Source organism: Heterodontus francisci, chromosome 9, assembly GCF_036365525.1.
Source record: "Heterodontus francisci isolate sHetFra1 chromosome 9, sHetFra1.hap1, whole genome shotgun sequence".
In the NCBI taxonomy this organism is placed as follows: Eukaryota; Metazoa; Chordata; class Chondrichthyes; order Heterodontiformes; family Heterodontidae; genus Heterodontus; species Heterodontus francisci.
Genome location: NC_090379.1, coordinates 30,108,168 through 30,180,256, shown reverse-complemented (window position 1 = coordinate 30,180,256; position 72,089 = coordinate 30,108,168). Strand labels below are relative to the sequence as shown.

At 42.5% G+C, this 72,089-nt stretch overlaps 1 protein-coding gene across 4 annotated transcripts; it reads right to left on the bottom strand.

Annotated features, from left to right (window-relative positions):
* Positions 1-14,094: 14,094 nt before the first annotated feature.
* si:dkey-87k14.1 (leucine-rich repeat transmembrane protein FLRT2) lies at positions 14,095-70,814 on the bottom strand. Of its 4 annotated transcripts, none has more exons than XM_068038718.1 (4): positions 70,702-70,814; positions 60,821-60,959; positions 20,415-20,703; positions 14,095-20,067 (listed from the first exon to the last, which is right to left on the bottom strand). In XM_068038718.1, the coding sequence occupies exon 4, from the start codon at positions 19,630-19,632 to the stop codon at positions 17,653-17,655; it is 1,980 nt and encodes a 659-aa protein (XP_067894819.1). In that variant the 5' UTR covers positions 19,633-20,067; positions 20,415-20,703; positions 60,821-60,959; positions 70,702-70,814; the 3' UTR covers positions 14,095-17,652. The 4 variants fall into 4 exon arrangements, with proteins under 4 accessions (XP_067894819.1, XP_067894821.1, XP_067894820.1 ...); XM_068038720.1 differs by having other exon boundaries at positions 70,754-70,806; XM_068038719.1 differs by lacking the exon at positions 60,821-60,959.
* Positions 70,815-72,089: the final 1,275 nt, after the last annotated feature.

Sequence of the window (72,089 nt, the reverse complement as noted above, 5' to 3'; positions counted from 1 at the left end):
ATTGTCCGATGATACCAAACTATCTCTTTACATTGCCTGGTGAAGGCTCTATGGGAGAAAATTTTGCTAAGGCCCATTTTTGGACACAGGGATTTTGATACACGATTACCCTGCACCCAGTCCCATTGAAGCAGGCAGCACACAAGCTTTGTGCTGCCTTTTCATGATTGTAGCATGCAGAGCACACCATGAAATATTCTGCTAACTGCTGCATGCTCAACAGGGGCACAGCAGCATACGTGGCTAGCACTTTGGATAGCTAGCCTGCACTTATTAAAGGATGCCTGCACCTCTTAAAGGGGAGATGCACTCAGACTACAGCAGCTGCTGGAAAAGTTTCAGGAAGGCTTTGATGGAAGGAAAAAGATCGGTAAGGAGCAACAAGCCAGAGAGAAGGCTCCGAGGTTTTCGGATGCAATGCTGGCAGCCTTAGTGATGGAGATGGAAAAGAAGATAGAGGTGATGTTTCCACGGTGGGCTAGGAGGCCCACAAGGCAAATACTGGGAAGGGAATGGGAGAGGAGGCCACCATGGTCAATTCTCAGAATCAGCACTCAGGACTCATGCCTGATATTCAGATACTCCACCTTACTCTCACACACGTACCAATGTTGCTAGCCTCACATGCACCTCTCACAGCTTTCACATACTTCCAGATATTCAACAATGGCAGACACATCAACAAAGCACTTTGGAACACACCCACCGATGCTCTTCCCCCTCTCTTGCAGGACAAGGTCTCATATCACCGCAAGGAGGAGAACCAGTGGGGAACAAGCATGCGTGCACCATGTGAGCCCTTTGGAGGAGACTGTGCTCCACATTATAGGGCTGGCAGTCACTGAGGCCATTGCATCTGATGTTGCCAGGGACATTGAGGATGATGGTATTGTTACGACCAGGTGAGGAAGGGGTCTCAGGCTCCCCTCTCGCCCCTTCTCTGGTTTGGCTGTGACAAGGTTTATTGTTTTAACACAGTGATTTTTAGCTTACCACCCTCAGTGAGTCCTTACTCACTGTTCCTCGAATATAATTACAAATGAACCAACCAGGCAGGTTTTCTTGGGTTTAAACAAGAAAGATGTAAGTTTACCAACATTAACACACTAAACCAGTTAAAATTACTAATAATACGTCACGCATCCATTCTTACATGCATACGAGAGGCTCACACACACACACACACACACAAATAAATACAGAGAGGAAGAAAGAGTTGGGAGGTTGAAGTAAAGCTGATAATAAATGGAATGCAAATACTGGATTGTAATGTCCTTAATAGAAGTTAAAGTCTTGGAGTCCTCGCTGGAGCCACGTGCACAATTTCAGCCTTGCTTCTCTGGTTCCAGAAGGCCAAAGGGAGGCTTCAACTGGCTTCTTGGTGGTCACCTGTAACCTTCTGTAGTCTTGAGGCTTAGAAGCTGCCACTGTTGTTTCCCTGGGACTTTGCTGGAGAGAGAGACAGAGACAGAGGTCTTTTCTTTTGAAGTTCAGTTGCAGTCTCTTTACTTTCTGATACACAATTCAAAAACCACAATATTACATTAACAGCAGTTCCTGGAGGGTTGTTTGAATGTCGGAGTATTTCAGACATACTCGGTTGGGGAGTGGCGTTTGGCTCTTACAAAGTCAAAGGGTGTTGACGTCTTGATTACCACTATTGACTAAACCAATCTCGCTAATTGAATCGGGAACACCTCCATTGTTCCAGCTAGACTGGGGTGGCACAGTGGCGCAGTGGTTAGCACCGCAGCCTCACAGCTCCAGTGACCCGGGTTCAATTCGGGGTACTGCCTGTGTGGAGTTTGCAAGTTCTCCCTGTGTCTGCCTGGGTTTCCTCCGGGTGCTCCGGTTTCCTCCCACATGCCAAAGACTTGCAGGTTGATAGGTAAATTGGCCATTAGAAATTGCCCCTAGTATAGGTAGGTGGTCGGGATAATATAGGGACAGGTGGGGATGTGGTAGGAATATGGAATTAGTATAGGATTAGTATAAAACGGGTAGTTGATGGTCGGCACAGACTCGGTGGGCCGAAGGGCCTGTTTCAGTGCTGTATCTCTAAACTAAACTAAACTAAACATTTACTTCTGTCTCTCAGCCAGCCTTTGTCTTCTCAAAATACAAATGTGCTTGGCTAATTTTAGCTGTTCAGTTCTGCTTTTAAAAGTTATTTGCAGTGTCCAGTAAAAAGTTCTCAAGCAGTGTTTCATACGACGAAATTAATATTTTTCCATTTGACATGTGTGATTTCCATCACAGCATCTTCCTGCCTTATGTACCTTCTCAAGTCTCACTTCATCCTCATCCTGCTGTCTGGCATATAACGCAAGCTGTAGATGGTGTGACCATGGACCTTTTGCTTTTCACCCCACTCCCCTTACCTAACCCCTACACTCCTCAGGCTGAATTTTTACAGCTTGTCGCTGATCTCGGCGGCGAGCTTCAAAAACAGCAGGGTGCACGCGCGAGAAGTGCTCCATGGAGCCGCCACAATATTTAGTGTGGCGGCTCATTTACATGGCTGGGGTGGTCAGCGCCCCCCCGCCACCGATGACATGGAGTGGGCGGGTGCTCCATCCTCGACAATGGCGTCTGGCGCCACTGCACAGGTGCCGGCACCATTTTTAAAGAGCTTCCAGCCCTTCAGTGTAATTTAAATTTTTAAAGCTACAGTAGTTTAAAAATTAAAGTGAGAAATTTACTAAACGTTTCAATCCCCTCTCCCACCCGGTGACTAAACAATTTATTAATTGCCCTCTCCCCCCCCAAAAAACTAACTTTGTGACCCCGAACTTCCCCACCCCACCAACAAAGTTTATAACCTTTCACCTTCAACTCCTTCCCACCATCCCTTCCATCAATCGCAAGAATTTCCCCTGCCCTGAAAACGTACCTACTCCCCCGTCTCACGGAGATCGGAAGGCGCGGGACGGCCTTCGTGACGAGGTAAGTATTTAATCGTTCATTTAAATACATTACATATTTTAATTATGTTCTTGGCGTCAAGCAGTGGGAGGGCCACCACGAGGCCTCGCCACTGCTGGTAATATGGGGTGGGGCCTTCCTGGCATCGAGGTCCCTGGCTGGTCTCTCTTGAAGATATTTTTTGTTCCCCCCCCCACTCCCCGCCACGACCCCTGATGTCGGGGTGGGGGGAGGGGGCGGAGGTATAATCCAGCCCCTCTTCTGCATTTTTCCTTTCAGAAACCAAGGATCTGCCATCTGACCAGCCAATGTAGCCTCAGCCTGAAGAGCAGAGGAACTGCAGATTTCTGATGACCTCCGTTACTTGATCTGACACTCACAGCCACCAGCTCAGATACTGGCACTGCATGTACGTTAGAGCATAGTATAGATGCAGGATCAGCATGTGTTGAGTCACCAGGCAGCTAGGCCAGGGGGAAAGCACAGCACGTGTGCCAACTCCCTAGAGGGTGAGCTTGTAGATGAGTTCTACTACAGAGGACTCAGATAAGTACATCAATGGGGCAATGTACAGGCGACTGCTGATGGGCATGCACACAGAGATGTTTGGTGCATTGGCAGGCATGCTACAGATCCTCTTGTCACTGTGAAGGAGCATGGAGGAGTCTGACTCCAACTTGGCACAGGACTTCGTACAGAGATTGGCGACCATCCTTTCCAGTGTGGAAGTGGTGGTCACCTCCATGATGGACCTTGTATGCAGCCTCTGATGGCTGATGTTTCGGCTTCCATTGCAGCAGACAGAAGCCATCCAATATCTTTGTGCTGCAATGGCAGCTCACACTGAGGTCATGAGATTTATGCTTGTTGCCATGCAAGTCCACCTGGGTGTCTTGCAGGTGCAGACTGTTGCCAATCATGGCTGCAGATGCCAGTGCTCAAAGGGGCATGAAGGCCAGCAATCCGTGCTCCAGCATATTACTCGGATTGCTGAGGCACCACCACAGAGAAGGATCAATGCACTATTAAGTACAGACCTGCTATCCTCCCTCAGGATGACAGCTCACTCTACATGCCGCCAGCACACAGCTTTGCAGTCAGCAGGTGCTGTGCGGGCTGAGCCAGGAGTAACCGGATGCAGAATAGCTGACATTTTTGAAGTTTCGGCATTCCATTGCGCAGGCACCAGTGGCACTACAGAGCCAAATTTTACGGCCTATATATTTTAAATACTGTAAGTTTAAGAGAGTTCCTCCATCTTGGTATCTCCAGCACCATTCGGGAGAATACATTAGGAGCTGGTGTGGCCCAAAGCCTCGACAATGTCTGGAAAATTACAGGCTAGGCTGGTCAGTTTCCAAGCATGCACTGGGAGAACCAAAGTGGAAATCTCCCCTAAATTATGTGCCTAGACACAAAGAAATGCTGGGGTGTTGTGACTGTTCTAGAAACTGGATTTGATTTTAAAAAGTGATGAATCTGTAGAAGAATAGTACAATACGATTAGTTTCTCTAAATTGATGAAGGCATGAAAGTTCTGCACAATTAGCTTTAATTTGCATATTAAAGGAATCTCAGTGTCATGCCCAGTAAAGGCATGTCCTATTCATAACTTAAAACATGGACCATATTCAACATAGGATCTTCTGGAACTGAATTTTCCTTTTTTTTAAAAAATGAACCACAACGGGCAGTAAAAGGCTACATAAGATGGCTGCCAAGGGTCAGGTGACAATTTTGGCCCAGACTCGGAAGTATCTCAAGCATCCGGAAAGTTCCTAATTGAATGACCGTGGGCGGAGTGCCTCCCTTGAATGTACATACCAAGATGAAACCATTTGTGGAATTCCCACCTCATATTGTTTGTGATCTTACCCAAACCCAATGGGCTGGATTTTAAAGCCCTTCTGCCATCAGGAACGGTGGCGAGGGGCTGGGGGCGGGGGGTGGCAATGACGATCAGTGCGGTGGAGGCCTGCCACCGACACTGACGGCAGCAGGCCTTGTGCCAATCTCAGCACCGGCGGCGAGACCTCGTGGTGGCCACCCTGCCACTCGGCGACAGGACCCCCATTTCTATATGTAAATGAATTTACATACTTGATTTACTGAAGGTCCCGTCACCTCCTTAATCGCTGCACCGATCTTCATTCGGGCGGCCGGCAATGCCGCACCCTCGGATCTCCATTTGGGGAAACGTGTCACGACACCTGTGGGGAGGGGGATGGAGGATTTTTTTCTCTGTTTGGGAAGGGGGAGTGGGGTTAAAACACTGTGGATTGGTCAGGGAGGGGTGATGGGAAGGGGTAAAGGGCAAAGGTGCTGAACTTTGCTGGGGGGGGGAGGTCAAATTTTAAATATCTATATTCTGGGAGGGAAAAGGGCAGAATGTTGAGATTAGCCTTTGTGGGTGTGGGAGAGTGTATGCTAAGTTTATTTTATTTAGTTTAAGGAAACTTAAACTTACCTGGCCCTTTAAATTTTTAATGTGCATTGAGGGCTGTAAGCCCTTTAAAATGGCGCGAGGCAGGGAATGGGCGCCACGGCCATGCAAATGAGCTACCACATTTGAAATCATGACGGCTCTGTGACATGGTGCACATGGTCCGCATTGTTTTACGTCCCACTGCCTACTTCGGCAGCAGGCCTTTAAAATGCAGCCCGATATCTATGGACTCTTAGACTCACTGACTCAGAGCTTGAAACTTAACAAAGAGAGCTGTAAGAAACCAACTAAATCATAAGCAGAAGTGAATGGCAACCATCCATCCTCCGCTATGTAGCAATGGCTTCGAACTTTAAATCATTCTGGGTGGACAATAGAAGTGTTGATCCTGTGGTCCCCTGACCGAAACTACTCATCAATAAAAGATCTTTTTACCCAAAGCACCAGGGAGAAACTAATCAGTCTAAAAATAACAACTGCAGAGACAGCAGCAAATACAAAACACCGATGCCTTAAAACTGGAGACGACAACATCTTAAGGTCTCCAAGCCTGTTCCTTTTCAAGTCCACCGGTACAGAAAACCGACCTCCTAGTTACAAGACAACAAGCAACTAACTTTGCGACCTGTTGAAAATCCACATCTTGGAGAGAATCCTGTACCGACTTCATTATACGACTCCGGCTATCATATCCACCTAACTACACTTCAGGAGTGAAAAAGCCTTCTTCACCGGGCCCACAATGTATGCCTTTTCCCCAGAATGAGCCAAAATCATGTGACTTACGAGCTAGTCCTTTCTTTGTAATTTGTAAAAGTGCACTATCCTCTTTAATGGCTTTCTTTCTCGAGTGTGTGTCTGTGTGTGAATGGTGAGTGAGTGACACAGCATTAGCTTTTCATGATGAACATGTGAATAAAAATAATCATCTTTATTTAAACCCACAAAAAGCGTGTTGCTGTTTATTCAATTTGGCTATACACTTAGGGTTAAGAAACACACATATCTTCCTTGTCAAAAACACACTGATTATGGTCAGTAAAGGGAAAGTGACTGGGGTTATAGTTCTCTTTCAATTTGGTCCGTAATAATCAGTATTGAAGGAGGCCTTTCGAGCAATCATGTTTGTACCTCACTCTACAACTGGAGCTAAGAGTCAACCTGAACTGAATGGTAGCACTGTTGCCTGTGAGTCTGAAAGTTATTGTTGAAACCTATCTCCAGGTCTTAAACACATAATCTGGTATGAATTCAGTGTAGCACTGAGGAACTGTATGATGAGTTATTAAACCAGCACCCCATTTCCCTTCTCAGGTGTATGTAAAAGATACCACAGTACTGTTTGAAGAAGAGCAGCCAATTCTCAGGGTCCTAGTCAACATTTATTTCTCAATCGCTATCACTGAAACAGATTATCTGGCCATTTATCTCTTGTTGCTTGTGGGACCTTGTTGTGCACAAATTTGGCTGCCATGTTTTTCTAATTTTCAACAGTAACTTCACTTTGAAAGTACCTCATTGGCTGTAATGTGCTTTGTAACGTCATGAAAAGTGCTCCATAAATTCAAATTCTTTCTTTATTCACTTTCCCTGCCCTTTCACTATATTCTTTACAGTCTTCTTTCAAGCATTTATCAAATTTTATTTTAAGCGATGTTATTGTCTCTGCAGCAAACACATTCTCTGCTCTAAGAATTTTTTGTTTAAAGAATATCTTCTAACTTGCCCTTTGTAATGATAATTCTCGGTCCGTGTCCCCTTGTTACAACATGTCAATCAGTGAAAACTATGTTTTATTGTTAATCCTCCAAAATTTCTTTCATAACAGTGTTACGACCAGGTAAGAAAGATGTCTAGGGGTCTCTTTCAGCCTTCACCTGGTCTTATTGTAACAGGGTTTATTTTTAAACACACTGTGTTTTGATCTCCCCCTTGGTAAATCCTTCTTCACCACTTTCCAATTATAAGGCAAAGAAATGAGCACAAACAGGCCTTTTCAGGTTTAATGAAGAAAAGTGAAATTTATTGAAACTTAAACTTAAACTCTAATTCGGTTAATGCCTACGGATACACGCCGCGCCCCACGTTAGCATGCATACGCGATACGCACATGCAAATAGAGACAGAAAAGAGCAGAAGAAAAATAAAGTGGAGAGGTTTGAGGCAATATCAGAAGAGTTACTGTGCTTGGAGCTCACTGTAGTCCTTTTGTTTTTGCTTTTCGTTGGGGCCTAGTATTCTTCTTAAACCTTGTTCACTGTAGGAGACTTTTCTCTCTTGGGGTTCATATGTCTTCAATAGTTTCCGAAACTGGTGAGTGAGATGAGAGCAGACAGGAGAGAGGTCTTTTCAGTCCAGGAGCAAACAGCTTTCTGAGTTTTAAAACTCAAATTCAAATTCAAAAAACTCCAACTGCCAGTTAGTCATGTGACTAAACTGGTCTGACCAGGTCTTCTGTGTATTGGGGAAGCAGGGACTGGTTCCTTTGTTCCAACACTGTCTACTGGTATGCAAAAAAAGTCTTTCCGCAAGGGCCCTGGCAATTCCTTGTGATAGGCCCTCTTTTCTTCCCAGCAACAATTTTAAGTTTTAATGTTCATGTGGTGAAATAAGGTGTGCCTCATTCTTGGCAGGTGGGGGCCTGCATGACAACAGGAATTAGTATACAATATTGACTGAGTCGGTAATAAAGTTGAACTTAATAGTCATAGATGAGCAGTGTTGTGCAGAGACGTACCTAGTGGAGGTACAGCATCATTATAGTAACAGCTATGGCTTAGTTGGTAGGACTCTTGCTTCTTAAGCTCAAAAATCTAAGCTAACACTCCCACTGTAGTATTGAAGGTGTTCTGTGCTGTCAGAGTTGCCATCTTTTGGATGAGACGCTAAAACAAGACTACGTCTATCTCTTGGGTGGACATAAAAGATCCAATGGCATTTTATCAAAGAAGAGCAGGGGAGTTATCCCTAGTGTCCTCAATTAATAGCACTAAAACAGATTATCTGGTCAATATCACATTGCTGATTATGGGATCTTGCTGTGTGTAAATTAACAGCCACAACAGTGACATTATAACAGTGACTACACTTCCAAAGTACTCTATTGTTTGCAAATCACGCTGGGATGTCCTGTAGTCATGAAAGGCACTACAGAAATGCACAGAGACAGGTTGTAACAGGGTTGGGTTCAGTCACATCAGATTTCCCAACATTTTTTATTCTTTCATGGGATGTAGACGTTGCTGGCAAGGCCAGCATTTGTTCCCCTTCCCTAATTGCCATTGAGAAGGTGGTGGTGAACTGTCTTCTTGAACTGCTGCAGTTCATCTGGTGTGGGTACACCCACAGTGCTGTTAGGAAAAGAGTTCCAGGATTTTGATCCAGCGACAGTGAAGAAATGGCAATATATTTCCAAGTTAGGATGGTGTGTGACTTGTAGGGGAACTTGCAGGTGGTGGTGCTCCCATGTGCCTGCTGACCTTGTCCTTCTAGGTGGTAGAGGTCGCGGGCTTGGAACGTGCTGTCGAAGGAGGAGTGTTGAGTTGCTGCAGTGCATCTTGTATATAGTACACACTGCTTCTACTGTGTGTCGGTGGTGAGGGAGTGAATGTTTAAGGTGGTGGGTGGGTGCCAATCAAGTGGGTTGCTTTGCCCTGGATGTTTTTGAGCTTCCTGAGTGTTATTGGACCCACACTCATCCAGGCAAGTGGAGAGTATTCCATCACATTCCTGACTTATGCCTTGTAGATGGTGGACAGGCATTGGTGAGTCAGGAAGTGAGTTACTCACCACAGAATTCCCAATCTCTGACCTGCTCTTGTCGACGCAGTATTTATATGGCTGGACCAGTTCAGTTTCTGGTCAATGGTAACCCCCAAGATGTTGATAGTGGGGGATTCAGTGATGGTAATGCTGTTGAACGTCAAGGATTCATTGTTAGATTCTCTCTTATTGGAGATGATCATTGCCTGACACTTGTGTGACGTGAATATTACTTGACACTTATCCGCCCAAGCCTGAATGTTGTCCAGGTCTTGCTGCATATGGACTGAATGGTACAGAACATCGTACAATCTTCAGCGAACATCTCCACTCCTAGCCTTATGATGGAGGGAAGGTCATTGATGAAGCAGCTGAAGATGGTTGAGCCTAGGACACTAGCCTGGGACTCCTGCAGCAATGAAGTCATTGGCCTCCAACAACCACAACCATCTTCCTTTGTGCTTTGTGATTCCCAACCCTGCTATGTGATTCATGGATAAATGTATTGACCAGTGTGGAGGAGAGTTGTACGCACAAGAAGAGTACCAAGTTCAACTGTCAGTTAGTAGTGCAGGTTCTACAATTGATGTTGGTACCCCTGGTTGGAGAGGGAAATTTCAGACATTGTAGGATTCCTGTTCTTGATTATTATACAATGCTCTGTATTGTGTGAGAATGTGATGAGGACAAGATTGGGCATGGCTGTGATCCCCTCTGTGGTAATGGAATCTGCCAACACACACTGTCACGGCTTTCAACATGAAGAATGACCACCAGAGAGCTGCCACCACCTGTGGAACTGTACCTGGGCACAAACCAATATCCTGAGAGGAGGTGGGCTAAAAATTAAGAATATGAACAAAAAGAGCCATTAAATTAAGCACTAGTGGTGTTCTAGGATGTGGAAATTACCTACTAGTATCTCTAAAAGGGATATAGCATAAAAAAAAGTGTATGTACCCTTTATTAGACTGTAAATCAGAGGAAAAATGTATAGTTTAAATTGGAATTTACAGATATAAGTATTTATTTGTACATTTCGACAATTTTCAATGCACCGAAAAATTCCTGCGAGTAATCAAATGTCAACAAAAAGATCCATTTGTGTTCTGTATTAAAAAGGATGATACAGTCTGAGCTTTAATGTAAGTGTCTATGTGCTTTTGCTTGATATATGGAGGAGGCTGAATCCCTTTGTAACATCCAATCCAAATGAAGGGAAGGAGTTGTCCTTGGAGTCCTCAACATCGACTCTGGACCCCATGAAGTCTCATGGCATCAGGTCAAACATGGGCAAGGAAACCTCCTGCTGATTACCACTTACTGCCCTCAATCAGCTGATGAGTCAGTACTCCTCCATGTTGATCACCACTTGGAGAAAGCACTGAGGGTGGCAAGGGCACAGAATGTACTCTGGGTGGGGGACTTCAATCACCAAGAGTGGTTTGGTAGCACCACAACTGACCGAGCTGGCTGAGTCCCAAAGGACATAATTGCTAGACTGGGTATGCAGCAGGTGGTGAAGGAACAAATAAAAGGGAAAAACATACTTGACCTTGTCCTCACCAATCTGCCTGCTGCAGATGCATCTGTCCATGACAGTATTGGTAGGAGTAACCATCGCACAGTCTTTGTGGCGACGAAGTCCCGCCTTCACAGTTGAGGATACCCTCCATTGTGTTGTGTGGCACTATCACCGTGCTAAATGGGATAGATTTTGAACAGATCTAGCAATGCAAAACTGGGCATCCATGAGGCGCTGTGGGCCATGAGCAGCAGCAGAATTGTACTCAACCACAATCTGTAGCCTCATGGCAAATTCCGCACTCTACCGTTACCATCAGCCAGGAGACCAACCCTGGTTCAATTAAGAGTGCAGGAGGGCATGCCAGGAGCTGCACCAGGCACACCTAAAAATGAGGAGTCAACCTGGTGAAGCTTCAACCCAGGACAACCTGCATGCCAAACTGCGTAAGCAGCATGCGATAGACAGAGCTAAGTGATCCCATAACCAATGGATCAGATCTAAGCTCTGCAGTCTTGCCACGTCCACCCGTGAATGGTGGTGGACAATGAAACAAGTAACTGGAGGAGGTGGCTCCACAAATATCCCCATCCTCAATGATGGGGGAGCCAAGCACATCAATGCGAAATATAAGGCTGAAGCATTTGCAACAATCTTCAGCCAGAAGTGCTTAGTTAATGATCCATCTCGGCCTCCTCCTGAAGTCCCCACCATCACAGATGCCAGACTTCAGCCAATTTGATTCACTCTGCATGATATCAAGAAACGACTGAAGGCACTGGATACTGCAAAGGCTATGGGCTCTGATAATATTCCGGCAATAGTACTGAAGACCTGAGCTCCAGAACTTGCCGCACCCCTAGCCAAGCTGTTCCAGTACAGCTACAACACTGGCATCAACCCTGCAATGTGGAAAATTGCCCAGGTACGTCCTGTACACAAAAAGCAGGACAATTCCAACCCGGCCAATTATCGCCCCATCAGTCTACTCTCAATCATCAGTAAAGTGATGGAAGGTGTCATCAACAGTGCCATCAAGCAGCACTTGCTTAGCAATAACCTGCTCAGTGACGCTCAGTTTGGGTTCTGCCAGGGCCACTTAGCTCCTGACCTCATTACAGCCTTGGTTCAAACATGGACAAAAGAGCTGAACTTAAGAGGGGAGGTGAGAGTGACTGCCCTTGACATCAAGGCAGCATTTGACTGGGTATGGCATCAAGGAGCCCTAGAAAATCAATGGCTGGTCAATGGGAATCAGGGGGAAAACTCTCTGCTAGTTGGAGTCATACCTAGCACAAAGGAAGATGGTTGTGGTTATTGGAGGTCAAGCATCTCAGCTCCAAGACATCACTGCAGGAGTTCCTCAGGGTCGTGTCCTAAGGCCCAACCATCTTCAGCTGCTTCATCAATGACCATCCTCCAATCATAAAGTCAGAAGTGGGGATGTTCGTTGATTGCACAATGTTCAGCACCATTTGCGACTCCTCAGTTAACTGAAGCAGTCCGTGTAGAAATGCAGCAAGATCTGGACAATATCCAGGCTTGGGCTGATAAGTGGCAAGTAGCATTCATGCCACACAAGTGCCAGGCAATGACCATCTCCAACAAGAGAGAATCTAACCATCTCCCCTTGACATTCAATGGCATTACCATCACTATCAAAATCCCGAGGGTTACCATTGATCGGAAACTGAACTGAAGTAGTCATATAAATACCGTGGCTACAAGAGCAGGTCAGAGGCTAGGAATCCTGCAGCAAGTAACTCATTTCCTGACTCCCCAAAGCCTGTCCACCATCTACAAGGCATAAGTCAGGAGTGTGTTGGAATACTCTCCACTTTCCTGGATGGGTGCAGCTCCAACAACACTCAAGAAGCTCGACACCATCCAGGACAAAGCAGCCCGCTTGATTGGCACCCCATCCACAAACATTCACTTCCTCCACCACACATTCACAGTGCCAGCAGTGTGTACCATCTACAAGATGCACTGCAGCAACACAGCAAGGCTCCTAAGACAGCTCCTTCCAAACCCGTGACCTCTACCAACGAAAAGGGCAAGGGCAGTAAATGCATAGGAAAACCACCACCTGCAGGTTCCCCTCCAAGTCACACACAATCCTGACTTGGAACTATATCGCCGTTCCTTCACTGTCGCTGGGTCACAATCCTGGAACTCCCTTCCTGACAGCACTGTGGGTGTACCTACCTCATATGGACTGCAGCGGTTCAAGAAGGCAGCTCACCACCACCTTCTCAAGGCCAATTAGGGATGGGCAATTAATGCTGGCCTGGCCAGCAATGCCCACATCCCATGAGTGAATGAATAAAAAACAAACCCAATATTCTGTGAAGCTCACCATCATTTTGCATTGTAACCCAATTTTTCAGTGATGTCCCCATAATATTGCATCATAATTCAATAATGGTTGAAGCAAAGAAGTAGCTGCTGTGGTTAAAATCTATTTCCTTGGGGGTTCTGGGGGAAACATATCAGACAAGTACAACTCGTTTCAGCCTTGTAAGGGTGGAACCTTTGCTCATTCTTTACAAAGCTAGTGATGCCAATAGTGAAGAGCCAGCGTCAGGACTCATACAACAGGAGTTTCTGCTTCCCCTGCTCAGAATGCCAGTAAACCAAGAAAGATCAGGTATACTGGCTTCCAGAAGATATAAATGAGCCCTACTGGGGGAAGAAGGGGACCCAGGCTGAAGAAGGAAATTTATTGTGTGTCTGTCCTCTTAAACTGTGTTGGTGGGGTGATTGGGGGAAGCTTCTTTAGCTCTTGGGAAGGTCGTGCCAACCCTTCTCCCTCGTCCCAATGCTGGGAATGAACAGGGATTTTCCAATGGCATGGGGCAGGCAAATGTCAAAGTTGCACTTGCAGTGGCATGGACACTCAGAAGCCCCATGCAAATAGTGTTCTATCACTGACCCTGCAAACTGTGGCGGGGTCAGCATTGCAGGACATCAAGAAAACAAATATCATCATAGTCCATAGATTTTAGGCGGCGGAATATAAAAATGACTGATAGGTGACAGATGAGCACAGGTAACAATTCAATCTTCTCTCTTTGGATGATACACAAACAAAAGGGGCTCTGCTTTTCCAGTTTAGTATGCAAACTGAAATCCAGCATCAGACTTGTCTGGTACTACAGCCCAACCCTTTTATCGGGCAAGAGACCTGTTGCACTGCAGCATCCACAGTTCCCATGTATCTCTGTATTTACTTGCAGGGTAGGATTTGCTGCCCAACTTTGCATAAAATTCCTGGAAGCAGTGGAATTGCTTGTTTGTGATTTAGGATGAGAGCAAAAATTCACAAGCCTTACCCGTTCACTATCTTCTGTTTATTCCAAATAACATAAAGCTGTTTTAATGCCAGTACTGTATATGTTGTGACCATACTTTATTTTGTATTTTGGTTATGGACATCCTTCAAACAATGCTTTAGAAATACAGAGAATTTATCGAAAGTAAGGAATAAGCAAGTGAGGTACAGAGTATCTCTGGAATCTGCAACCTGTCAGTATAACAAGTATATCTGTGCATTATTATAAGTTACATCAAGTAGCCATTTTATATATAAAGCATGAGATTTCTTTCTCCCACCTTGACAAGACAAAAATATATACAAAACATAAAATGTACTGTTGCACTTTCAACGTGAGATTTTCTGATCTAGATAAGGCTAAACAGTAAAACTGAGCACAAGTGACCTTGCTCCCTTTAACTCCCTATGGTTCAGAAATGTGTTTTTCACCCATTGTAAAAAAAAAGTGTTCTTTTTCAATTCAGTAGAAAAAATATTTTGAAAGGATTTATTTTTATTACAACATTGGCTCTGAAGCAGCTACGTAAAAAAATAAAAAGCTAGCAGTGCATTGATCTGTTAGAAAATAAGAATTAACTGGTTGTCAGTTGTGGTAATAGGTCCTTGCATGTTAGATCCAAAGGAATGTGCTGCACTGTATAAGGTAACACTGTCCAATTTAATAAATGCCCAGAGTTATTTTTATTTCATAAGGGGAATAAATAACCACATGAAAGGTTATTGTGTGCTGTTCCACAAAAATGCTTCTTTCACAGACAAATTGATTGGTCACTATATTTGTTTAAATTACTACAAAAAATGTACTCGCTCTCATTTAAAAAAAAGCAATCATTTTAGTCTTTTGTTTCTAGAAGTACTTTAAAATGGTAAAAAGCTGTCGTTAATTCATAAAAGGTTGCTTGTTCCTTCCGTAACAAATCAGATCCACAGAGAAGAACTCAAAGGCTGCACAAAGATAAAGGTCACAGGGTTATCTTTACCTTAAATTAAAATGATTCACATTTTTTTTTAAATATTCAACTTTCATAGCTGTTTATTGTTTCACAAAAGCTTTGTTTCTTTAATGTAGTCATACATTCTCTGCAAAACAAAAGGAGGGAATGAGAAGGTTTCAAAGACTTAACGTTATGATTTAAATTCAAGGCACATACATGATACACCAAGAGGGTGCAAGATAATGAACTTTGGTTCCTTGCACTATGGAAAATTTGAAACAAAAAGAAAAAGTTAAACCAAAATATTTTGACACTGTTGTCATTTACACATACATGTTCTGACATTTGTATTACAAAAGTAGTCATTGATTTTAATACATTTTTAAGCATTCTTGCTATTGTCATGTTCTTAAAAAATGAATCTGGATTTTTGTTGTTATTATTACATCCTTGGATGTAATGCCTGTTTACCAGTATTGCTTATTCCTAAAACTGGCTCAATTTCAGAACGGTCTGCTCCCAAGTGGAGGATACAAAGAATGAACATCTCAAAGAGGTCAATCAAATTTAACGATCAAACATTTGATCATCAGAAATTTCAGTGAACTGCTAATCCTTTATTTTTCATTATCAGTATGTCCAAGATAAGGTACTGTGTGAATATTTACCTATAATTTTCAGACATTGTACAGAATATTATTACTGCAGTGTTCTTAATATTAAAATGGAGTCTAATTTCTTCAGTTAACAAGCTGTCCTTTGTGTGAACTAAACTGGATATTGGGGTACACAGCCCCAAGTATTGGTAGTGACACCATGGAATGGTACATGGGTGAGATTGTGCTTATGCATGGCGAGTTCCTGATCTCGGTCATGCCATGGTGGAGTTTACACCCTCCCCTTGGGCTGCCGTCATGTACATCCACCTTACATGGCTGCCAACACAAAGGAGCTGGCAGAGGCCCAGCGGGTAGGAAACAGGTCATCCTTCTCGTGGCATGGAAGGCACAGGGAGACAGACAAACAAAAGGGAGAAACAAACAAATACCTTCAGTTTAAACCAAAAATGTATTAGCTGTAAACAAGCCAATCTGAATAATCTGGGTAAGACTCATTCAGTACGACAACAACATGTTCCTGTGAAAGATATAATTTGCATGCTAAACTAAGAAATTGTGCCATTTTTGTGAAAACATAATGTAGCTGAACATTTAAGCAATTGTCCCAACAATCAATTAGAAATCTGATTACAAAAATTAATGGGCGCCCCAGCTGAAGTCCATTTATCTGTGCGACAAGTGTGAATTGCAACAAATGGCTTCCATTTGAATGGAGGAGATGTGAAAGTTTCAAGTCACCTGTGGGGACCCTATGGAATACTGATCAGTTCATGTAATTTTATTATTATTTCGATCTTCCCATATGATTAGTTTCACAGGCACTGAATTGGTCAGCGAGTTGACATCCTAATACTACACTGTTGCCATGGTTGGGTAGCTCTGGGCCAAAGCTGAAAACTGCCTAGTCTCAAAAAATCAACAAACTTTTAACAAATCAATCAACAGTGAGGAATATGCACCCTTTGAATTAATTACTTTATGTTGTTTGAGAATGAGCCTTATTTGTTTTCTTTTAACCAACAAACATGCTGTAAACTGCCATTACAGCAAAGGCTTTCCACGTGGATTCGGACCTCATTATTACGGAACTACTACGTTCCTCAAACATATTAAATATTGACTATTGCAGAGTTCAAATTCTAACAAACTAATTGATCTAATTGTTGCAGTAAATCTCATCATAGTATTGAATAAAAAGGAAGGTTGGAGCTTATCTGGGGTCTTAAGGAGATCCTTTCTAAAAGCCAATTTAATTATATTCGACATACAGTATACTGAAAGTACTGAACAGCCAATTGAAGCATCAGATTAAGCTTGTGAAATGGCTTATTAGATCGATGTGTGATGTGGGTTTTTTTCAGCCATGAAGACCATAGGGTCCCAGGTTCAACATCCAATCTGAGCTGAGTTAGTTGGTCCTAGATGGATGCTATGATGCTAAAACTGGTCACAATGCCCTGGGCTACAGATTTGGGAGAAAAAAGTAATCTAAAGTTACCACTCCTAATTGCAATGCAGTGACCCCCTGCTGGAAAGTAGGTGGATGTTGAGCTTGGCTGTATTGCCCTCTGAGGTCATATGCTGGCACTCACTTTTAGGCTCAGACCTCAATATGGCCATGAGGGGCAAGTACCAAAGGGCTGCCAGTGGCAGAGGAAGCAATATCACAGCAAGAGACAAACGCTTTCAAGCCAGGGAGATAGAAAACATTTAGTGGGGGGGACAGGGGGGCAGCCTGGAAAGATCAGATTAACTGTCAGTCTTTGTTGGTTTCTAAATTAAGTGCCAGTGTGACTGTTCAGAAACCGTTTCGAACCCCAATTGTGAAGCTACGTCATTAAATGCCACCATACGGTTAAAAAAAAATCATTTATGAACATAGGCCTTGATTGTACAGCAACAACTATACAGCTTACTTAATCTCTTTTTTAAACCACTTGACTGCATTACAAAATTGTTGCTACTTATTTTTGTAATAGAAAAGATAGCAATTTTTTTTACACTGTATAAATTACACAGTAGGCAGACGCAATCTGTCTGGACAATATTTCACAAATATATTCTAGAAAGTCCTGTAACTGCAGGGTTTTTATACTGCAGGGTCATGTATGACATTGTTCCAAATCTGGAGCCCCACCAGTACAATATCTGCTGTTGCTTCTGGTGTGGCAGTCTGTAAAGTTAATCGCTCCATTTGGAGGGTAGATTGACTGCAGTCTAAAATCCTCCTTAAGCATTTGTTCATTATTTAATGAGACTATATGAAAACTGGTCTCAGTCATTTCAAGAATTGTGTTGTCCTTTTTTGTGCCAGCCTCGCAGTAGTCATCTTTCCTCCGCCCTCGATTGTACTTCCACGAGTGTGAATTGTATTTCCCCTTTTTGTGCATGTGCCAGCAGAAAATGCTGAGCAGGGCAACCAGTACGATGATCACTGCTCCTCCTATCAGCCCTGCCAACAGCAAAGGGGAGCTCAGGTCCTGCTGTGTCGCCTGCTCGGGACTCGAGGCCATGTTGGTATTAAAAGACGAAGACTTTGTGGTGGCTTCTAAACAAACTGTATCATCCTCGGGGTGAAAGTTATTTGAGGCATCCAGCAGAACCATGCAAATCCTGTAGGTAGATTTGGGCTCCAGATTCAGCAAGCTCAGCTGCTCCATGTCCCCACTAACTATCCTTTCGTGCACAATGCCACCGACTAAGCTGTGGCCTAGTTTCACCCATGTGACTCTGTACTTGGTCATCGCAAAGATGGCCAGCCAACTGATTTGAATGCATGTGTCATTCACAAACTGAACAGTGAGTCGCAGTTGGCCAACTGGTAAAGAGTCTATGAATTCTTTGTCTCCTGTAGACACAAGAGAGGTTGACCCCGGTGCGAAGGGGAGAATGGAGGCATTGGTAGCAGGAGTAAAAGTAGTAGAAATGACAGTCACCATGGCAGATGGCAAGGGAGCAGGAGGGATGGGTGTGACATGAGGAGCAGTGGTGCTAATTGGACAAGATACTAAATTTATATTCAGATCTCTTATAGCCATTCCTCTGACTTTATCGGGCCCTTGACACATCAGCCCACGCACGTTTATAGAAAACGAAAGTGACTGTAGCCATTTGGTCACCCATTTTATGTTGCAGTCGCAATGCCAGGGATTATTCCTCAAAAGAATCTGTTTCAAACTGGTCATACCATCGAACACTCCTTTCACCAGCATCCGGAGCTGGTTGCTGGAAAGATCCAGCTTCTCGAGCTGTTTCAGATGCGTGAAGGCAGTAACTGGAATCTGATTGATTTGGTTCTCCTGCAAACAGAGTTTCACCAAGTTGCCACCTGGAAGGTTTGGCGGGGGCACGGTGAGAGAATTCCGCACCAGCGAGAGCTCGGTTAACTTCACCAGCTGCTCCAGGGCTCCCTCGGCAATCCCTCTGTCATTCAGGAGGTTCCCATCCAAGACCAAGCGCTGAAGAAGGGTCAGATTCTGAAAGGCTAGCTCTGAAACGGTGGAGATCCGGTTCTCGTCCAGCCGTAGCTCTTCCAGTCCTAATGGTAGCCCAATTGGCACGCTGCTCAAATGGTTCCGGGACAAGAACAGCAGCTTGAGGTTGGTAGCTTCTCGGAAAGCGCCATCCTCAATGCCAACAGTTGAGATGGAGTTGTCATCCAGATGTAGCTTTTCAAGTTTCTGCAACTGGCCGATGGCTTCCCTGGAAACAGTCTGGATATTATTTTCCTGCAAGTGGAGCTCCTTCATGTTTTTTGGTAGGTTTACGGGGAACTCGTCCAGTTCATTGCCGTACAAGTAGACTGTTTGAACAGAGAGCACATTTCGCAAGTCAAGAGGAAATCCAGCATTGTTGATGACGTTGTTTTGGAGGTAGAGAATGGAGGCGCCCTCTGGTATCCCAGCAGGCACTGATGTCAAGCCACGGTCATTACAGTAAACAAATTTCTTGTCACAACGACACTCCGAAGGACAAAAATCCGCCCCAGTTATTTGCGCACACAGTCCCAATAGAAACATAATCCATAAATGCAATAAAGTAATCCAGTCCATGAAACAGACACTGGTCCGTGACACTCCCATCACTCTAACAATTAAGGGATTCCAATTGTAAAACAGCAGGCGGTTAAAAAATCCACAAAGCCAGAGGCAGCTCCTGTGAATGTAAAGCCGATATTTGCTTCATCCAAACACTTGGGAGGAGAAACAGTATATGTGCCTGGTGAGAATACTCCTTGTGTGCGTTTTTGTTTATGCCTTAATAGTGGAAGCAGCAATTTGTTAACTAGAGCCGCACTCTACAAATTCTGCCATCTAAACCAGGTCGCTCGGTGATAACTAAAGCATATCACATTCTGCTTTCGCTGGAGATTGGCAATTTGAAATCGCACATATACATGGACACACACAGCCCAGCAGCATTCGGTGGGTTTATTAAATCTGGAGTCTCTTCGTCACACACTGCTGCTCCAAGTCAGAAAGCGGTGTCATCTCAGCTTGCCTTGTACACCTAGAATCCTATTCCATTAAAAGAAAACACACAAGAAATAAATGAACAGTTCATTTGGATTCACATACTCTCAGAGCTGCATTTTTCAACCTAGAGCTGCCTCTGCTGGAGAAATCTATGGGCTGTCAGTATACCATTAACTGCCTTCAGCTTACTCCATGCCAGTCAATAAAATAAGGCTATTAAAAACCCAGTTCAGAAGACAGAGGAAAAAAAACACCAACTGTGAGTCTAAGATTTAAACAGTGGCCATTGGGATTATTATTCACGATGGATACTACCACCCGATAATAAAAGTCGTCAGGTTGCAAAATTAAAGTCTAACATTTTTTTTACCAAAAAAAATTACAACCACCTTTACGTTGCTGTCCGATTCTGTGCCTGGGTCATCCTTTGCTTTTGTTTTCTTTCACGGTTTTGCTGGTTTGATGGTTAATCTTGGTTCAGCCAGTGTAGCACAGTCCCAGTAGTTGGTGTAGGCTGACTTGTACTCCACTCAGCTTCAGTCATCACTGAACAGCGTCTCTGCTCAGCCCAGCGGAGGGCTCTGCTTCAGCAGTCTGACCATGCTTTGACTCCCTCTCCCTCAGCTCTCCTCAAAGCACCGGAGCTCCTCAAGTGTCGCCTCTGCCGTGGTTCCTCTTCTACAGACGAGAGGATTTATACATTAGGCAAAAAAAAAGCCACAACCACTTATCACTCCTTCTGCGCTCCAGACAGTATTCCTGGTGCACGCAGTGATATGTCAGTAATGATGCGTCTGATCAGACTGTTTATTGCTAATGTAAGTCTTCCCTTTCCCTCTTAAAACCCCTGGGAGATGTTTACAGTAATGAATTCAGCTGACAGCGATCTCTCTCTCTCACACAGACCCTCCCATCTCTCTCTCCGTCTCCATGTGAGGAAGGTTTCTCCGTACCAGCAACAAAGCTTTTTCAATGCGTCTCTGTCCAGTCCTTTGCCAAACTGTGGAGTTGTTCGATAAACCAGCCACTCTGGCTGGTATTTTATTCAACCTCCCCCAATTTCCCCTGGCAAGAGAGTCAGTAAAGCCCCCTTTCCTCGTTTTACCTGACCTTGAGCTCGCCTGGAAATAATAATAAGCCCCAGCAGTGAAATAGCTGATGGGACTATTTAAAATTTGGGTTTAGCTGCTCATTTTTCTTTAAAAAAAAATACAAACTTACAGTTCCTCAGCAGTCAGCTCCAATCTGACGCTCCCTGAACTGGCAGCAAGCGAAAGTATTAAACGGATGCTTGCGGTTAGACGAAAAAAAAAGTTGATTATGAATTAGACGATTGATTTCCCCATTTACCAATCTATGATCATTATTCAACAGAGGACGGCCGGGCTTTGACCGATTCCAATGCAGCGGGTGACTGTTATTCACAAGCCTTTGCAGAAATAATTAAATTACGATCAAATTAACCATTCAGTTGTGTATTTTAATAGGTCTTGGCTGGCCGATAGTTATGGCATGTGGCCCGAAAAATCGGCTTGCACTTTTAAGCGGACAAAAAGAAAAATATTAAACAGTTCCCCGACAAATTTCCTGGTCTCTGACCCTTTAGTGGTCACAGGGACGCTGTGGTAGGTACCGCGTCTTCGAATAATTCAGTCTTAGACTTGTTTTTCAGGAAGCACCAGTCATTTAAAGGTTTTTTTTTTGTAGGTTGGATCCTTTAAACGTATTTATTCAAATATTTAGATTCCATGCAAGCAAAGATCAGCTCTCAGAACGGCAAGAAAATGTGTGCATTTAATACGCATTTCTCCATTACATAATTTGCAGCAACTTTTAATGGCCTGAATAATACTCAACACCTTATCACCTAGAGGTATGACTATAAACTCACGAGTTGCTGCTGTTCTCGGGTTAAGATGCCAGTGACTCCAAACCCCTCTAAGTATATATAGCAGAGGGATTCTGCCCGAACGCCTCATAAACGCCTCGAATCTCCTGCTTTTTTTGTGCTTATTCGAGATTTGAGAAACATCAAGTATTTTCCAGTACAAATGCATGCATCCAGGGTATTATTTGTGAAACAAAAACCCCTTTTCAGCGCAAGAGGATAGCTCTAGGGTTAACTGCACACCGCCAGTGACAAGTGCGAAATAGGCTGAAGCGTCGCGGTCGCAGATACAGCAGTTTTGAGCGAGGTGGCAGTGCTGCACAGCAAGAGCCAGCCTGTTACTGTGCAGTGAGCTGGTACGAATGGAAGACGTTGCAAACCACAGCTGTCGTAATGATTTGAATCTCACCACCCAAGCAAAGACACAAAAAGATACATTGACATGCTACACACACACACACACACACAGAGGGAGAGAGAGAAATAAAGTACTTTGAAACTGAAGTGCTCAATAAGCAAGAACAAATACCAAGTTCTGCGAGAGGGACAAACTACACGAAGGGAGAGGGTGGGGGATGAAGGGAGAAAATCTCATTCATGGATAGTCCCTTTTTTATTAAAGGTGTTTGTGAGTTTGTGGCAATTCTAATAGAAATGGCTTCCAATGGTACCTTTAAAGGTTTCATAATTTTTTTTTACAAAGCCACGTTGCTTGGCGGGCCGATCCGTTTAATTTGTGGTTTGCCTTTTGCTTACGATGTTAAAATGTTGAGCATTGTTGTGTTGTGTTGTTTGCCCGAAGCAGCAGCCTGAAGGCAGCTTTCCCGTTTTAGAATCGCAATACATTTTTAAAAAAAATTAAAAAAGTATTAGAGATCACGTTCGTCCCAGATTTGTTCAGCGAGGCATTGACCGGTAACCGCGGTGAAAGAACTGAAACTTGTTAAAATAGCTCAAGATGTATTCTCCCTTTCGCAGGCTTCAGTCACCCCACCCGCCGCTCCGAGTGTCCGGACACTGAGGGTCACAATGTCACTGGGTGGCTGCAGGAAGTACACATTCTCCCGCATACCAGCTGCTACCCAAGTGCCGCCTCATGGAGCTGCCCGAGTAACAAAACCCAGTGATAGATTGAGGGAAAAGACGCACTCGACACACGCAGCTCTCTGAATGGGGAGAACACGGTGGAGGGGGGGGGGGGGGGTTTGTTGCAAAAAATGAGGTCTGGGTTGCTTTATTCGTGGACTTTTCGGTGAGAGTCGGTTTCTGATTTAGCTATGATTTCCCCCGAAGCCATGCAGCCATATGTCGTGGTCGGTGAAAAAGCAGCTTCCTGCAACAGATGTGACGCCTGATACAATGTGCATGTGGGGAAGGCGGGTATTGTCAAGTAACTTTTGTATCAGACTTAGATAGATGTTCCATCCACCTGGAAGATATCCAAGTAAGCTGACAGGAGTGAGCAGAGATAGTAGAGCATGTGGATACAGAAGGGCATGGCTATAATGTTCTCCCCCTCCCCTCATCATAAAAATGTAATGATCTCACGAGGATAGTTAAGGTTGGCTCCTCATTATTCATTGCTTAGCCATTGCACTACCTCTTGCCCCAGTACTCACTACCCTACCCTCCTCCATTCCCACTCCTCTTCTACAATCAGACTTGCATTTCTCTCGCACTTTTCACATTCTCAGGACATCCCAAAGCATTTTACAGCCAATAAAGTACTTTTGAAGTGTCTTCAACATTGTAATGTAAGAAACACAGCAGCCAATTTATGCACAGCAAGCTCCTACAAACATAATCTGATGTATTAGCAATGGTGATTGACGGATAAATATTGGCCAGGCCACCAGGGATAACTCCCTTGCTCTTCTTTGAAACTGTGCCATCGGATCTTTTACATCCACTTGCGAGGGCAGATGGGACCTCGGTATCATAATGTTGGTGGAATATGATGTTCGTCTGTGATGCCGGCCCAACCAAAGCAGATGTAATGTCTTATCCAAAAGACGGCACCTCTGTCAGTGCAGTGCTCCCTCGCTACTGCACTGGAGTGTCAGTCTTTATTTTTGTGGTTAAGTCCTGGGGTGGAACTTGAACCCACAACTTTCTGACTGAGAGGCAAGAGTGCTACCAACGGAGTCATTAAACTCGATACAAGAAGTTGCTGCTGGTTTCGAAAACCAACCATCTGTCTCTGCTTACCAGTGCTACTAAATGATAACAGTTGTCCTTTTTATTTGTTTGCATTTCAGCTTCCAGAACTCCAATCAGCCTTCAGGAAGCAGATGATGATGACAACGAGGACAGCACTGTACAACAGGAGCCATCACTCGACCTAACAGACAGACGCCAGCTCAGAGATTGGCACCACGCATATAAATGAATGAACTCATATTTGTAGAGCACCTTTCACAACTTCAAGATCCCCAAAATGCTTTACAACTAATTAAGCACTTTTTGAAATGTAGTCACGGTAGTAATGTGGGAAATGCAATAGTCAGTCTGCACACAGTGAAGTCCCATGAACAGCAATGTGATAATGACCAGATAAACCTTTTTTTGGTGATGTTGATTGAAGGATAAATATTGGCCAGGGCACCATGGAGAATTCTCCTGATCTTTGAAATCATGCCATGGGAGCATTCATGTTCACCTGGGAGGGCCTCAGTTTAATGTCTCATCCAAAGGATGCCACCTCCAACAATGCAGCACTCCCTCAGTATTGCACTGGAGTGTTAACCAAGATTTTGTGAAGGTGCTGGAGTGAGACCTGAACCTACAACCTTCTGATTCAAATGTGAGTGCTACCACCGAACCATGGCTGGTGTAATTTCGAGGGTGGGCTAGAGAGATCTGAACATGGAGATGCATCCAGCGTGAGTGCACAGGAAGCAAGGACAAGAGATAGGACAGCTCAGAGCGAGCTAGCATCCTAGCACTACTGAACAGGGTAGGTAGCTAGGCAGCTGAATCAGATGTGAGGAAAGCAATTGCTGGAATTTATACATGGGAATTTCATCAATAATACTTTGGCTTTTCTGGAGCCTCTAATGTTAAAGAAAATTCAATGAGTCCACCTTGATCTGTTACCCATACACGAGGTCAGACAGAAATAGTATTCGGATTAGAAACCGTAAACTTTTACTTTAAACATTGTCAGAAGTTAAAAGAAAATTGCTTCAAAGCAGGCATTAATTAGTTTAAAAAGCTTCAGCCACTTGTCACCTCAGCAGAACATCAACAACAATTTGCATTTCTGTAGCATTGCTCAAATCAGAGGAAAACCATCTCAGAACACTGTACAGGGTAGAGGGAAAGATAGTGGACAACAACCAGGAGAAAGGGGTGGAGGGACAGAAACAGGAATCATTAAAAGATCAGTTGAAGAAAGTTTTTAGATGGCTTTTGAAAGTAAGGAGAGGGAGAGCAGGTATTTAGGGAGCGAGTTGCGGTGAGCACAGACAGATATAATAGGTAAGAAGATGACGACTGTTGGTGGAGCAGAGGAGTGCAGTAGAATGGCATTTAAAAAAATACAATTATGTTATTCATTTCAGCAGCAGAAATACTCTAATTAGGGTTAAAATTACATTTGGCATAGATGGCAGCATTTAAGAGTAGCAAAGTGCTAAATTTTTATATTGAGCTGAAAGCAGCTATTTCATTGTGGTGTGATGGACAATATATTTTCACACTGACAACTTAAGGTTCTACACCTCAATACTCAGAATAATAATATATTCCAAAGCCTTTTTCCAAGAACTAACGTCTGAGTAATTTGCAACTTTCAGAATCAATGCTGTCAGATTTTTTTCAGGTCAGCCATTTAACTCTCTGAATCACATTTTGGTTTGGAGCTTGGAGCTAAATGGAAGGGATCACTGTCAGTGTTTCATTTTAATTGTACTGTTTATATTGCTCATTCTTTATGTGTTGCTCATTTTGTGCTCAGGTTTCACATTTCCTTTTATATTTGTACTCTGGATGCCTGTCCAGCTGCTACTTTTCTAAATGTCACTAAAGTTGCATGAATTTTGAGAACTGTTGTTTATGGTATAATCAGTGTGCATTTCATGATTACAATATCTGTCTGGGAGACAGCAAATTCCTGTTCCTTTATATACCCTTGCTATTGTCAATGAAGAAGCAGTTCCTGACTTAGATTGGTCTGATATCATACCAAATTGGCATTATTCAGGCCTTGCAATTATGCTGTGCAAATTTCAACATGCAAACACAAAGTATTTGTATAAAATTTCTTTGCTGCTTAAACCAGTTTAAAATTGACTAACCTCTCTATTGAAATAGTGAACAAAGGGATTTTTATGAATGTGTTAAAATTCGTAAGCTAATATTCACACAACACAATTTCAAGGTCTTAAATATTCATTTATCACTTACTTCATTTTACTTTGTGACTCCTATAGCAGTACATGAATTAGCAATAACCTCTACAGAAAAAATAAATTGATACTGTTACTTTTTCATTATAATTCTGTTTCCAATATTTAAAGTTTAATTTGCCTTACAGCAGTTGAATGATTCACCGAAGATGAAATTTGTTATAGCATGTCACTAATTAAACCTATTACTATATGTACGTTGAACCGTTTTTAAAAAAGTAGTGAATCTCCCACAGCATTGGTCACAGTAGGCCAGGAAATAGGCTATTTTATTCATGCACCCCCTAAACTCCAAGAGTACCTGCTCCATTCAATGCCAGAGGTGCCCTCTGTTCAACAGGTTATCTTTGTCTCTCCACCTCCCCCAAGAGGGTAGTTCCCCCTCAGCGATTTCTCTCTCATCACCCCTCATAACAGAATATTTCATCTTGCTGCTTGTTCAGATGGGTCTCCCTCTTTACCTGTCCCCTTTCCCCAATATGTGGCTGAATATTTGTCACGGAGGCAGGAAACAAGAACCAGGTCTGGTTTTGGGGTCAGAAACCCACCTCTGGTGGGGAACTGATTAAAGTTCAGATTTTCACAGGGAGTGAGCTGTTAATTGATATGAAAATGGGTTTCCTGTTCACTTAGAGCCAGTGGGAGCAAGAATGGAGGTGGGTCAGACGAAGTGTGGGACTCATTTAGACTCCCCACAGCAGTCATCGCTGCGGCTGCTGGGTGTTTTGAGGGAGAGAAGTGTGGTTTGTCCCAAAGGCCTCCACTTCCCTAGAGGGAAATGAGATGTCACAGGGGAAGCGGAGGCCTAGCATCTGGGACAGGGCATACCTCGCTTCATCGATGCCAACCTGAATTTAATGCTGGAGGCCATTAGGGAGAGGAGAATCGTCCTCTTCCCAGAGCGTGGCAGGACGAGGCCAACTCATCATGTAGCAGGGGCACCTCTCTGTTCAATGTCATCTCCCTTCACCTTCCAGGGCTTCACAGTCCTCAAGATCCACACCTCTCTGGAGGGCCATGTTATGGAGAGCGCAGCAGACCACCAAGACTCTTGCAGAAGGGTATTGGAGGGCACCACCCCTCTGATCTAGGCATTAAAATCACATCTTCAGAAGCCTGAAGGCTAACTGAATTGTTATCCTGCTGAGCAAGTAGTATTGTTCGTATCGCCTCTGTAGCTCCTTTATAGGGGTCAGTAGCCATATCTTCAGGGATTTCCCTTGTCCCCTAGGATCCATCCACAGACTTTGGGGGTTGGAGTGAAGATCGGAGGCAGCATGGACTGACAGAGGATGAAGGAGTCATAGTAGCTGCCAGGAAAGTGAGCACACATAAGAAGGAAGCTTCATTGTGGTTGCAAACTAATTGGACGTTGAGGCAGTGGAAGCCCTTCCTGTTGATGAATCTCACTGGCCAGTTGCTGGGGCCTTGATGCTCTGCACTTGGGGGAATCTAGCAATGGAGGCAAAACCCAATGCCCTCATCTCTCTGGGGCTGTGTATGTTGTTAAATGAATGCGCTGTCTAGCTCTGGCAAAGAAGGCATCAGTGACCAGCGAGATGCATTGGTGTCCACCAGTTTTTGAGGTGCCACTAAGGTCCACAGCTGATTCTTGGGAGGTACCAGAAGTGAAGAGGTTCAGGGCTACCGTGATTTTGATGGCGACTGGCAGGGCATGGTGACCAATGCTGCGAAGTGTGAGGTCTTTATTGTCGAGGGCACAGATGTCTGTGACTAACTGCCTGGAGAGTCGAAGTCTCCTGCAACACTGGTTCTCAGTCATCTCCAGGTAGCTTTGTCTTCAGCAGGCAATCCTGTGTTGAGGATTTGGCCTCTGTTGCCCTTCTTTCCTCTCCCGTGGCCTCCTGTTGCCTAAGTTCTGCCCTTCATGCTGAGGGTGTTGCTCTCATCACTACTGTGCCCAAAATCTGACATTCATGCCCCCATTGCCAGCTAGAGCCTTCCTTCTGGGTAGGTGCCACCCAATTGTCCTTTGCAGCCTTGCCCCTGCACTTCTGCCCCCATGATGCCAGGAGAGTGCTGACCCCATTCGAAGCCTGGGCGCTGTGCCCACTCTCCCTGCCAGCTGTGCAGCATCAAGGGCACCCCCTTACCAGTGCCCAGTACCCCTTTGCCATACTGACCCACTTTTGGGGCTGGGGTGATGCCCAGCCATGACTGGTCCCACTCTTTACCCGCCTGCCTTCAGCTGGTCAGTTTCTGACGGTGTGGATAAACTGTCCACCCCTCTAAAAATTAAAAGGTCATCTTCTCACAAGGTCTTGATGAGCATCCGAACTATGTTAGTTGGCTTGAATTGGAGGGACAGCGGGATTCCTGTCCCGCACTCCCCCCATGCTGCTAATTACTGTCCGCCGCCTTGAAATCGACACGCCGGCTGACACTGGTATTTTCGGAGCCCCCAAAGATGGAAAGGGTGGCCGGGAGCCTGGAAAATTAAGCCCGTGTTCTCTCTCTCTGTCCCTCTATTTTCTCTGCATTCCTCCATACGAGCACTCTGTTTCTCTCCCTCTCAACTGATTGCCCATGAAGATCTCTCCCCCTCTTCATTCTTGAACTGGTTACTATTTTCTCTCTCACCCTCTAGTTTGTGTCATATATTCGGAAAGATATCTACATATATAGGAAGATCAAAATCAGGTCGCTCCCAGTTTGTATTCAGTCTACAGTTCAAACGTTTTCTCTCCATGCCTTACTATTTCTACAATTTCTGTAAAATGCTCTTCTTTCTCTGGAAGTCTGTCCGTCTCCCTACGATTGCTTCCTGTCTCTGCAATCTTCGCTTCCCCTCATTCATGCCATCTCTCCCCTTTTCTCTGGGGATATCTTTCCATCCATGTTTTTCTGTCCTTTCTGCAGTTTTGGTATTATTTTCTCTCTCCTCTCCCTCTTCCCCTTTCTCTGATTTCTCTGCTATATTTTAATCCCCGTCATTCTGGTCTTTACTTTTTGACTCTCCTTATTCCCTCAGCCTTTATCTGTCTCTAGATTTCTGCTATTTTCATTCCCTCTCTCCCAACATACCTGCTGCTCGAGTGCAAGTAAATTACAAGTACGAGAAAACTCTCTGTCCCCACCTCTGATGTTCTGCAATCACCAAATGAGCCCATTTTCAGTCCACCTATTCCTATCTCCACCTGAAATAAGTATGGTTTGATATTTTCACACGGGTTGACTCTTGTTCATATGTATATAAAGAACGGCACTGGTTCCACGTAGAAATAAACAAGGTCCTTTGTGCATAAAGTGGCTGCTCATGAAAAACTATAATTCTCATAGAATTTTACAGCAGAGGAAGTTGCCTTTTGCTCTTTTCAAAAATGCATTCATCGGATGTGGGCGTCGCTGGCTAGGCCAGCATTTATTACCCATCCCTAATTGCCCTTGAACTGAGTGACTTCTTAGACCATTTCAGATAGCAATGTGGTTGACTCTTAAATGCCATGGGTCTGGAGTCACCTGTAGGCCAGACCAGGTAAGGATGGCAGATTTCCTTCTCTAAAAGGACAGTAGTGAACCAGATGGGCTTTTACTACAATCAACAATAGTTTCACAGTCACCATTGGACTAGCTTTTTAATCCCAGATTTTTTATTAATTGAGTTCAAATTTCACCACCTGTCATGAAGGGATTCAAACCCATGTACCTAGAGCATTAGCCTGGGCTCTGGATTACAATGTCCAGTGACATTACCGCTATTCCACTGCCTACCCTGCCTGTGCCAGCTCTTTCAAAGAAGTTATTCATTTAGTCCCATTCCTATACACTTTCTCTACCATTTTAATAATGTTTTCAAATATTTACCCACTTCCCTTTCATAACTTTTATGGATTCTGTTTTCATAAGTGCTTTTGGTAGACAATTCAATGTCCTAACCAAGCTCTGTGTACAAAAAAGTCTCCTAGCCCTTCATTTTACTCTTTAACAACAGGGCTCGACCTGCTGAAGATAGGAAGCCTACTGTCCAAGTTGGGCTCATGAAATATGGGCATACAATGCAGTCACAATCTAGGATACTCACCAACAGAGCCCAATCTACAGGTAAGTTTGAAGTTTATTTTAATGGTAGGTGCTAAGCTTTGAATTTTAGGCATACAGTAGACTTTGTGGGAAACCGTCACGGCAGCTCTATGATGAAGAATGTTCCTTGTTGGAATGTGAAAATCTTTTGGTGAAAAGTGATTCGAGAAAGCCTTTCAATTGGGGAGGAAAGTTTTGTGGACTATCATTGGTGTATAACAAAAGTGCAAAGTAACCAATTAGAAGGGAGAAAAGCACAGAGCCCTAATCAATGAGGTGAAAGAAAATTGACAGTCAAGGCGAAGATGACAGGTATGATGCACAGGAAATGTTTAATTATGAAGATTATTCAATGTGAAATAGAAATAACAGAGCCAAAGCTCTCAGTATAATAAAGCAATAGAAGATTTATTTTATTATTGCCAATAGTAGGAATACTACTATGGCTTTGTTTATTGCAGCAATGTACACGCAGAGTATATAGCATTTAATTTTTGCCAAATGGATGGTGCTCGTCCAAGTTGCTTGGTGTTATTTATTTAAGTAAAATAACTCTGTCAGTAGCAAATTAAAGACGGAAAGAAATTCAGATCACTGCTTTAGCTGGCTACATCCTGGTCATCTGCAGCAAGCTGTAAAAACATTAGGCTTCAACAAAAAGGCTGTGTTAGTAAGCGAGTGTCATGAAAATCCAGCAAAAGGTCACCAAGTGAGGGGATGTCTGGAACTATGGAATAGTTATGCTCAGGAAATGATGATCTTCTCAGCATCCTGTCCAAGGTCACAAAAAAAAAATCTACTTGAGCCACTAAGTCCTACTGGCTGTGTATGAACTCACCGAGACATTGATCTCTCATTGAGCGGAGTCAATTTACTGTTATTTTAGAACAGCTGGACAATAAAACTGGAATTCCACAGATCGGCATGTTCAGTTTTATCAAAGGAGATTTGAGAAAATATTGATATGCTCTGAAATAGCAAAACAGAGAAAAATGAAAGCCAACAGCCATCCACAGCAAAAGGACCACCCATTCTTCTATCCACACATGACACATGCATTACACTTTGCCAGCCACATCTCGTCACAGATTTGGGTGTTCCTATTTTTGGGATCTTATCGCCTGAAATTTCCATGGGGCTCTCCAGTGGAAAATTGGCAGGAACCTCAGAGAAATGACCAAAAATGTTTAAAAGCATCCACTTTACACTGTTTAGTCAGGGCTTTCAGCCGACCTGTTGAAGTTACGGAGGAAATCAGGAGAATCTCATGGAATTCAAGGCCCAATTCTTTAATGATGTTAGCTTGGCTACCAATGAGCAAATTAATCATTTTTCTTCTGAAAAATATACAAGTACACATGACAAGCAGAAAGATTGTGCACAGTTGGGGCTCTGCAATTGGCCTATGTGCACCTGGACGAGGGAAGAGGAAAAAAGTCAGTCTGATCACTGTACAGTTGGTCTTGTTGAACACAATATTTGTGAGAATGGTGTAAGGACAGAATGGGACTGACCTGTGATCCAGCCTGGTCCCTTCACAAGTGAATAGTTTGTACCTATAGTTGAACTGCCTGACTTGTATATAGTTGAAGTGCCTATGTTCACACAAAGAAACGTTGCTTGATAAAGGTACTGAGTGTAACAGGAAATTTGTACAAGCAGTTGATTCGTACACGCTTGTTCAAATTTCCCTGGATGATTGTAGAAACCTGTACTGATTTATGGCTAATTTCTTCGAACCCTGCGAAATTTGTACAGGCTCATAGAAATCACTGCCTGTACAAATTTCATACCACATCAATAACTCATGAACTACCCTAGCAAGAGACATCGATATGAGAAAGGGAAGATAATTGGGATTTTTAAGAAAAAAACTTGTGTAGATTTGTGACACACTAATTGTGTCAGATTTGTACTCAGACAAAAAATGTTTTTGTGACTCGAGATGTTTAAAACTGCAAATTTAAAGTGATTGCAACTGATCTGCTCAAAAGTTTAAAAGCCTAACAAATAGGGTATGTGATTCTGCACAAACCATTGGCAAGAATTAAGTGATAGATTGACACTTTATTTAAGACTCTAGTAGTACAGCACATTATTAATTTTGTTTAAATATTAAAGATGGTTTCTTGGTCTTCACTGGGAGTGCAGCTAGAGGGGGAGGGGCGACTCTAAGGAAGCAGTGCCTTGTTTGAAGGCTTCTCTCAGGACTGGTCCAACATCTTGTTCCAGAGCAATGGAAGGTGGTTCTGTGTTAGCGTTGCCAACCCTCCAGGATTGCCCTGGAGTCTCCAGGAATTGAAGGTTAATCTCCAGGATACTGTTGCGAGCAACCCAGGAGAAAAAGCAGAGGGGCAATAAAAAAAAATGTTTTTTTTAAAGTTTTTTCTTTGAACAGCTTTATTTACTAGTTACAAAAATATTGCACATAGCAAAACAGGCTGATTGACAGACAGTCAAGAATCATCAAGTCAGGTAATGAAGAATCTATTCACATTCCAATTGGCATGGGAAGGCGGTGTACTGCAAGAATGGACATGCTGGGCAATCAATGGCAGGAGTGTAGGGGTGGATGGGACAGTTGGAGGCAGGGCGATACCTCCAGGAGTTAACAAACATAGTCTGTGCCCTTACTTTTTAAAAATTCATTCATGGGATGTGGTCGTCGCTGGCCAGTCCAGCATTTATTGCCCATCCCCAATTGCCCTTGAGAAGGTGGTGGTGAGCTGCCTTCTTGAACCGCTGCAGTCCATTTGGGGTAGGTACACCCACAGTGCTGTTAGGAAGGGAGTTCCAGGATTTTGACCCAGCAACAGTGAAGGAACGGTGATATAGTTCCAAGTCAGGATGGTGTGTGACTTGGAGGGGAACTTGCAGGTGGTGGTGTTCCCATGCATTTGCTGCCCTTGTCCTTCTAGTTGATAGAGGCCACAGGTTTGGAAGGTGCTGTCGAAGGAGCCTTGGTGCATTGCTGCAGTGCATCTTGTAGATGGTACACACTGCTGCCACTGTGCGTCGGTGCTGGAAGGAGTGAATGTTTGTAGATGGGGTGCCAATCAAGCGGGTTGCTTTGTCCTGGATGGTGTCGAGCTTTTTTAGTGTTGTTGGAGCTGCACCATCCAGGCAAGTGGAGTGTATCCCATCACAGTCCTGTCTTGTGCCTTGTAGATCGTGCACAGGCTTTGGGGAGTCAGGAGGTGAGTTACTCGCAGCAGGATTCCTAGCCTCTGACCTACTGTTGTAGTTATTTATATGGCTACTCCAGTTCAGTTTCTGGTCAATGGTAGCCCCTCGGATGTTGATAGCGGGGGATTCAGCGATGGTAATGCCATTGACTGTCATGGGGAGATGATTAGATTCTCTCTTGTTGGAGATGGTCATTGCCCAGCACTTGCGTGGCGCGAATGTTACTTGCCACTTATCAGCCCAAGCCTGGATATTGTCCAGGTCTTGCTGCATTTCTACATGAACTGCTTCAGTATTTGAGGAGTCGCGAATGGTGCTGAACATTGTGCAATCATCGGCGAACATCCCCACTTCTGACCTTATTATTGAAGGAAGGTCATTGATGATGCAGCTGAAGATGGTTGGGCCTAGGACACTACCCTGAGGAACTCCTGCAGTGAACTCCTTTCCACACAGTGAGCTTCTAATTTCTACTGTGCTACCCCAGACAACAGCAGGATGGAGCCTAGACATTTCACCACAGGGACGGCTAAGGATAAAACAGGAATTACAACTTGCAGGCTTTAAAGTTCCATGTTGCTGAATTAGCCTTGCCTACTGATACCTTGGAATTGGGCCAGGAGACAAGTCCAAGCTTCCCCCTTCCTACCGTGTGGAGGGTAGGGCAGGAGAAGCTGGGAATGGTTCCAGTGGAGGGAAGGAGAAAATTCATTTCAGGACAGGAAGGTGACAATAGACCTCCCCTCCCCGTTTAAACAATATTTCCGTCGCTATGCCTATCTAAGGGAGGTAGCAGAGGAAAATTCAGCCCTCGCTGTCTCGGGTAATATTGAAATGAGGTGTCAGAAGTTTGTATTTGGTATGGAACTTCAGCAGAGACTACAATTATTTGTAATTAAAGAAAATAATAAGTGCCCACTTTTCTCCATATTTCAAAGTCACGAACAAAACTGAGGCAACGTGTGGCTGTGATATGTGCAATGTCTGAGGAGTTGCTGATTATGGAGAAAGACTCACTGTTGAACTCTCACTTCTGAGTTAGAATGTTGTGGCCTTAAGCCCCACTCTAGGACTGGAGCACACAATCTCCAATGCAGGATTGAATGAGTGTTGTACTGCAACATTAAACCGAGATGAGACATTAAACCAAAGTCCCAGCTGGAAATTAAAGAGCAGGGGAGTTCTCCTGGTGATGTCCAACATTTATCCCTCAGACAATGTCAATAAAACCATCTAATTGGTCATTGATCTCATGCTGTTTGTGGGACCTTGTTATGCACAAATTGGCAGCTGAGTCCCCTGCATTACAACAGTGACTATGCTTCAAAAAGTGCTTTTTTTGCCGTTTAGTGCTCGAGATGTCCTGAGATGGTGAATGGCAGTATTTGAATGCAAGGTCTTTTGTTCTTTCATTCTGCCATATTTCTTAAAGATTCAGAGCTATTCAGTGGAATGCTATCAGGGTGTAAAATGTTAAAATGATGATGACAGGATGCATACACTTGACTTGTATTCCCTTGAGTATGGAATTTTGAAGAATGATCCAATTGAGATATTTCAAAACGGTAAAGGGATTGGATAGGGTAAATACAAAGAAATAATTTCCTCTGGTACAGAACTCCAGATTAAGATGACAATCTTAAAGTTAGAGCTCAGTCATTTAGGAGTGAAAGTATTTTCACACAAAAGGTAGTGGAAAACTGGAACTAGTTCCACTGAAAGGCTGTGGATGGTGGGTCAATTTAAATTTTCAAGACTGGGATCAATGGATTTTTTGTTTGGTAAGGGTATTAAAAGATATGAAACAAAGGCGGGTAAATGAGGTTAAGTACAGGCAAGCTATGATATGATTGAATAGGGTCGAGGGGCTGAATGGCCTACTCCAGTCCCTGCATTCCTATGAACACATGGTAGTGCCATTCTGTGAAAAAACTAGGGCGTAGGATAGTATTTTTTCAACAATTGGGTCATGGGCTGGGCAGTGTGGCTCCTTATTGCAATATGTTCTGGGTAAGATTGTATCAGTGGTTCTGGTTTGCATTCTGCAGCCATCTCTTAGAAGTTTCCAAAGAGTTTTGACTCAAATAAAATAAATGCGTTTTGTGAGCCAACATTCCATGGAAAATTAGCACAGCAACAGAGAAACAAGTCAAGCCAGTTTTTTTCCCCCCCTCTTTTTGGACTTTATTTTATAGTCTGGCCAAATGTCTACATTGACAGATGTAACTAGTTACTTCATACATTAAACATTGTGTATTACAGAGTTCATTATTAAAACACATTACTGAATACAAAAATTGACTTGGACCTCTTTTTTTACTTGCCTCTATAATATAGCTGCATTAGCATGGGACACAGGAAGCTACATTGACATTTTATTCCTGAGATCATTTCATGTTAGAAATAAATAACTGTAGACTTGAGTTCAAATTCAATTTTAGAAATCTTGAGATGGCATAAGAAACAAAACTTTTACTCTGACAGCCTGACCTCATAGAGGAAAGGGCTAACTATGGCCAGTACTTTAGGCTACTCAAAATATATCAAAGAGCACATGTGTGCCCATTAGGTGAAAGTTTAGGTTCATAATTCTGACTGTGAAGCTACAAATGCAGCTTTAATTATTGTATATTCAGATAAGACCCAATCCAGAGATTTAAGTACATAACACAGGCTGGCACTTCAGTGCAGTACTGAGAGAATGGTGCACTGGCAGGCTGCTGTATTTTGGATGAGATCTAAAACTGAGATGCTGTCTGCCCTCTCAGATGGAAGAAAGAGTCTCATGGGACGAATCAAAGAAGAGCAAGGGAGTTCTTCCAGTATCCAGGCAAACCTTTATCCCTCAACTAACAGTTTCTCTGGTTATTTATCTCCTTGCTTTTTGTGCGGCATTAATATGCATAATTTAGCTGCCGCATTTCTCAACAATGCCTAAATTTCAAAAGTATTTCCTTGGCTGTGAGGCACGCTGGGGCATCATGAAAGGTGCTGTATGTAAATACAAGTTCTTTTTAATGAGGCCATTCATGTACCTTCATGGCAAAGCACCATTGCACTGCTGGCATGGACATCATTTATAATGAATATAATGCATGGGCCCCCTCAGCTAGTTCCTCCCCCAGGTCATGTGATGATTTTTTACCTGAAATTACAGTGATTTAACTGTGAACGGAAACTTATTCGTACCTTATTAGATCAAAGTTTAGGTTCATAATTCTGAAGATGGAGCTATATATGCAGCTGAAAACAGCTTTTCTTTAATTGTATGTTCGAGATGTGGCTGTCTCATACATGCAGACGGTTCTGGGAATGTGTCGCTTTGTGGGTGTTGTATCATAACACCAGAGAAGCCTTTATTCATCATTCAATAACTAACAGCACTTATTCTAAACTTATTCATGGACTATATGATATACTTTCTCTTATTGATTGTGAATGGGGAATTATTCCTATCCTAAAATCACAATGTATTTCAGATCATTGTACATTAACAAAACACATAAAAGCGCCCATGATAGATTAATAGGTCAGGCAACGGGTGAGCATTCTCCAGAAATGGTTGAGTTAACTTTTTCTTACTTTAACGAAAAACAATCCTAGTTTTTTTTGCAAAGCACATAATTCAAAGCAACATGATTTCATTTACAGCCTAATTAGTAATATATAACTTCCAATACAACTTTAACCAACCACCAATCATGTGAATCAGTGACGACTTAAATTGATGTAAGTTAAATGGGAACTCAGAAACTGTCTTCTATAGTCCATGCAGACCATTAAACCATCTGTAATTTACATGTTAGAGCAAAGATGGACAGAGAATGTCGCACAGTGGAACACTAGCTTATGTTTACTTTGCTTGTAATCATTGTAGCATTGTGCTCAGTACGCAACTTGGTCCATGTTATTTAGCCTTGACCTTGAGCACTGTAAAGAGCTTTCTTGGCTGAATTTAGAGTCACTCTGCTGATACAAAGTAGGGCTGACTTTGTTTTATGCATTTCATGCCTTTGAACTTCAAAGCAACCATTTAGAAAATCAACACCTTATTACAATTGTGCCCTTCATTTACATGATCCCGATACACGTCCAGCAACTAGATTACCACAATTGTCTGGGCATGTTAGACCTCAAAAGCAGCCCTTTCTATTATGCTGAAGAATGCTGATATGCAGACCATTCCTCCACTGCCACTTATCAAAGACATAGAATTTCCAATTCTAACTAGTTACAATTCCTGCTTTATTTTTTTTGGACATATGCAAACAAATATTGATACTAGGTCCATGCCTATTTATTTGGACAATTATGTTTCTTAAAGCACTCATGGCCTGAATTTTGCTGTACTGATAATGACAAGGCTGTCAGTGCTCACTGTTACTACATAGTAAAACTGAGAGCAACTTTTGGCATCTGGACAATCAGAGTTAAAAATAAATATCCAGAAGTTGCTGTCAGTGATACCTGATTCTTCCAGAGGTTGTGCTGTTGCAGGCTTCACTGATAGAATCTGCAGAGAGATCACTGTAATGATGTGAGCTTAGACTAATTATCCACTATTCTCACAGATGAAAAAGTTAGGGTTTGTTCAGTCAGGAGTAACTGAGTTTTTAATGGCATGTGATAATTACTGCTGCACAACTTCTCTGTCCCTGAAAATTAATTTTAAGTGTGGATTCACATTCTTTAAGATAATTAATTTTTTTTTAAATAAAAATTTAAGTTTTTTTTCCTGTTTTTTTCTTTCATCTCTCTCCCTTAATCCCATGTATTTGTCTCAATCTTTATTTCACTTCCTATACAATGATTCAAATACAACTTTTTAATTTAAATTTCCTACTTTGCAGTTTGCGTGTCTCAGTGAGGATTCTTCAATCTGATTGGTTGAAGAACCTCCCTGTGCTTGCCCTGCTCACAGATATCATAGACACCCTTGTCAAGGGCACTACATACGATCAGACGCCCGAAAACTGGACAGGCCTGCAAAAAGTCTCTGGCAACTGTACACGAAGTAAATGGTGAAAGCAATTCCATTGCCCGCACACACCCCCACCACCCACCCCCACCCCCGACAGCAAAGTCCAGGTCCAGAGAATTTTTTTAACTGTTCCTTCCACTCTCCCAGTAAATCTCATCTGAATTGTGATTATTCACATAAATATATTTATGTAACTGTGGTATTTATCTAACTTCCAGGAACCAAGCAAAAAACACTTGCTTCGCTCCCTCATGGCAATTCTATCTGATGGCCACCTCTGCCTCACTTCCACACCCTAACAATCCCTTGGTGCAGCATCATCTCTGAATGACTATGAATAATGTGATAGGTGATTTACTAATATGTATCTACAATATTAAAGCTTCCTATCCATCACACTTCACACACTGCACACTGTGTAAATGGAAATATTGGTGTTGTACTTGGAAAATAGCATAAAGAAACAAAAAGACAGTCAATTGATATATACAGACAAACTCTTCAACAACTGAACATACAGTATCTTCAGCAGTTTAATTAACCTTTGTACGAACTCGCCAAATATTTAATTAAGGGGATGCACACCTACACTTTAGGAAAATAATACATTATTGAATTTTATCTGGTATAATATGCCTGTCCTTATAAAACAATCTATCCAATGATGCCATAAGTATATTAACAGGAGATTTGCAATGTTTTATAAAAGTTTTGAATCTCACATTTCACACACCACACTTCAAAGTATAAAAAGGGGAGTTATTTTATTCTTCTGATCTGAATCCAGGGCACTGTTAATGATTAACAAGCCATCCTGGCTCACTAATGCAACCTGAGAGATAGAACTGTCACTGAGGGTTGGGACTTTGCCCATTCGATTTCCTTCCAAACCAATTCCCCAACAAGTAGGGTGGTCCTGGCTGAATATGCAGTGGGAAGCCTGCCAGTGTTTTGAGCTTTTTCTAAAATTTATTCTTTCACAAGATGTGGGTATCACAGGCAAGGCCAGTGTTTATTTCCCATCCCTAATTGCCCTCAAGAAGGTGGTGGTGAGTGACCTTCTTGAACCGCTGTAATCTGTGTGGTAAAAGTACCCCTACAGTGCTGTTAGGGAGGGAGTTCTAGGATGTTGACCCAGCAATAATGAAGAACTGATGATATATTTCCAAGTCACAATAATATGTGATTTGGAGGGGAACATGGCAGATGGTGGTGTTCCCATGCACCTACTGTCTTTATCCTTCTAGGTGGTAGAGGTCACAGGATTGCAAGAAGACTTGGAGAGTTGCTGCATTGCATCTTGTAGCTGCTACACACTCCTGCCATGTTGTGGAGGTGGTGGAGGGAGCAAATGTTTAAGGTGATGGATAGAGTGCTGATCAAGTTTCCTGCTTTGCCCTGGATGCCGTTGAGTTTCTTGAGTGTTGTTAGATCTGCACTCATCTAGGCAAGTGGAGAGTATTCCACAGTGCAATCATCAGCAAACATTCCCACTTCTGATCTTATGCTGCAAGGAAAACTGGCCTCTGCCAAACTCAATCTAAGCTCTCTGGACTTGTGTTTTGGGGATTTGTGATTAGGAGGGTGTGTGCCCTCCACAGTGGATAATGAGAAATGTACAGGCATATGCAGATTTCTCATTAGCTGGATTAGGACATTCTTAAGCATAGCGATAGCCTTCTGCACATCAAACATCCCCCAAAAATAAAAAAAGGTCTGTCTGACAGAAAGATGATCAAATCAACCTGTGCATAACTCAAATCAGATCCCCATGAGTACTTTGTACTTTTGCTGCATATATTCAATAAATATAAATTTATGTGAATTTGTTTCTCTCAGCAATTAATGGCTATATTTAATGTGATGGACACTAATCATTTTTCTAATTTTAAAACGTGAACACAAAACGTATAAACGACCTACAGCAAACTTGTAGCAAATGGTTCTATGTTCCAGCTTACTCGGAGCAACACCAGCTGTTTTTAAAATTAGTTCAACTGGAGTAGTCAATCCATTTTTTTAGTTGGCGTCTTTGGACTTTCATAACATCATAGTGTCATAGAGTTATTTACGGCACAGAAGACCATTCGGCCCATCAAGTCCACGCTGGCTCTTCAGAGCTCATGCAGTCAGTTCCACACCCTGGCTTGATCCCTGTAGCCCTGCAAGTCTATTTCTCTCAGGTGGCCATCCAACGTCCTCTTGAAGTCATTGATTGTCTCCAGTTCCACCGCCTTGTGGGCAGTGAGTTCCAGATCATTACCACCTGCTGTATAAAAAGTGCTTCCCCCTACATCATTTTCCCAAAACTTTCAATCTAGTCCTTGCACTATTTATTAATGAGAACTGTTTTTCCTTGTCTAACTCATCTAAGCCTGTCATAACCCTGTACACTTCTATTAAATCTCCTCTCAATCTCCTTTGTTTGAAGGAGAACAAACACAGCTTTTCCATCCTAACATTGTAACTAAAATCCCCCATCCCAGGAACCATTCTAGTGTGTGACACTGTAGCTAATATTTCCACGTAGTGTTTAGACACAGGATAATTATGCTACGTTCAGAATTGCATTGGGTTGAGGCATATCACAGAAACTACAAGAACCTCTCACGTGACACAGGTATGTAAAAAATGTGTCTGGGTGGCTTCTCAGAAACCAAGCAGTAAAGGCAAGGTTGATTCCTGACTTCTCCTATTCACTATTATTTTTATGCGAGTGTCTGTATACATTGTGCTACAGTTCAGTCTTGCGTTTTCTCACCTATGTTATGTAGAAGCTGAACATTTATTCATTTGTAGCTTTTATTTTAAAAAAGGGGCAGCAAAGGGTAGAGGTTTTGTGGTGACAGGACCCAGAGTACTCCTAGTGCTCTGCATAATTCCAAACTTGCCTTAGTTAAGCCTCCTCAGCTCCATTGCCAGTGGAACTGGCTGCAAAGTGCACAGGGCACTCTCTCATCAGTTCCAATCTCAAATGGCAATTTGCATATTAGAAGGGGCCTATTGCCTGAGACAGGCGTCACTTTAGGCGCTCAGTGCTATGCCTCTTTCAAATTGTCATCAGCTTCCTTGTCATATTAATGGGGGCATTGAGGCCATTACTAACTTGTTAACACTGGCCGATTGAAATTAAAATTGGCCCTGCTACCTCCTCACAGTTATGTTTTAGACCTCAGAAACTTGAGGTGCGGGGAATAAAGCCTGCAAAATCCCACAAGTCCTGTGTCATTTTTAATCTGGGGGAAGAACCCCCACAAAAGTTCCAGGCATTTTTGCTTTGGCTGCAATCTAGAATCATAGAGACAGTGGGAGGTCATTCATCCCATCATGTCTGTCACAGCTCTTTGAAACAGCAATCCAATTAGTCCCATCCCCCTGCTCTTTCCCCATAGGCCTGCAAATTTCTCCTAGTGAAATTAAGATTTCTAATTAACATCTTGAGCAGTTCCATCCAACTTATTGGCATTATTTTAAAATCTCTTCATAGGTTTAATCCACAGCCACTGGCCATGAAGGAAGAGTCTCATAGATAAATGTCATATTGATTTACAGCTTTTACAAGGCAGCGGCAAAATATTACATGAATGGCTGATAAAGTCATTGATAATGAAAAGAAATCAATGGAGGTATGCTTCTAAATCAGCCACTTTCTTAAAACACTGAAGCCTGCAGTGCAAATTAGACTAATATCATTAGGATATAAATAATAATTATAGTCACTTTTGGCAGTGAATACTTATGCGGCTATTCAAGTACTGTAGATAACCTTCCTGAAAAATGCACTTCAGGTAATTACACATTGTCTTGGGCTTTAATTTTTCTCTGTCTCCACCCCACCCCCAAGGCAAGGGCTAGATGGAGTATGTCCTAGTGTGGCTTACCTGACATAACTTGCACCCAACATGGTTTCAACTCAATAAGCACTGGTCCAGCATTCCCCGGGTACAGACCTGCACCTAAAGTTTGGCAGAGGTAATGACCAACGGCTTCAGAGCCTTCTGGCTACAGTACAAAAGTAGCAGCCAGAAGGCCTCCAATCCAGATCAACATCCTCTGATTTGAGTGGGGCTTAAGGTGTGCATAAGGCCTACAGCCTAATTCTTCTGGGCACTCTTCCAAATGGCTGTTCAACTAACGTACCCACAGGGCAACATGCAACCAGTTAAAAAAAAAGACTGCAATCACCAATTGCATGCACTTTACTTACCTCTTATTTGAAAAAAAAATCAGATGCAGACTGCTATTTTCTTCTGACTCAAAAGAGTTAACTGTTCCGTTCACTCTTTTCACTCAGTCAAAAATACAGTGGCAGAGCAGGAGGTCAGTGAATCACTCTTTGTGCATGTGTTTGTGCACTCACATCTGGAGCTCCATCACTTTCCTCAAAGTGTCGTGAGTTCCCAGTGCATTTGGGCACTCTGCCTGATACACACACACACACCTTCAGTACAATAGAGGCATTATAATAGTGTGTTGAACATGAAGAGCTAAATTCCTAATACAGGTAATCCACTAGAAAATTGCATTTGTCTCACTGTCTGGGATGGTGACATAGTTTGTTTTTAGGTGTGCCGCTGTCAATTTTCTTTTTTTGTAAAATCATGCTGCCTTCTGTCTAAGAAGTAGGGGCTAGGGTTGACACACTGCTTCGGCTATAAGTTCATTGCTTTGATAGTGACTCACCAGCCAGGTATCCATACTGCCACATCCAAGATGGCATAACAGCCATACTAATCAAAAAATAATTTTTTTCAAAAAAATAATTTCCCTAATAATTCAACCTTAATGGAGCAGCTGTTGCTGACAAAAATATATTCAGACCTATACCAGTGAAGGAAGTGGCCCTTTAACTCTCTTGTGTATTCCTCATTGGTTCTCACTGTAATAGATAGAGAATGTGACAACAATAAATCATAAATGTTCATTCATTGGGATAACCGGCACTCTGTGTCTTCAAATAAATTGCAATTGTGCGTGTATGTGCACTTGTGTATTGTCTGGCGCTTTATGGCGAGATGTGTGTGTGCAGCTTTATATACCAACAGGCACATTGACATTATTTGAATGCTTTGACGTAAATAGTGCTGAAATAACTTAGCCTGTTAATTCAAGAATCTGCTACTGCCTACGTGGTTTCTTTATTCAGACACCACGGACCCAACTGAAGGAAATATTCAGCAGTTTAACTCACGCACACCATTTAAACCCATAATTATGTTAAAATACACAGCAGCATTCCACGGTTAACACTGCTAATAACATTCTGGTTTTCTTCTCTCACCTTTGCTCTGCTACTTCTGGTTTTCTTTCTGTTGCTCATTTCCTGGCTCTGTGACTTGAATTTGCACCAGTTATTTCTTTTCAATATTGCTACACGATATAATTATTATGCACAGTTCCCACACAAGCATGTTCTTTGTTTTTTATTTTGATGAGCGGTAGCGTTAACAACCGAAATTAAATCCACACAAATGTTTTACATAAGGCAATTACTATTTGTCTTGTCTAGATTATTAACATTTAAAAAGTCTTCCGGTTTAATTTGTAGCACCATGGTGATGTGAGTTGTTCTCAAGATATCAATCTGTTATGGGTGATGATGGGCAAAATACCAATACCATTCCAAAGCTTTCACCCAATCAGCTGTCTTCAAATGAATCACAAATTGTTAACCTCCCTCCCGCATTTTTTCAGTTTGAAAATTACCTTTCAACAGATTTCTTTTTTGCTGACACTTTTTGCCATCATCTCTTGAAGTCAAAATAAAATTAAGAGCTGCCATTTGACTAATTATACCAAATGAACTCCTATGGTGCCTTACCACCCTCATGAATTGTCATCGACTGTACTACCATACACACTCAATAATTGAAGAATTTTCCTTCAGCCCATGTCAAAGTAAACCACAGCAAATGACATTTTCTGGTAGGAGCACTTACTTCTTAATTACTTTTTTTTAAATAAAAAAGACTATATAATTTTTTATTTTACATTTTACTTAAAATTTATGGCACAGAAACATAGAGGTCTTTAAGATTAGTAAAGTGCTTGATAGGGTAGACATAGAGTAGATGTTTTCACTTTTGGGGAGACCAACTAGGGGCCATAAAAGGGAATTCAGAAGAAACTTTACCCAGAGCATAGTCAGAATGTGGCATTCGCTATCCCAAGGAGTAGCTGAGGTGAGTAGCATAGTTGCATTTAAGGAGAGGCTAGGTAGGAACATAGGAAAAGGACCAGGCCACTTAGCCCCTTGATCATGTTCTGCCATTCAATGAGATGTTAGCTGATCTGCGATCCAATCCATATACCTGCCTTTGCCCCATATCCCTTACTACATTTAGCTAACAAAAATCTATCAATCTCAGTTTTAAAATTAACAATTGATCTAGCATCAAATATATGAGTGAGAAAGGAATAGAAGGATATGTTGATAGGGTTAGATGAAGAGGCGTGGGAGGAGGCTTGTGTGGAGCAGAAACACCGGCACAGACCAGTTAGGCTAAATGGTCTGTTTCTGTGCAGTACATTGTATGTAATTCTATGAATGCTTCAAGTCAGCTCTGATGTCTCTTCCCTCTCACTGTCAAGTACCATGTCATCACTCACTGTCCAGTTTTAGACTGGAAGAAAAGCCAGTAAGACTAGATACTGGAGGCTGCAAGCCCTTATGGATTCATACCCCCCTTATGAGTCAGTGCCTACAGGGAAGAAAGAAGAAAATTGGTGTGAGGAGATAGTTAACATTGCACAGTATAAATTATTCGGTGGAGTATCTGGGGATGATTCCATGATATGGTGCTCCCAATTTAGAGCCTCAATCAACAGCAGCATGGACATGGAGAATCAGGATTATTGTATCATAGCCCTCTCTCTCTGACGCATGCTCCCTTCAAATTGAACTACTTTCCCATTATAACCCCAGCTGAATTTCTTTTTCACAGGCTTGAATGGAAAAAAAATTAGGCAGAGTGTATAATAGGCAGCCAGTTCAACATTGACCCTCTTAAACTACTGGTGAAAGTTAAAATGACTTTTGCTACCTTTCTCTGTGCAATGTCATTGACAATATCAAATGTGAAGTTAAGGAGCATCAGAGTGGAATGAGGAACCTTTGATTCTGTAACCTAGCTGTTGAACTCTAACAAAAGGAAAACATTCTTTTCAGGAAGAGAATATTTTTGCCCCATGTTGTGAAAGACTCTGGGGTCTTACAACCACCTAACTCAGAACAAATCGTAAAACGAGTGATTGGAACGGGCCTTGATTCCAACATGGAGGGCATGTTAAACCTACAATATTCAACTCGACTTATTTTCCATGATGTGGAATTTCTTTGATCTCAGTCGCAAAGTAACCCCTTTCCTTCGCAAAGTGTTTGTGACACTTTTGTTATATGCTTTAGAATCTTCAATACCACTTCCAGCTAGATATTTATCCAGCTGTTTTGCTTGTAAACCTAAAATTAATAGCTTTTGTTGAGACTCTCTTCAACATATCACTATTCTGTGGGAAAAAAAGTTCCCTCTAATCTGTAGATTTATTAAAGGTGTGTTGTGGTAGTCTTCATATTTCTAGGTTCTGTGGCTATAGTCCAAGTTAAACAATCTATTTAAATCTACATTATCAATGCCTGTCAGTATTCTGAAGACATGGATTATAATTTAAGCTACTTTCTTCAAGTGGAAACTAAAACAACTCTGTGAGGCCCTCCTCATAACTGAGAATTTCATGACCCAGAATAATCCTTTTCAATCTTCTGTCAACCCTCACCAATGCATCTATGTCCTTTTGGGAGTAAGGTGCCTACTATATTATAATTGTCGATAGATCATTATTCCTGCCATAATGAAAATAAGTTGCTTGACCTTATGTAATCAATATTTGATAAAGCTTATGGGTAAGTTTTACATTGACTAGATACATTCAATAGGTAGCTTGACTCCTTTTCTACTTTCCACATTTTTTAAAATTAGCGTCCATTCATTATTACACATTTTTGTGTTTCCTGTTTCAGTGTGCCTTACAATTAGTCACATTATATTCCATCTGCAGATCCATGGCCTCTCTGCTTAATTATGTCAGATCCCATTGAATGAGATGTCAACTTGCCTCAGTTGGCAGTATTCTGCAGTCAGGTGATTGTAATGCAGTACTAAAGGAGTACTGCACTGTCAGCAGTTCAGTTCTTCAGGTGAAATGTTAAACTGAGTCTATTGGTTCAAGAGACATTAAAAGTGCAATAGTATCACTTGAACAGGATAGAGTTCACATTATTCACATTCTATTCCATCTGCAGTTCTATATCCACTTAATTAGCTCAGATTTATTCAGATGGAGCAAATGGTGCAGGAATAAATAGGGCTGGTTGAGTTCCTAACTTATTTATGCTATTTGTGACTATTGATACCTAAAATTTAACCCCACCACTGAAAACTTGTACAATATTTCTGTAATTGAAACACAGAAATGCCAGTCTTGAATCTATTTAAGGAATTATTTTTGTGTGGATTGTTTTACTGTATACTTTGAACCAATGGCGACATGAGGAAAAACTTTTTAAGTAGCAACTAGTTAAGATCTGGAATGCACTCTCCGAGGCTGTGATGGAGGCAGATTCAACCATAGCTTTCAAAAGGGAATTGGATAAAGCACAGGGAAAGGGCGTGGTGGAGGTGTGGGGTGGGGGGGAGGTGGTTGCGCGAGGGAGGGAAGCTGCATCTAGTTGAGTTGCTCTTAGAACTGTCATGAATTCGATGGGCCAAATGGCCTCCTCCTGTGCTGTAACCGTTCTATGATTGGTTTTGCTCAGATAAGCTTTTGCAATCCCCATGGAACAGCTTCATTTTGCTTCTATGTTTAGTTTCTGCAGACAAGGTTCCACCATTCTCAGAAACCCTTGTGTAGCTTTTTCAAGTGGCTGATTCTTTGTGCCAGGGAGTTCAACTCTGGACACTGAGCCCAATCCAGTACTCGCCTAAAGCATGCACCTTCCAACATCTCTCTCAACATGCAAACATAGAAATTATGAACATAGGCCTTGAAAATTAAGGACTAAGTTATAAGAAATAGGAGCAGGAGCAGGCCATACCACCCTTCAGGCCTAATCCACCATTCAATACAATCATGAATGATCTTTTAACTCAACTCTATTTTCCCGCCTTTTCCTCTTTTCCCTTGATTTCCCTAGATTTCAAAAATCTATCGATCTCAGTTTTGACTATACTCAAAGCATCCATAGCCTTCTTGGATAGAAAATTCCAAAGGTTCACAACCTTGAGTGAAGAACTTCTTCTGCTTCCTGTCTTAAAAGGCAGACTCCTTATTCTGAGGCAGCCTTTGAGCAGTTACCCTGTCAAGCCCTCTCAGAATTTTATATTTTTCAATGAGATCACCTCTCATTCTTCTAAATTTCAGGGAGTATAGGCCCATTCTACTCAATCTCTCCTCAAAGGACAAACCTTTTATCGCAGGAATCAATCTAATGAATCATCATTGCACCCCCTCTAAGGCTAGTGCATTCTTCCTTAGGTACAGAGACCAACTATGCACAGTACTCCAGGGGTATCCCACCAAAGCTCTGTAAAATTACAGCAAGACTTCCTTACACTAGTGCACTCCACTCCCTTGCAATAAAGGCCAAAACACCATTTGCTTCCTAATTACCTGCTTTACCTGGATGTTAACGTTGTGTTTTGTGTACAATGAGACCCAAATCCCTCTGAACAGCATTTAATAGTTTCTCACCATTTAAAAAAATTCTATTGTTCTATTCTTCCTACCAAAGTGAATAACTTCACATTTCCTTATATTATACTTCATCTGCCACCTTCTTGCCCACTTACTCAACCTATCTGTATCCCTTTGCAGGCTCTTTTCATCCTTCGCACAGCTTATTTTCCCACCTAGTTTTCTACTGCCAGCAAACATTGCACTCAGTCCCATCATCTAAGTCATTAACATACACTGAAAATAGCTGAGGCTCCAGCACTGATCCCTGCAGTATCAGTTAGTTCGTTACAGTTTACCAACCTGAAAATATACTGTTTATTTTTAGTCTCTGTTTTCTATCCATTAACCAATCCTCAATCCATGCTAATATATTATCCCCAACCCATGAGCCCTAATTTTGTGTAATAACCACATGTGGCACCTTATTGAATGTTTTTGGAAAATCCAAATAACACCACATGCACTGGTTCCCTCCCCCCACACCTTGATCTACCTTAAATAAAAATAAGAAATGCTGGAACCACTCAGCAGGTCTGGCAGCATCTGTGAAAAGAGAAGCAGAGTTAACGTTTCGGGTCAGTGACCCTTCTTCAGAAGGGTCTTTTCACAGATGCTGCCAGACCTGCTGAGTGGTTCCAGCATTTCTTGTTTTTATTTCAGATTTCCAGCATCCGCAGTATTTTGCTTTTATTACCTTGATCTACCTTGTTAGATACAACCTCAAAGAAAGTGAACAAATTTGTGAAACATGATTTCCCTTTCATAAATCTGTGTTGACTGTACATAATTATATTATGACTTGCTAAATACTTTCTTGTCACATTCCTCGTAATAGTAACTAGCATGCTCCCTACTACTGGTGTCAGACTGACTGACCTGTACTACCTGGTTTTTTCTCTCCCTCTCATAAATAGCAGTTTCACATTTGCCACCTTCCACTCCTTGGGCAAAATCCTGGAACTCCCTTCCTAATCGCACTTATGGTGTACATACACATCAAGGGCTGCAGCGGTCCAAGAAGGCAGCTCACCACCCCCTTCTCAAGGGCAATTAGGGATGGGCTATAAATGTTGGCCTGGCCAGTGATGCCCACATCCCATGAACAAATTTAAAAAAAAATCCACTGGGACTGTTCCAGAATCTGGGAAATTTTGAGGATCTTTGCATCCTCATTGGCTACAGGTGAGGTCCCAGAGGAATGAAGAATAGCCACTGGTGTTCCTTTGTTTTAGAAGGGTAGCAAGGATAATCCGGAAAATTATAGGCCGGTGAGCCTTACATCAGTGGTAGGGAAATTATTAGGGAGGATTCTTCGGGACAGGATTTACTCCCTCTGGAAACAAACAAACTTATTAGCGAGAGGCAGCATGGTTTTGTGAAGGGGAGGTCGTGTCTCACTAATTTGATTGGGTTTTTTGAGGAAGTGACAAAGATAATTGATGAAGGAAGGGCAGTGGATGTTATCTATATGGACTTCAGTAAAGCCTTTGACAAGGTCCCTCATGGAAGACTGGTACAAAAGGTGAAGTCACACGGGATCAGAGGTGAGCTGGCAAGATGGATACAGAACTGGCTCGGTCATAGAAGACAGAGGGTAGCAGTGGAAGGGTGCTTTTTGAATGGAGGGATGTGACTAGTGGTATTCCGCAGGGATCAGTGCTGGGACCTTTGCTGTTTGTAGTATATATAAATGATTTGGAGGAAAATGTAGCTGGTCTGATTAGTAAGTTTGCGGACGACACAAAGGTTGGTGGAGTTGCGGATAGTGATGAGGATTGTCAGAGGATACAGCAGGATATAGATCGGTTGGAGACTTGGACAGAGAAATGGCAGATGGAGTTTAATCCGGGACAAATGTGAGGTAATGCATTTTGGAAGATCTAATGCAGGTGGGAAGTATACAGTAAATGGCAGAACCCTTAGGAGTACTGACAGGCAGAGAGATCTGGGCGTACAGGTCCACAGGTCACTGAAAGTGGCAACGCAGGTGGATAAGGTAGTCAAGAAGGCATATGGCATGCTTGCCTTCATCGGTCGGGGCATAGAGTATAAAAATTAGCAATTCATGCTGCAGCTGTACAGAACTTTAGTTAGGCCACATTTAGAAAATTGCGTGCAATTCTGGTCGCCACACTACCAGAAGGACGTAGAGGCTTTGGAGAGGGTACAGAAGAGGTTTACCAGGATGTTGTCCGGTCTGGAGGGCATTAGCTATGAGGAGAGGTTGGATAAACTCGGATTGTTTTCACTGGAACGACGGAGGTGGAGGGGCGACATGACAAAGGTTTACAAAGTTATGAGCGGCATGGACAGAGTGGAGAGTCAGAAGCTTTTTCCCAGGGTGGAAGAGTCAGTTACTAGGGGACATAGGTTTAAGGTGAGAGGGGCAAAGTTTAAAGGGGATGTGCGAGGCAAGTTCTTTACACAGAGGGTGGTGAGTGCCTGGAACTTGCTGCCGGGGGAGATGGTGGAAGCAGGTATGATAATGACGTTTAAGAGGCATCTTGACAAATACATGAATAGGATGGGAATAGAGGGATACGGTCCCTGGAAGTGCAGAAGGTTTTAGTTTAGGCAGGCATCAAGATCGGCTTGGGCTTGGAGGGCCGAATGGCCTGTTCCTGTCCTGTACTGTTCTTTGTTCTTTATCACTACCTCTGCAGCTACTTCTTTTAAAGGCCACCAGACCCAGAGGGTGTCAATTTCAGCTTTTTGTCCCATTAATTTCTCCAGTATTTTTTCTTTACTGAACTAATTATTAGTAAGGAAAATCATAATTGGAAGGTCATGAGTCTTTAGAACTCTCTTCCTCAAAAGGCATTGGAAGCAGAGTCTTTGAATTTTTTTTTATTCGTTCGTGGGATGTGGGCATCTCTGGCTAGGCCAGCATTTATTGCCCATCCCTAATTGCCCTTGATCTGAGTGGCTTGCTCGGCCATTTCAGAGGGCATTTTAAGAGTCAAAGAGTGCTATGGGTTTGGAATCGCATGTAGGCCAGTCCCCCAGGTAAGGACGGCAGATTTCCTTCCCTAAAGGGCATTAATGAACCAGATATGTTTTACACCATCGACAATGGTTTCATTTTCATGATTAGACTAGCTTTTTAATTCTAGATTTAGTAATTGAATTCAAATTTTACAATCTGCCATGGTGGGATTTGAACCCACATTCCCAGAGCATTAGCCTGGGCTCTGGAATACTAGTCCAGTGACAATACCACTACACCACTGCCTCCCCTTAAATATTTCTAAGGCAGAGGTAGATAATCAAGGGGGTGAAAGGTTACTAGGGGTAGGCGGGAATGTGGAGTTGAGGTTACAATCAGATCAGCCATGATCTTGTGGAATGGCGGAGCAGGCTCAAGGGGCTGAGTGGCCTACTCCTGCTCGTAATTTGTATGTTTGTATGTTTATTTCGCCACATGAAGCACCATGAATGGTCAAACATCCTAATGTTTTCATTATTGGTACTACGATGTTAAGGGATTTTACTGTTGTAATGGTTCCACAAATCCAAATAAAGGAAATTTCAGTTTTATCTGCCAATCTGAAATGCTTAATTTGTATATTCACACTTTTTCAATTGGAGGATTAGTGCCTTGTTGTATTTTGATGTTATGTGCATTTATGTGCATATCTGTCTCAAAACTCAATATCTTGTTCCTCTGTCTATCTGAGGAATGTGAAGAAACGCAACTTAAACAATTCAGAAATAAAAACAGAAAGTGCTAGAAATCCTCAGCACCTCACGCAGCATCTGTGCAGAGAGAAACAGAGTTACCGTTTCAGGTCAATAACCTTTTGAAACTTGAAACGGTAACTCTGTTCTTCTCTCCATAGATGATGCCTGACTTGCCGAGTATTTCCAGCATTTCCTGTTTTTATTGCAGATTTCTAGCATCTGCAGTATTTTGCTTTTATAAGCATTTCAGACATAGTTCAGAAATTGTAGAGATCGGGAGCTTTATCAAATAATACGATCAATAGTCTTAAACATGGAGAACGTTTTAAAATCCTGAAATGCAATCCCAATTTCAGGTGGGCAAAGCAGAATTGAAATTCATTCATCTTGATTAAACTGAAATCGTTAATAAGTGTACTTTAGAGAGCAGGAAGGCTGGCTGATTTCCCCATCCAAAATATATGAGGTCAATTTCATCAATTCATTTGTTCCACAAACTGAGGTTAGCTAACTCCATATAAACTTTACTTAGAATTATAGAAATTACACCACTGAAATAGATAATACAGCTCACCCGGTTTATGCCAGTGTTTATGCTGCACACAAGCCTCCTCCCACCCTACTTCAACTCTCCATACCAACATAACCTTCTATTCCAGTCTCCTTCATGTACTTATCTAGCTTCCCCTTAAATGCATCCGTGCTATTGACTTCAACTACTCCTTGTGGTAGCAAGTTCTGCATTCTAACCACTCTCTGTGTAAAGAGGTTTCTCCTGAATTTCTTACTAGATTTATCAGTAACTAACTTTATATTTATGACCTGCAATTTCAAACTCTTCCACAAGTGGAAACGTCAGATTGGTAATAGAATCTGGGACCATCTAGCTCAGTACCACACTACAAGGTGCATTAAGTTCATAAAACAGTTTGTCCACAGTACAGTGGATTGTTACAAATTTACACTCTTGGTTTGAAGTATCACAGACTGGAAGCACATATTGGGAGCTTGGAAAAGACAGACAGACTTGCATTTATATAGTGTCTTTCATGGCCACCAGATGTCTCAAAATGCTTTACAGCCAGTGAAGTACTTTTGAAGTGTAGTCACTATTCTAATAGAGAGAGAGATATAGCACTGAAACAGACCCTTCGGCCCACCGAGTCTGTACCGACCAACAACCACCCATTTATACTAATCCTACATTTAATCCCATATTCCCTACCACATCCCCACCATTCTCCTACCACCTACCTACACTAGGGGCAATTTACAATGGACAATATACCTATCAACCTGCAAGTCTTTGGCTGTGGGAGGAAACCGGAGCACCCAACGGAAACCCACATGGTCACAGGGAGAACGTGCAAACTCCACACAGGCAGTACCCAGAACTGAACGCGGGTCGCTGGAGCTGGGAGGCTGCGGTGCTAACCACTGCGTCACTGTGCCGCTCCAATGTAGGAAATGTGGCAGCCAATTTGCACACAGCAAATTCCCACAAACAGCAATGTGATAACGACCAGATAAACTGTTTTGTGATGTTGATTGCAGGATAAATATTGGCCAAGGCACTTGGGTTAACTCCCCTGCTCTTCTTCAAAATAGTGCCATGAGGTCTTTTACACCCACCTGAGCAGGTTTTGTGCAGGGAAGGTCATGTCTTACCAACTTAATAGAATTCTTTGAGGAAGTGACAAAGTTGATTGATGAGGGAAGGGCTGTAGATGTCATATACATGGACTTCAGTAAGGCGTTTGATAAGGTTCCCCATGGTAGGCTGATGGAGAAAGTGAAGGCGCATGGGGTCCAAGGTGTACTAGCTAGATGGATAAAGAACTGGCTGGGCAACAGGAGACAGAGAGTAGCAGTGGAAGGGAGTTTCTCAAAATGGAGACGTGTGACCAGTGGTGTTCCACAGGGATCCGTGCTGGGACCACTGTTGTTTGTGATATACATAAATGATTTGGAGGAAAGTATAGGTGGTCTGATTAGCACGTTTGCAGACGACACTAAGATTGGTGGAGTAGCAGATACTGAAGGGGACTGTCAGAGAATACAGCAGAATATAGATAGACTGGAGAGTTGGGCAGAGAAATAGCAGATGGAGTTCAATCAGGGCAAATGCGAGGTGATGCATTTTGGAAGATCCAATTCAAGAGTGAACTATACAGTAAATGGAAAAGTCCTGGGGAAAATTGATGTACAGAGAGATTTGGGTGTTCAGGTCCATTGTTCCCTGAAGGTGGCAACGCAGGTCAATAGAGTGGTCAAGAAGGCATACGGCATGCTTTCCTTCATCGGACGGGGTATTGAGTACAAGAGTTGGCAGGTCATGTTACAGTTGTATAGGACTTTGGTTCGGCCACATTTGGAATACTGAGTGCAGTTCTGGTCGCCACATTACCAAAAGGATGTGGATGCTTTGGAGAGGGTGCAGAGGAGGTTCACCAGGATGTTGCCTGGTATGGAGGGCGCTAGCTGTGAAGAGAGGTTGAGTAGATTAGGATTATTTTCATTAGAAAGACGGAGGTTGAGGGGGGACCTGATTGAGGTGCACAAAATCATGAGAGGTATAGACAGGGTGGATAGCAAGAAGCTTTTTCCCAGAGTGGGGGATTCAATTACAAGGGGACACGAGTTCAAAGTGAAAGGGGAAAAGTTTAGGGAGGATATGCGTGGAAAGTTCTTTACGCAGAGGGTGGTGGGTGCATGGAACGCATTACCAGCGGAGGTGGTAGACGCGGGCACGATAGCGTCTTTTAAGATGTATCTAGACAGATACATGAATGGGCAGGAAGTAAAGAGATACAGACCCTTAGAAAATAGGCAACAGGTTTAGATAGGCGTAGGCTTGGAGGGCCAAAGGGCCTGTTCCTGTGCTGTAATTTTCTTTGTTCTTTGTTCAAACGGGGTCCTTTTTTTGCATCTCATCTGAAAAACAGCACCTCCAACATTGCAGCATTCCCTCAGTACTGCACTAGAGTGTCAACCGTGATTTTGTGCTGAAGCCCTGGAGTGGTACTTGAACCCAGAACCTTATGATATGGAGACAAGAGTGCTACCAACTGAGCCACAGCTGACACCTAGAAATAGTAGTCAGTGGGAGTTTCCATTCATTCAAAAGAATGGATTAAAAAAAAATCAGGTGAGGTGCACTGCGCCTGGATTCTCAAAATGTACCAGGTCCATGTTGGAAACACAAAATCATAACTGTAGTTTTCACATTCTTTATTGTGTTAGATAAAGTATATGGTGTAGTTTTGTTAAATATTTAATTTTAACTAGGATAAAAGTTGAATTAAATACGTTAAATTTTAAAAAAAATCACCTGGGGAAAGAAACCATTTTGGTTTCCAGGTGCTGTTCCTTGACAATTATCTGAAAGCTACGTCAGGGGGTCTTTGTTTAGTATTCATTGGGACTCTTTGCCGCAGACTACTTCCTGCCCCTGTTTCAAGGTCTTACTGTTGACTATGGTACAATGAAGGTCTTTTATTTTGGCCTTGTGTAACCTTGCACAGCAAATTCTGAAATCTAAACAATTTATCATCACAAACTGAACAGTATGACACCTGGTCAGTTGAAAGTAAACATATGACACAGCAAGCCAGGTAGTTCAGACCATCTGTAGGTTAACCCTTTGACTGGAAATTTTTTTTCAAAAAGCTAAGTGCAAAGATTTTCCACATTTACAGCATCTTGGGGAAAATGCAAATACTTTTCTAGTCCAGTTGTTGAGCTTACAAATGGGGGTGGAGAGGGGGTTCCATTGGAGGTCTCTATTTTGAATCTCCTTACTGCCAAATAAAGTCTTCCTTTGAGCAGTTTCTCAGCTTTAGTCTACCCATCTGTCGACTTCCTAACAGTGCTGGTACCCAGTTAACAGGATTGTAATGCATAATAGACCACTATAGGAATTGGACGTTTTAAAGCCCAAGCTAATAGCCTCTGGAATGCCTTGCCAGCTGGTGCAGTGGGTGCTGGCTGTCTGCATGTTTTCAAGATAGATCTTGGCCAATTCTTGGCTGGGGCAGAAATCACATCATATCGAAGGCGCGTGGATTAACAGATAGAAATGCATTATCAATGCGATCTCCTGGACTGGTTTTGTTTTAGCGATAAAGGGGCTGGAGTAGGACGATGTTATGAAGACAGAAGTCAGCAGTTTTTCTATGGAGATGACATGGAGTCAGCGCTCAGCTGACAGGATTGCAAAATTGCACCTGGTTCAACCCGAGATGGTTATGTTTCCATGCTTTATTAACCATACTTGAAGCAATCACCAGATCTGGCTTGACCACATTAAGCGCTAATGAGTTTCAGTCTCCTCTGCCAGAACTGCCACAATCATCCTGGCTGAACACTGAGAAGACTACAGCCATTGTCTTTGGTCCCCAACACAAACACTATACCTTTATCACCAGTTCCATCCTGTCCCATGGCCATTGTCTTTGGCTGAACCAGTTTGTTTACATCCTCAGCAACATGTTCAACCTTGAGTGGAGCTTTCAACGACATATCCTTTCTATCATAAAGACCGTCAACTTCCACTTTTCTGCTAAATATTCCTTTCCATTTGTTCACTCAGCCATTGTAAATGACCTGCACCTCGCTTTCCCTGTCTGAAATGCACATCCTTGCCTTTGACACCTCTAGACTTGATTACTCCAGTGATCTCATGACTGGTCTTCCACACTCCATAAATGTCAGCTTACTCACACAACAACTCTTGACCTCACTGGCCTACATCTCCCAAGACCTCAAATTTAAAATTCTCATCCTTGTGTTTAAAACTCTCCATGGCCTCACCTCTTCCTATCTCAGTTCCCACCTCCAGAACTACAACATACCCTAACTCCCATACTCTCCATTTCTCTCACTATGGCCTCCCTTTAGTCCATCATGGGCAGCCATGCCTATGTCTCACTCTTTGATACCTCTACGTCACTCTACCTGCATCTCTTCTTTTAAGACTCTCCTTAAAACCCACTCTTTTGACAAAGCTTTCAGACACCAGTTCCAATCCATTTTTGGCCCATTTTCTTACACCTCTATGAAGCATCTTAGGAGGCTTTTCTATGTTAGACCGCTAACTAACTGTAAGCTCTTATTAAATATCGCTAGTTACCACCAATAGAACATTAGTTAAGAAAAGCAACTGTTCCTATGGCATAAAAACAAGTAATCAGAAATGAAAGAAAATTGATATTATCTTCTGCAGTTCATAATAAAAGAAAAGCCTCGACATAAAGGAATACAGTACATCATATTGCTTAGAAAGAATGCAGCTACTTTACTTGACTTAACACAGCACTGTTTGTTTACTACTGCACCTTAGTGAAACTGCTATCAAGACCTTAGCTCATGAGTACAACAAGGGCCGCATACCAATAGATTATCAACAGATGATAAAATCAAATCAGTTTACATTTATTCTGTGAAAGGAACCTGGATAAGGGTAAAACTACTATCATATTAATTAACATGCTTGATATTTTTCACAAGTAGATTTGCCTTGCAATGCTAACAGCTGTTCCCACTCTTTCAGAATAGCATCTTGTACCCCATTTACACCTTTGCTGCAGATTCACACCAATTTTTCACACATAGATGGTATCAGTTTATTTATTTCCATTGAATTTTGGAATTTTTAAATATACTTGTCACTTGACCATGCAGTTGTCTGGAGCTGCAAAGACTTATGAGTTAGATAACTAAACTCTAAAAATGAGAGATGCAAGTCTCTTATGGATTGCAGCTAGGAGAGCAATGCTCTCCAGCAAAATTTCATGTTCCTTAAATTATGCCACGAAAATTAGCAAACAAATCCTTTGTTCAACATTTTAATGCAAGAATGACCCCAGTTATTTTGAATTGATTAATGAGTTCTGTTTAAAAGCAAACAGAGGAGTTGTATGCAAATGTATTGGCAGGAAGGAATAAAGCCACCATGTGGAGCTCCTTCTAAAATTTTCCCTGGTTGCTCACTCAGCACAACCTTAATGTCCTTATTTTATTTTCAGTTGAGTTTGAGGCCCCATTTCTCAATCTATCACCAAGATTGCATATTTCTACATCTGCATCATCTGCCTGTGCACTTACCTAAGCTCTCCTCCACCACCACGAAAACAGTCAGCCCAATCCTCTTCACCTCCAGATTCAACTCCTCCAATTCTCTCCTTACCAGTCTCCCAAGATTTTTTAAATTCATTCATGGGATGTGGGTGTCACTGGGAAGGCCCATCCTAATTGCCTTGAGAAGGTGGTGGTGAACCACCTTCTTGAACGGCTGCAGTCTGTTTCATGAAGGTACTTTCACAGTGCTGTTAGGGAGGGAGCTCCAGGACTTAATCTAGCAACGATGAAGGAATAGCAATATAGTTCCAAGTCAGGGTGGTGTGTGACTTGGATGGAAACTTGCAGGTGGGGATGCTCTCATGTGCCTGCTGCCCTTGACCTTCTAGGTGGTGGAGGTCACGGGATTGGAAGATGCTATCGAAGATGCCTTGATGGGTTGCTGTATTGCATCTTGTAGATGATACACACTGCTGCCAGGGTATGCTGGTGGTGGAGGGAGTGAAGGTTTAAGCTGGTGGCTGTGCTGCCAGTCAAATGGGTTGCTTTGTCTGGGTGGTATTGAGCTTCTTGAGTATTGTTGGAGTTGACTCATCCAGTCAAGTGGAGAGTATTCCATCACACTCCTGAATTATGCCTTGTAGGTGGTAGAAAGGCTTTGGAGAGTCAGGAATGAATTTTTAAGGAGAGAATTGGAGGAGCTGAATTTGGAGGTGAAGAGGACTGGGCTGACTGTTTTCATGGTGGAGGAGAGCTTAGTTAAGTGCACAGGCAGATGATGCAGATGTAGAAATATGTAATCTTGGTGATTGATTGAGAAATGGGGCCTCAAACGCAACTGAAAATAAAATAAGGACATTAAGGTTGCGCTGAGTGAGCAACCAGGGAGAATTTTAGAAGGAGCTCCACATGGTGGTTTTATTCCTTCCTGCCAATACATTTGCATACAACTCCTCTGTTTGCTTTTAAACAGAACTCATTAACCAATTCAAAATAACTGGGGTCATTCTTGCATTAAAATGTTGAACAAAGGATTTGTGTGCTAATTTTCGTGGCATAATTTAAGGAACATGAAATTTTGCTGGAGGGTGTTTCTCTCCTACCTGCAATCTATAAGAGACTTGCATCTCTTATTTTTAGAGTTAGTTATCTAACTCATACTTCTTTGCAGGTCCAGACAACTGCATGGTCAAATGACAAGTATATTTAAAAATTCCAAAATTCAATGGAGATAAACAAAACTGATACCATTTTTGTGTGAAAAATTGGTGTGAATCTGCGGCAAAGGTGTAAATGCAATAGAATATCAAGCCTTTCACCTGCTTTTGTAGCCACAGTATTTATGTGGCTGGTCCAGTTAAGTTTCTGTTCAATGGTGACCCCCAGAATGTTGATGGTGGGGGATTTAGCGACAATCAAAGGAAGGTCGTTGGACTCTCTCTTGTTGGAGATAGGCATTGCCTGGCACTTGTGTGGTGCGAATGTAACTTGCTACTTAACATCCCAAACCTGAACATTGTCCAAGATTTAGAGATACAGCACTGAAACAGGCCCTTCGGCCTACCGAGACTGTGCCGACCATCAACCACCCATTTATACTAATCCTACACTAATCCCATATTCCTACCACATCCCCACCTGTCCCTATATTTCCCTACCACCTACCTATACTAAGGGCAATTTATAATGACCAATTTACCTACCAAACTGCAAGTCTTTTGGCTTGTGGGAGGAAACCGGAGCACCCGGAGAAAACCCACGCAGACACAGGGAGAACTTGTAAACTCCACACAGGCAGTACCCAGAATTGAACCTGGGTCGCTGGAGCTGTGAGGCTGCTAACCACTGCGCCACTGTGCCGCCCATAAGATTTACTGCATACGAACACAGTCTGCTTCAGTATCTAAGGAGTTGTGAACTGAACCAAACACTGTGCAATCATCAGCGAACATCCCCATTTCTGACCTTATGATGAAGGGAAGGTCATTAATGAAGCAGCTAAAGATGGTTGGGCCCAGGACACTACCCTGAGGAACTCCTGCAGTGATGTCCTGGGGCTGAAATGATTAACCTCCAACAACCACAACCATCTTTCTTTGCACTAGGTATGACTCCAACCAGTGGAGAGTTTTCCCCCGATTCCCATTGACTTTGATTTTACTAGGTTCCATTTGGTCAAATGCTGCCTTGATGTCAAGGACAATCACTCACACTTCACCTCAGGAATTGGGCTCTTTTGTCCATGTTTGGACCAAGGCTGTAATGAGGTCTGGAGTTAAATGGTCCTGGTGCAACCCAAACAGAGCATTGGTGAGCAAGTGCCACTTGATAGCACTGTCAACACTTTGCTGATGAGTGAGAATAGACTAATGGGGGTGTGGTTGCTCGGATTGGATTTGTTCTGTTTTATGTGGGCAGTACATAGCTGGGCAAGCGCCAACCTGTACAGAGTTCAACTCATCCTAGGCTCTTCCACCCACTAAGGTATCAGAAGTGACACTTCTCTATTGCCCCTGTCCTGAACACCTTTATAGGCTCCCTGTTCTCTCAAACACTGAATTCAAAATCCTTGCTCTCATTTACAAATTCTTGCCCCATCCTACGTTCCAAATCTCCTCCAGCTCTAAGTGACACTGATCCTCCACTCTACTGACTCTGACCCCTCCATTCTATCTTCAAACATCTGGATCCTATGCTTTGGAACTCTCTCCCTGAATCTCTCTGCCTCGCTACACCTTTCTCTACCTTCAAACATATTCTCAAAAGTTCTCCCTTTGAACATTGGTTTCAGTCACTTACCCTAAATCTACTATTGCTCAGTAACTTTTCTCCCCTCTGTGAAGCACCTCAGGCTCTTTTTACTGCGGTGAAGCTGCACTGGAAATGAAACTTGTCATTGAGCATTTGTGAACTAATTTTCTCTCAGATGTTTCAAGGCCTGTGAGGGAACATAATGTGGAAATCAATACCTGAATCAAGTGATCACATAAATAACAATAACAACTTCCATTTATATAGTGCCTTTAATGTAGAAGAACATCCCAAGGGAAATAAAAATGGGCACTGAACTACAGAGATATTTGGTGAAATCTTAGGCCCTTTAAAAAGATAATCGGAACCATTTCTGGATCCCAACTCAGTACTTGCCAGCAATGCGGCTGCCGGCGCATTCTGCTGGGAGGCGGCCCCCTAATTGACCACCTTTGTGACCACCGTCCAATTAAGGACAGTGTATGGGTTCTGGAGGCTGCAGCCCCAATTGGGGGGCCTGCAAGCCTTGGAAGCACGGCAGCCCATCGGCAGAGGGAGCACTACCACTGTAGCTTGGCGACTGCAAGGGTGTCTGCAACTTGAAGCACCCTCTGAAAAACCATTAAAATTTTTTAAATTAAAATATGGGCACATCTGCAAGGGCACCCCTGCAGAGGAGAAATCCCTCCACAGGATGACCTGTGGCCGCAGCTGTGGCCCCTTGATCCCTGTGTCTCCGGTGGGAGGGCGACTGAAAGAGGCCTCATGGGCCCCCCAGCCTGCCACTATAAGTCACCTCCAGGCACCCACCAGGCTTTGGCCTTAGTAGGGGGCCCATCCGCTGCCAAGAAGATCCCAGCAGCATCCCCCATCTGCCCACTTAATGATGTAGATTGGCTCTCCCGGGTGGGTAACACTTGCTGATTACACCCCACCTCTGGCAAGATTGGCCAGAGGTGGGAACATGTCGCACTCTAACCTTTCGAGGTAATTTCAATATTTCTTCCCAGTTGCACTATCAAGTCTGCCTCCGTGGCACCAGAAGATTCTGTCTATTTGGTGTGATAAAAAGAAGTGGGCTTTAATAGGATCTTAAATGAAAAGGGAAAGGTTGAGAAGCAAAGGAGGGAATTCCAGAGTATGGGACCAAGGTGGCTGAAGGCACTGCAGTCAATTGTGTGGCAAAAAGATTGGAGGATGAACATGAGGCCAAAGCTGGAGCAAGAATGCAAAATGTTTGGACGGTTGTAGGGATGGAGAAGAATACATAATTAAAAAGGCAGTGAGGCCACTAAGGGATTTAAAAATGAGACTTTGGGGGACTGGGAGTTAATGTAAGTCAGCAATAACATATCTTACATTGCATTTTTAGTTTGACTAGATTGAATTTTACTGTTGCAATTTGATTTTTGGTCAGCCTGTCTTCCCATATGAATATGCCTCACTTAGCTAAGCTTAGAGAACTTACATTAGCAAAAATCAAGGGTTAAGGACTCCCTCTGCCCTCAGTTGAGCCCAGGGGTACTCCTACAATGTAATTGCCTAAAATTGTACAGGGATCTTGAAAAGAACAATGGTAATTTTCCTGTTGTTTACCTAATTAGGACTGTTAGGGCATTTGCTGGCAGGGTTGTCTGCATCAGAGTTGGAAGAATTCCAGCCCCCAGTGACAAATCCCCCCTTTTGTGCCTCAGCAGTGAATCAGTCTGGCAGATGAATCATCAGCAGCCCATTGGAGTACTGCAGACATACATGTCTCAGGTATCAGATTGCTGAGCTGCCACAGAGGATCCAATATCTTATTGCCAGGTAAGTCATTCCAAAGCCAAATTAAACCCATAGAAACTCCACTTACCTTCTCCACCCCTGCCAGCATCAAGTGGCCAGTCTTCCAAATTTAATATGGGCCAGACATTTGAATCTTTCTACTTGATTGAGGACAGTTCTGTTTCAGACTGAGAAGGATCCAAAACCAGCAGACACAAAATGATCAAGTAATGAGAAACTTAGGTAAAGGGCCACAGCTTCAGTGCAAACACTGGCAGATTATGGATGAGTCGGATATAGTAAGCTAAAAGTTGTGACTGAGGCAGAAACTGTCATCAGTCAAGATTGTGTTGGATTATAGACGGAGGAAGGAAAAAGAAATAAAGTGATATGGAAAGCAGGCAGGTCAATGTCACTAGAACTGTCCGCTCACATGGAGGGTAAATGCCAACATGGACTGGATGGGCCAAATGGGGGTGGGTGGTGTGGAATAAATAGCTTGGGAGGAATGAAAGAATAATGTTCAGAGCAGCAATAGCAATAAAAGTATCGATAAAACAGGAAACGACATGTTACATTGTGAAGGGAAAGGAATTGGAGGCTAGTGGTGAGGGAAGAATTGGCTGTCAGTTTAGTTTAGTTTAGTTTAGAGATACAGCACTGAAACAGGCCCTTCGGCCCACTGAGTCTGTGCCGACCATCAACCACCCATTTTATACTAATCCTACACTAATCCCATATTCCTACCACATCCCCACCAGTCCCTATATTTCCCGACCATCTACCTATACTAGGGGCAATTCTATAATGGCCAATTTACCTACCAACCTGCAAGTCTTTTGGCTTGTGGGAGGAAACCGGAGCACCTGGGTAAAACCCACGCAGACACAGGGAGAACTTGCAAACTCCACGCAGGCAGTACCCAGAATTGAACCCGGGTCGCTGGAGCTGTGAGGCTGCGATGCTAACCACTGCGCCACTGTGCCGCCCTTAGACAACAACCATTTCTGGTACACTCTCCCGAGAGGTGCTAGTTTAATCACAGGGCTTTCTTTTATCTGTTATATGGAAAAGTCAAAAAGCAATGAGCTTCATTCACATTGTGAATAATGTTGAGGTCCAACAGAAGCAGTTTCAGAACACTGTTTGTTTGCTTCCCGAGAAGCACCCTACTGCTTGTCTGCTTATTCTCCCAAACTAATTACACAATAAAGCTAATTTCTTCCTGTTAGATAACTACAGCTGAGTTAACTGAAGACTGTGGGAAGCACTAACAAGAAGCTTAATTGTTGACACTGGGACTTGTTAAGCTTTAGTTGACCAATATTTTGAACTACCTATACCCTTAATCAATTAGATACAATGCAAGACTTCATGAAATAAAAAAATTGGTACATACATGCTTGTTAAAGATGAGCACAAATATACCATTATTATAATGTTGCTGCTGAAAAGACTGCAAGCAAAATCTAGTATAGATTGCTAGCCATTTTATGCCTGAATACACAACTTATATTTAGATAGTGTCTTTAACATAATAAAATGTCCCAAGACACTTCACAACGATGTACAATACCGAGTCACAAAAGGAGATTTACATCAGATGACCAAAAGCTTGTTCAAACAGATAGGTTTGAAGGAATGTTTTAAAGTAGGAAATTGAGGTGGAGGGAGGGTATTCCAAAGCTTGGAGCCTAGTCAACTGAAGGTGCAGCCATCAATGGTGGAGCAATTAAAATCAGCAAAGCACAAGGGGCTAGAATTACCGGAGCGCTGAAATCTCACAGGGTTGTGGGGCTGGAGGAGATTACAGAGATAGGGAGGGGTGATGCCATGAAGGGATTTGAAAACAATGATGAGAATTTTAAAATCAATACATGGCTGGATTGGCAACCAATGTAGGACAACAAGCACAGGAGTGATACAGAATGGGACTTGGTGCAGGTTAAGACACGGGCAGCAGAGTTTTCGATGACCTCAAGTTTACAAATCTGATTAATATTATTCCTGTATTATGATGTGTTCAAAACACAGTGCAAGACCATGTATGTTTGAGAAGTAGTGCATTCTAGGAATAGGCGGCAGTGTGATAAAATACTACCTTAAAATCCTTTCATCTCTGAGACTTGTGTTAAATCCAACTCAGGTTGATGAAATGAAAGCCTCTTTATGTTGACTGTACTGTTCCTAACAACAATAAATTGACAATCTCACTCAAAGAACACAAGAGTGACTGATGTGTGGGAAGCAGAGGACAAAAATCACACCAATTGAGAAATAGGGTGCTTTTCTGAGGCTACGGCTAATGGACAATATAGAGGAAACCTTACTGTGCATGAATTATGTACTACACCAGATCTTGGAGTGTTTCATATTGTTACTGTATGATAAAAGCTGGAAAATGTTCCATTCCCTGACATTAATGGAATGGAAAAATAATAGAAATTGCAGGGATTGGCTGATGCAGTAAAATAGACACTGGCCTTTCATTGATGGGATGAAATTTTCTTATGTCTGCCTATTATTGACCACAAGTCATGAGAGTCAGTTGTCAGTGATCGCCAGAGCTGGCGGACAGCCATAAAGGCGAGGCTAAAGAGTGGCGAGTCGAAGAGACTTAGCAGTTGGCAGGAAAAAAGACAGAAGCGCAAGGAGAGAGCCAACTATGTAACAGCCCCAACAACCAATTTTATCTGCAGTGCCTGTGGAAGAGTCTGTCACTCTAGAATTGGCCTTTATAGCCACTCCAGGCGCTGCTTCACAAACCACTGACCACCTCTAGGCACTTACCCATTGTCTCGCGGGACAAGGAGGCCAAAGAAGAGAAGAAGATTAGCAACTTACATGAAATGAGCATTATCTGTCTTGGTCATTACAGGGGCTATTGGCATAATTTGGCACCAATTGACACTAAATCAGCACTGTCACTTAGGATGGTTAACAGGGACAATAGAAAAAAGTCATATTGGTGCTAATAAAGCTATTCGACCAAGATTGGGATTGAGAAACATTGTTGGTGTAGAGTAAATGAGATTTTACTCTCCATCTAACCTGACCTGAGAAGCACAACATTGTGTTCAAAGTGTTCCATTACCCAGTGCTAAAGTCTCATAGAAGTTGCATATTCTGTTAAAATTGTCATGAACACACCAATAGAATTTTAAAGCAGATTTTCCCTACTCTGGTCTCTGGGTGTATTGGACCATGTGGACACAGTACAAAGGAAAATCTGAAGGAAGGAGTGGGCACTAATCAGGGAGCCTGTCCACTTAACTGAATGAATGGAAAATTGGGTGATTCCCTACCAGGTGCGCAATCCATCTGTTCGCTGTACCTAAGCAATCCAATACACCCAGGAAGAGGAAAAAAATCTGCCCAAACACCCAGACATAGAGAGGGGAAGAAACTCAACTTTGACAAGGGGCACAAAATGGGTAGTAGCAGATCAGTCACTTCTTATATACCCCACCTGATTTTCCTTACCAGTAAAGTTAAAATTTAACATTATCCACTACTCTATCCCTTTATGATCCCACGCATGTGTACATAAGTTGTGACATTTTACAGGTATTTATTCATTTTATTTATTTATGCCAGCAGTAATCCTCACATAAGATTACAGAGCTAGTGGGAGGGTACTTACTTGCATGGGACTGGCTCTTGGGGTACTTCTTTGGCACCTACCTGCATCATAAAAGTGGAAATTCTGTCATCTACCCACCTGTGGGGAGGGATTTCCCAAGTCTCTCTTCCTTCACCCCAGTGTTGCTCAGATTGATCCCTGTGCATGGGAAGATCTAGGCAATTAAAATGTTGCTTCATTCCTTCTAGAAGGTTCGGCCCACTGGTGAAGCCTGGATTCTATTGATGGGACCCACAAACACCCTTGGTAAAGAAAGTACGCCTCATCTGACTACCGCTGAATCTTCTTGCAGGACCACAAATGGTAACTCCTGGCTTAGGGAGGCCTGCCTCAGCTCCCGACCCATTACTTGCTCTGCAAGGGGCAGATTGGAGTTCCAACCTTTTGGTGGTAACCCAGAAACTCTCAGAAATGGCATAGACTGGATCTAACTGAATTCCACTGCTAGTCTCCCCCTGATGCATGTGTGTAAGCAACCAGTAAAAGCTCCCATAGAATTTTGGCAGCGTATTATTTGGATTCTATCTCACTGGATCTTGTTGGATCATGGCAAAGAAGCTAAATTTACAGAAATATGAAGCAATACAACTACTGCAAGACCTTAATGTTTTATAATTGTTAACAATGCAACTGGATATATTTTATTTTCAAACTGCACATTCTAAAGCTTTGAAATGAACAACATCTCTTGCTAATCAGATTTAACCCATTCAGGTCATTAATGAGTTGCAGGGCCTACTTCTGCTCCTAATTCGTATGTTCGTATGGCAGCTTTCTGTATCAATCCCATTCATAATGCGTTTGGTTCAACCTGTTATGTACCAGGTATTAATTCCCAACTGTTCTGATATGATTCATTTATTTCTCATTTTTAACTCCTACACATGCATTGCTAAAAATCTCAGTAAGCTGTGTGCCCGTAATAGCAAAGGTGTTGATATTGGAGAACACAACAAGCCAAGTTGGCGATGAAGGAATGTCTAACATCTTAGATGGATGACAGCAGCCGTGTGTATGTTGTAAATATCTTGTGCAATCTGCTGGCTATACAACTGGTATAAAGCTTCTGATGTGCTTTGGTGAAAATGGGTTTGTGCTGATGAATAGAATTGCTCCATTAAATTTTATGGTAACTTTTTTTTAAAATAATAAATCTTTGAAAGTTTACGTACAATATCAGAGACCTACTTGTTCAATTAGTGGAAAACTAAACAAAAAAGGCTTGTGAAATTTATTTTACTGAACAATTTAACTATTGTAAAGTAAATGAAACAAAGGCATCCGGATTGTCACCTCATGTTACACAGTGATGTAACTGCAGGAAGTATTTACTGCAGTTTCTGCTGAAGATACGAAATACAAGTCTTTGACGGGATGCAGGATACCTCTCTCAGTGAACCCATTGCCCAGGACTAAGAGTATCTTCTAATTATGCCCATCACCTGCTGAAAAAAAGGCTACAAGTACTCTTAATGCGTTTCGCTATCTTTAGCACAGACTGAGGCACGTTATGAAGTTCATAGCCAGTCTCACAGCTTCACTGCGAGACAAATAGCTTGAATGTATCAACTCTGAGATAAGCACACTGACAGGCTGAATCGCTGAGAATTAGGATCGATAGAAAATATAACAGTTGACCGTGGCTCGTCGTTTAATGTGTCAAAGGGAAGTGACAAGATCTTCTCAAAACGCAGCAACTTCTGAAAGAAATACAAATAGCGGGCGAGGGGTGGAGAAGAGATAATCGGGCGAGATTCCGATAATAGTTTAAAGAAAGCAGCTTTTGGTATGTGTCCTTTCTGTCGGACACATGAATAAACAAGTCAACAACAGTGAATGGTGGGAAGGAAAACAGGAGCATTTCACAACAGTAATCATCAGACCATTACACACTAGAAGAATTTTGTCATTAAATTCTCTCCACACGTCAGGAGCCTCAAACATAATAAAGCCAGAAAACAAAAGCACAGCACACGACAGGTGATGATACACCTCCCCAGCAGCATCTCTTTAAAATCTCCTGTGTCATCCAGCCATCCCATTGAGATTTCATAGATAGTATAGGCTTGTATAGTTTTATGTACAGGCTGGAATAATCCATGCTGTTGCGCAGGTCAAAAAAGGTAGCAAGAGGAAATTATTTTAAGTCACTTATTAAAGCGTAGCTAGGTAATTGAGGGAACGATGGATTTTGCCTTTCAGCAAGCGTGCCTATGTGCAGAACCAAAATGTATAAATGAAATCATTTTGAACGGCGCAGTGGTTTTAAACGTGAGTATGTGATTAACGTTTAAAAATGAATCAAAACGACACCTATCCCTCAAATACTGAAGTGTTTTGCATCTAAGCTATCATTGTCACAATGGAACATTAAGGATACTTAGCTTGCAAAGTACGAATTGTTTCAAGCCCATTTTTAGCCCTCGGATACAAAATTAGCGGCATAAACAAATGAAGATGATTCGTTCTAGTATCTAGTCAGGCCTTGAAACTTTTTAGATTTGAAAGTTGATTTTTTTTTGGTTTTATGCGTTAACTTTGGTGGAAGAAGTTAATGCTCTCAGGAGGCAGTCAGTTTCTCTTATTTCTGCTGTATCTTGTGTTAATATTTATTGGACTGGATTTGTTTTGTAAATGTGATTTCCTCTTTGGTTTTCATTGGAAGTCAGTTTATTTGTTTTCTGTCGTCAGGGAGATTGTGTCTTTTTCTCCTCCGTTTCACTGTCTGCATGCATCATTCTTTTAAAATAGTTTCATGTTATGTTCCACTGGCTAAACAGGATTATGTTACATGAAATTACATACAATTTACAACACAGAAACCCGCTATTCGGTCCAACTGGGCTGCACCGATACTTATGTTCCACAAGTGCTTCATCTCACGGAAAATAACCTTGTATTCCTTTCTCCCTCATGCACTTATCCAACTTCACTTTAAAAGGCATTCATTCCAGTCGCCTCAACTGCTCCATGTGGTAGCAAGTTCCACATCCTCCCTACTTGAGTAAAAAAGTTTCTCGTGAGTTCTTTATTGGATTTATTAGTGACCATCATATCTATAACCTGTAATTTTGGACTTCCACATTAGTGGAAACATCTTCAGCACGTATACCCTATTAAACCCCTTCATAAATTTTAAAGACTTGTATTAGTTCACCCCTCTTTTATAAAAGAGCCCCAATAATTATAATCGCAGTTGCCAGAGTCAGTCTGGTTGCTTTGGCAGGCAATGATTCTTTTCAGCGATTTAGAATTGCACGAAAGGTCATATTAATAAGGGGACTCAAAAAAAAATACTAGCTCGACTTAATTCTGTTCATATCTTGTTTGCTTTTCCTCTTCCATCAACTACTCTGGCTCTCCTGGACATCTGGGACTAGTAATGAAGACGTTTCTTTGAGCGTTTGCTCATTGCGAGTCTAAAGGGCTTAACCATTGGCAAAAGAACAATGTTCCTGTGGACGATTGCGAACATTTTTTTTAAATTGGAACATTTGTTTCCTTGCCACGGCATATTGGCTCAATTTGAGGACGGTTTGCCACAAAGACTGACGAATAATTTCACCGTTTAAACAATATGTATAACAATTTAAAGCGTCTGGTTATTTCAGTAACCCAACTCCCGGGCAACAAGACTTTGGGTGCTTTTTCTCTTTTAAAATAGTAAAGTGACAGTTCTCTGACCGCCTTTTGCTATTAATACTATTTCTGCATGACATTACAGCCAATAGCTCCTTTTATTTCTCTACTTTCATGGTTTAATTTTCACAGCGGTGTAATTTAACAGGCAAGGATTAAAAAAGACGAAGACTGCAAAAAGCTTGGAAATCTGAAATAAGAACGGGGAAAATACTGGAAATAGACGGCAGATAGTCCAACATCTGGGAAAAAAAGGAATGGTGGGTTCAGGTGTAGATCTTTGGTTAGAATTGTCCCGTGAAAAGACTGCACTTGAAATGCTAACCTATCTTTTCCCTTTCTAACATGCATATGCTCAGCGATTCAGTGGGTATTGGAACTTGAAATAAATGACAAATATTCTGTGTGAATGAACTGGCGTGTTACAGATGGATAGAGAGCACGAGGGGGGGGGGGAACAGGAGCAAGAGAAGGCAATTGAACAGGGAGTTAATTAATCCGATGTTTTTAACAAAAGCTTCAAAGCAATGTCACATTGTCACACTAAATGTCCATGGTAATTATACACAGTACTCGGTTCCACTGATTTTGTGATCGCATAGTGTAACTTGCCTATTAAAAATAAGTACAAAATGCATGATTAAACCTCGACTCCACTACGAGTCTACTAGCAAGCTGATCTATGTTTTAATCTGAAGACTGAGAGCGTGGTTTAACAACCATCTGCCTGATTTCTGAGCAACTCGACTTAATACTTTATGCATGAAGAATGTGCTTGCAGCTTTATCCAGCGGAGAGCAGAATAGTCAGTAATTCAGCACTCCCTCTGCCTCATTTAAGCCAATTTACAACTCCAAGTCATTACAAGCCAAACACTTACCTTAATGATTGCACTAATTCCGATATCAGATAACTGCCCGCTTGCTACACACCTAGAGATCCACTTTACTCTTCTGAAGGGGAAACCTGTTGAGTTCTTGAGAACTGAATGAAGTTCAAGCACTCTTGGATTCAAGACTGAAATGCGAAAACGCCCACTTGCTGATCTCACCAGCTCACAAATGTAACTTAACTCTTCCAGGCCACTCATCGGGCCCTGGCAGTTAGATTTTTTTTTTGCTAGTGCTGTCTCCGATGAGCTCACAGGTGGAGTCGAGTTACACGGTGCTATGCTGTGGCGGAGGATGTTACAGCTCGATAAACGAGCAGCCCATTGTGTCCTTCCTACGCAAAGTAAACTTGACTGAGTTGGAATAAGTCGTACAAAATTACTTTATTTTCTCTCCTTTTAGGAGGAGAAATCTAGTGCTCACTCCACTGCAAAGGAGTTCATAACCTCGTGGGAATATGTGAGTTGTTATTTTACAAGCAGACAATACCATAAAAATTATTTATTAAATGATCTAGTGAAGTTAGGACAGTAGATGAAATTAGTTTTGTGAGAAATAGAAGTAGAAGGGACTTCAATCCCGTTCAAATGCAACTGTTTTTATTCAAAGGATTTGAGGTATAGAATCAGGCAACAGTAACCAACAAGAAAACTTCTCACCTGACCGGAATAAGATTTAACATGCCTGCTCATTGGACTAATGCCAAATATTGTGTATTCTGGCAGGTTCTTTCTCTCTCTCTCTCCTTTGTCGTGTACCCTGTCATTTTCTTCCTGTCTTGATCTCCTCTTCATTTATTTCAACGTATCATCGCATCCTTAAATTTCCTCCTGGTACCCCATTGGTTAATGTGATTTTTTTTTTGTGTGCTATTCTAACCATCTGTTAAATTATTTAGAATCAACAGATGAACAACTGTATTCAAATAAAGCATGCAGAGGAATTTGATGTGAAGAGGGGAATTGGCCTCTATCAGAGAACAGCGAATCCCGCAGATACCCTGGGCTGACCTTCGACCTTTGCCCAAAATGGACGCAAAATTGGCAGAGTAGCCATGCTGCCTTTTTAAAAATTCTTGCAAGGGATGCAGGCATCACTGGCTAAGCCAGCATTTATTGCCCATCACTAATTTCCCTTGAGAAGTTAGTGGTGAGCTGCCTTCTTGAACTGCTGCAGTCCAAGTGGTGTAGGTACATCAACAGTGCTATTAGAAAGGGAGTTCCAGGATTTTGACCCAGCGACAGTGAAGGAATGGTGATGGTGTTCCCATACATCTGCTGCCTTTGTCCTTCTAGGTGGTAGAGGTCCCGGGTTTGGAAGGTGCTGTCAAAAGAGCCTTGGTACATTGCTGCAGTGCATCTTGTAGATGGTACACTGC

Bases quoted from the DNA above. Each gene is read 5' to 3' on its own strand.
- si:dkey-87k14.1 (XM_068038718.1), bottom strand. From the start codon at position 19,632: ATGGGAGTGTCACGGACCAGTGTCTGTTTCATGGACTGGATTACTTTA.